The sequence below is a fragment of the Petromyzon marinus genome, unplaced genomic scaffold (assembly GCF_048934315.1).
Source record: "Petromyzon marinus isolate PM22_M1 ecotype Great Lakes invasive population unplaced genomic scaffold, UKy_Petmar_22M1.pri1.0 PM_Scaffold_276, whole genome shotgun sequence".
NCBI classification, from domain to species: Eukaryota; Metazoa; Chordata; class Hyperoartia; order Petromyzontiformes; family Petromyzontidae; genus Petromyzon; species Petromyzon marinus.
This window is the reverse complement of record NW_027423253.1, coordinates 12413-84501: the sequence shown is the minus strand read 5'-3', so window position 1 is coordinate 84501 and position 72089 is coordinate 12413. Positions and strand designations below refer to the sequence as shown.

The following is a 72089-nucleotide window of genomic DNA, read 5'->3' as shown; positions in this document are numbered from 1 at the left end:
GGGGGGGGGGAAGTGGGCGGGGCTGGGAGTAGGGAGCTGAAACAAAATGCGGGGGGGGGGGGGGAAGTGGGCGGGGCTGGGAGTAGGGAGCTGAAACAAAATGCGGGGGGGGGGGGGAAGTGGGCGGGGCTGGGAGTAGGGAGCTGAAACAAAATGCGGGGGGGGGGGGGAAGTGGGCGGGGCTAGGAGTAGGGAGCTGATACAAAATGCCGGGGGGGGGGGGGGGGAAGTGGGCGGGGCTGGGAGTAGGGAGCTGAAACAAAATGCGGGGGGGGGGGGGGAAGTGGGCGGGGCTAGGAGTAGGGAGCTGAAACAAAATGCCGGGGGGGGGGGGGGGGGGAAGTGGGCGTGTTTGATTTGGTGCTTTCGTGACTGCAGGAATTATTCTTTGTTTTTTTTGTGTTTTTTTCGGTAAAGTCACGTAGAAATAATAAATAAAATAAAACGATATAATAGCATACGACGTTTCGATTGCAACACAAGCAATCATCATCAGGTACAGAAGAGCTAAATTTAAGAGAGAGAGAGGAAACACATAACCGCAGATATATATACAAACCTTAAGTAGAGGGAATTAACACAGATATACCAGGGGACACAGAGAGAGACGGAGCATCACACTAAATCAAACAGGGTTTAGCAAATTTTGGAAACTATATAAAGCAACACAGACGGTCGGTTAAAACACAATTAACGCATGTGCTGGTAGATTACGCTATTTCAAAGATTGCTAAATTGTAAGTTAAGTGTGAAATTTAAGAGAGCGATAGAGCACAGACCGTAAAGAGACATATGGGGAGAGACACGCACACAGTGAAGAAGTGAAGCCGCATCTCTGTGACGACCACCTTAAATAGACAGAGAAGGTGGGACTGGGACTCAGAGACAATGGGACAAAAAATTATTAGCATGAAGAGAGCACATACCATTGTCTGTGAGTCCCAGCCCCACCGTCTCTGTCTATTTAAGGCGTCGTCACAGAGATGCGGCTTTGCTTCTTCACTGTGTGCGTGTCTCTCCCCATATGTCTCTTTACGGTCTGTGCTCTATCGCTCTCTTAAATTTCACACTTCACTTACAATTTAGCAATCTTTGAAATAGCGTAATCTACCAGACCATGCGTTAATTGTGTTTTAACTGACCGCCTGTGTTGCTTTATATAGTTTCGAAATTTTGCTAAACCCTGTTTGATTTAGTGTGATGCTCCGTCTCTCTCTGTGTCCCCTGGTATATCTGTGTTAATTCCCTCTACTTAAGGTTTGTATATATATCTGCGGTTATGTGATTCCTCTCTCTCTCTTAAATTTAGCTCTTCTGTACCTGATGATGATTGCTTGTGTTGCAATCGAAACGTCGCATGCTATTATTTAATTTTATTTTTAATTATTTATACGTGACTTTACCGAAAAAACCAAAGAGTAAGTGGGCGTGTTGTTGGGAACAAGCGCTGGAAGGGAGGAGGAGCAGAGAGAGTGAGACATGCAGACCGCAAATTTATAGCAGCCAAATAACTCTCTGAATGCGTGACGTTGATTCTGCACGTGGAGGGGAAACATCGGAGGAACCGGAGAACATCCTCGCGACCACGGGGGGAGAGAGAGGGAGGGACGCAGGCGACAGGGTCGAGATCGAACCCACGACCTCCTGTATACCGGGCGAGAGAGTTAACATCTTGCCACACACACACACATGGTTACACAGCCACAAAGGAACTCTCAGAACCGGGCTAAGGGCAGCCGTAGGGTTCAACGTTCACGGCCCAGGCCGCCTTTGTCTCCCCTAGTGGCGATGCGCACTATATTCCGCACCGGGTACTCATTTCAGGCCGAGTCGACATAGGGAAGGAGGAGACCCAGGGCTGGTTCAGCTAATTCGCTGCCGCTGCTTGTTGTTGTTGTTGGCTGTGATTTGGGGATCGCACCCAGGTTCCTGGGTTCCCTGGCACAATGCGCTAACTGCTGCGCCACCACTCCCCGCGCACAGGTCAACGAAGACAAAGACGTTAGTCTGTTGAACACGTAGGAAGCTTTCGCGACCAATATCATCCACATTGGAGTTTTTTTTGGGTTCGATCGCGTAAATATATAAATGTGTCGTTAAAACCCACCGCCACCGAACACAGCCAACTAGTGAGGATTGTCACGTAAACAGAAGCTGTGACTTCACCGAAAGAACCAAAGAGTATGGATTCCTGCAGTCACGAACGCTTCAAGTCAAGATAGAACGTGGCCAATTCGTCACTAGTACAGCACCAGTGTATAGTGTAGTGTATAGTGTATTGTATAGTAGTGTATAGTGTAGTGTATAGTAGTGTATAGTGTAGTGTATATAGTAGTGTAGTGTGTAGTGTATAGTGTAGTGTATAGTGTAGTGTATAGTAGTGAATAGTGTAGCATACTAGTACAGCACTAGTGTATAGTGTATAGTAGTGTATAGTGTATAGTAGTGTATATTGTAAAGTAGTGTATTGTGTAGTAGTGTATAGTAGTGTATAGTGTAGTGTATATAGTAGTGTATAGTGTAGTGTGTAGTGTATAGTGTAGTGTATAGTAGTGCATAGTAGCGAATAGTGTAGTATACTAGTACAGCACTAGTGTATAGTGTATAGTAGTGTATAGTGTATAGTAGTGTATAGTGTATAGTAGTGTATTGTGTAGTAGTGTATAGTGTATAGTAGTGTATAGTGTAGTGTATATAGTAGTGTATAGTGTAGTGTGTAGTGTATAGTGTAGTAGTGTATAGGGTAGTGTATAGTGTATAGTAGTGTATAGTGTAGTATACTAGTACAGCACGCCGGTTTGTTGGAGAGCCAAGCCACAACATTTACAATCTTGAGTACGACGTTTCTCCAGTAATTACAACCAGCTTCATCAGGCGACAGCCAGATTTGTGGAGAAGTCCACCTGTTGTGTTCCTTATGTAGTGACTCAACTTGGAGAGAAGCAAGACCTGGAGGCACTTCTTTATTTAGGGAGCACCATCGGGATAATACACAACACATTATTATTATTGTTATTATTATTAAGACCGTCTATTGTCGGCGGCACTACTTACAACAGTTGGTGGATGGACTCGTCCATCTGAATAACTGCCAAATCGCTCTACGTGGTGTTAACGTTTTTAAAAAAAAAACGCCACATTTTTCAATTTTCTCTTGCTGTGGTTTTCACACCTGGCGATGATTTGCTTGTGTTGCAGTCGAAAACGCCGTGAGAATTTTATTGTTTTATATTTTTATTACTTTATTGTTTCCCACCTACGTGGTGACTTTACCGAAAGAACCAAGAATATGAAATCCCTGCAGTCACGAAGGCAACTTTAAATCAGAAGTCGGCAGGCTGCCCGACTAGCGGCGCCCCGGGATGGCGAATACGGAGACGCCGACCAGGAGAACGGTGACGACGACGACGGACTTGAGCAGCACGACGGGGATCCCGTGTCGAGCGACAGCCACGAGGTCCCCCACAGGGGCCCCTCTCACACTCCTAGCGTGGCCTCGCTCCGCCCCCCCGGGCCACGCCCCCTTTCTGGAACCTGCCAGCGGGTTCCCGGGGTTTCCCGATGGGCCCCTTCTGTGACCTTCCCCCCTAGATGTCCCCCTCTCGTATGTATATATATCGTGGCCTGCTGAAGTAAGTTACTGCCGTACGCGGCAGTTACCCTTTTTACACCAGCAGGCAGCGCTATGCCACTACGCTTATATGGAGGCGTTGATGCGGTGACCAAACTTCTGCGCATTATGCGGGCCCATTGATCTTGTCGTTCCTGTCCATTGTGTGTATTAAAATATCTGTACCAACGGTAACCCTTATTGGCCTGTATAGGCATACATTTAAACAATGAATTACTTGATGATGCGCTTCCATGTAGCACTATACACTACTATACACTATACACTACTATACACTATACACTACTATACACTCACTATACACTACACTATACACTACTATACACTATACACTACACTACTATACACTACACTATACACTACACTATACACTACTATACACTTTACACTACTACACTATACACTACACTATTATACACTACACTATACACTACTATACACTACACTATACTCTACTATACACTATACACTACACTATACACTACTATACACTACACTATACACTACTATACACTACACTATACACTACTATACACTATACACTACACTATACACTACTATACACTACACTATACACTACACTATACACTGGTGCTGTACTAGTGACGAATTGGCCAAGTTCTGTTTACTTGACAACCCTTACTAGTTGGCTGTGTCGGGTGGTGGCGGGTTTTATATATTTACGCGATAAAACCCCAAAACATCTACTATGAAAGACAAAGATCCCCGTTATAGCCTTAACAAGCGCTATTAGCGAGGAGAAACAGAGGGAGAGAGAGAGAGAGACGCAGACTTCAAATAGATTTTTCTTTAACCCGGTAAAGGCCCCACTGAGGTATCTAGCGCTTCGTCAGAAGCGACCTGGCTATCACAAATTATAACTCAACGAATTGGCATATTTTTTTACTTAAAACTTTGGTGACCGCAGGAATTCCTATTCTTCGTTCTTTCGGAATGAACGAAGAATATGAAGTGGCATATCATCATCATCACCACCACGTGGAAATGCATGGCAGCCACATACTCTAAACGCATGTTTTTACAGACTCACAGAGACCCATAATAGACCCACAGATACACATTCTTATTGAAACCCATAGACCCAAAGCAACGCACAGCGACCCATACTAAAAGTAAACGAGTTTTATTTTATGAAGTCCGGCACTCTGGCACATGGTGGGGGTTGTGTGACCGGCACCATGTCCCGGCCCCCTTTGTCTCCCCGTAGTGGCGATGTTCACTGCACACCTCACCAGCACGCACTCAATGTGAGGCTGAGTCGACCTAATGGGACGGATTCAATTGCATCCGGCGCTGTTCTTTGACCGTTGGCCGTGAGCGGGACTCGAACTCAGTCGCCCCGCTTCCACGTATAAATGATAGACGCTTAGAGCCCCGTCAATAATTGATAACACTTTCCCAGAAGGGCACATCTATGAGGTTGGTGGGTGGTCAGAACCAAGACCTTTGTGTCCACAAAAAGACAATGTTCATCCACAGAATACACGAAACGTCCATCGTACTCACGTGTGCATCGCTCACTTTTAGATTCTGCTGCTTCTGCTGCCGTCTGGAACGCTCCTTCCTTACGATTTTACGGAAGCCACCGTGGGGCTATACAACTTTTAAATAATCATCTAGATTGACTAACTCACACCTTTAGAACTGCTTGTTGTCGTTGTGTTTAGTTTGTTCTCCTTCCCTCCGCACCTCCGATTAGCACGGTTGGCTACGTACGGTGGCGCGAAAGAAGTTCAAAATACACACAGACTCACACAGAGAACCCATAGACTCACACAGAGACCCATAGACTCACACAGAGATCCGTAGACTCACACAGAGACCAATAGACTCACACAGAGAACCCATAGACTCACACGGAGACCCATAGACTCACACAGAGAGCCACAGACTCACACAGAGACCCATAGACTCACACAGATAACCCATAGACTCACACAGAGACCCATAGACTCACACAGAGACCCATAGACTCACACAGAGACCCATAGACTCACACAGATAACCCATAGACTCACACAGAGACACATAGACTCACACAGAGACCCATAGACTCACACAGAGACCCATAGACTCACGCAGAGACCCATAGACTCACACAGAGACCCATAGACTCACACAGAGACCCATAGACTCACACAGAGACACATAGACTCACATAGAGACGAATAGACTCACACAGAGATCCGTAGACTCACACAGAGACCAATAAACCGCACAAAGACCCATAGACTCACACAGAGACACATAGACTCACACAGAGACCCATAGACTCACACAGAGACCCATAGACTCACACAGAGACCCATAGACTCACACAGAGACCCATAGACTCACAAAGAGACCCATAGACTCACGCAGAGACACATAGACTCACACAGAGACCCATAGACTCACGCAGAGACCCATAGACTCACACAGAGACCCATAGACTCACACAGAGACCCATAGACTCACACAGAGACACATAGACTCACATAGAGACCAATAGACTCACACAGAGATCCGTAGACTCACACAGAGACCAATAAACCGCACAAAGACCCATAGACTCACACAGAGACACATAGACTCACACAGAGACCCATAGACTCACACAGAGACCCATAGACTCACACAGAGACCCATAGACTCACACAGAGACCCATAGACTCACAAAGAGACCCATAGACTCACGCAGAGACCCATAGACACACACAAAGACCCATAGACTCACACAGAGACCCATAGACTCGCACAAAGACACATAGACTCACACAGAGACCCATAGACTCACACAGAGACCCATAGACTCACACAGAGACACAGACTTAAATAGAGACCCATCTTCCTAGAACCGCTCGTTGTTATTGTGTTCAGTTAAGAATGCGTACATCTCAGCAGTTGCTTTCCTGAATAAATAAGTCAATCGTAGATATGGTTTCTTATAAATATCTCTTGGTTCTGCGATGTAGCAACCCACCCGGCACCTGCACTCTCAGACGCGTTCCGTTCCTTGGCTTATCCCGTCGGTGGCAAGGAGATGTTAACTACTTCGCCTGGTATACACGAGGGCGGAGGTGCGTTCCCGACCCTGTGTCTCTCTCGCCCTCTCGCCCTCTCGCTGTGGTTTGCGTGGATTTTTCTCCGGATCACCACGCGTTCAGAGTGTTCGGCTTCTGCTATAAATTTCCACGTGGTGACGATGATGATGATGATGACGATGATGATGATGACGATGATGATGACGATGACGATGATGACGATGATGATGATGATGACGATGATGATCATGACGATGATGATGATGATGACGATGATGATGACGATGATGATGACGATGATGACGATGATGATGATAACGATGATGATGACGATGATGATGACGATGATGATGACGATGATGACGACGACGACGACGATGATGATGATGATGATGACGATGATGGTGATGACGATGATGATGACGATGATGATGAGGATGACGATGATGACGACGATGATGATGATGATGACGATGATGATGATGATGACGATGATGACGACGACGAGGATGATGATGATGACGATGATGACGATGACGATGACGACGATGATGATGACGATGATGACGATGAGCCAATTTGTTAAGCGATCATTTGCGAGAGCCGGGGTCGCTTCTCAGAAAGAGCTATGCGGCTCAGTGGGCCTTGCCTGAAAACATGAAGCAGTCTTGATTTGAAGCTTTCGTGACTGCAGGAATTCATACTCTGTGGTTCTTTCGGTAAAAGTCACGTGGTAGGTATAAAATAATATGAATGACGACTTTTCGATCGCAACACAGGCGATCGTCCTCAGGCGGAAAAAAAAATACATATAATCCGCTGTTCTACTGCTGTGAGTGATTTATCTTATTTTAGTTGCCTACCACCAGCGCATTATAGGAGAACGGACTATGGTTAAAGAACGCAGATGCGCATAGGAGAAAATCGTGTTACCCTCACAGCAAGAAGAACCTGGGTTAGATCCCTGACTCGTGTGTATGATCTCCCTCTCTACGAACGCTGCTGGTTTAACCCCAGGTACCCTGCCTACCTGCCCATAGACAAAGATTCCTCTTGTGTAGCCTGTAACAGACTGTAGAGGTAAGCGCTGCGAGGTGAGCGAGTAGTGCTAACCACTGCGCCACCGCTCCCCACACACACACAGTGCGCTAACCACTGCGCCACCGCTCCCCACACTCATATGCACAGTGCCCTCACCGCTGCACCACCACTCCCCACACACACAGTGCGCTAACTGCGCCACCGATCCCCACACTCGTATACACAGTGCGCTCACCGCTGCACCACCACTCCCCACACACACACAGTGCGCTAACCACTGCGCCACCAATCCCCACACTCGTATACACAGTGCGCTCACCGCTGCACCACCACTCCCCACACACACACAGTGCGCTAACCACTGCGCCACCGCTCCCCGCACTCATATACACAGTGCGCTCACCGCTGCACCACCGCTCCCCACGTACACACACAGTGCGCTAACCACTGCGCCACCGCTCCCCACGCACACACTAACCACTGCGCCACCGCTCCCCACGCACACACACACAGTGCGTTAACCACTGCACCACCGCTCCCCACACACACAGTGCGCTAACCACTGCGCCACCGCTCCCCACGCACACATACACACAGTGCGCTAACCACTGCGCCACCGCTCCCCACACACACACAGTGCGCTAACCACTGCGCCACCGCTCCCCACGCACACACTCACAGTGCGCTAACCACTGCACCACTGCGCCACCGCTCCCCACACACACACACACACAGTGCGCTAACCACTGCGCCACCGCTCCCCACACACACAGTGCGCTAACCACTGCACCACCGCTCTCCCCACGCACACATCCAAAGACAAAGCTCCCCCGTATGGCGTTAACAGACTGTTGGGGAAAGTGCTGTTCGCGAGTAGCACCTATGAAGGCCAGCACTGTGGCACACGAGTTGGTGGGTGGCCAACACCACGCCAGCCTCGGCCGCCTTTGTCTCCCCCCCTCCTCCTTGTGGCGCTGTTGACTCCACACACACAACACCAAGTTGTGTGTTTGTGTAGGCCCGTGACCGCGATCACTGAGTGGCGGCGTTGGTGGTGGCCGTGAGCGGGAATCGAACTCGCGTCTTTTACCGGGTTTGTGGTAGCGCAGGGTAGCGCGCTAATCACTGCGCCACCGCTCCCCCACCCCCCCCCCCCCCCCCCACGATATTGTCTATGTCCATTAGTAGCTAAACACTCACAAAGACACACAAACTGTTCACCATAGAGCGGCTATTGTCTTTAAACATCATCCCGAAAGAGTGTTATGTGACTCAAGTTTGACTTTCCCGGATAAATCATTATTAGATAACTGTTATAATTGTTACAATTATAATATGTGTAGTTTAAGCAGCATGGAAACTCACTCTTACCGAAAGTTGAAAATATTCGGTCCTTGTTTTTTTCTCCCCGTTGCTCCAGATAGCGCAGGGGCTGTCAGTGTGATGATGATGTTGTGTGTCTCTGTGTGTATCTCTCTGTGTGTATCTCTCTGTGTGTATCTCTCACTGCGTGGGTGTGTATTATATATGTGTGTATCTCTGTGTATCTCTCACTGCGTGAGTGTGTATTATATATCTGTGTCTGTGTGTATCTCTCTGTGTGTATCTCTCTGTGTGTATCTCTCTGTGTGTATCTCTCACTTGCGTGGGTGTGTATTATATACCTGTGTCTCTGTGTGTGTCTCTCTGTGTGTATCTCTCACTTGCGTGGGTGTGTATTATATATCTGTGTGTGTCTCTGTGTGTATATCGCTGTATGTATCTCTGTGTATCTCTGGGTGTATATCTCGCTGTGTGCGCGTATATGTGCGCGTTATATGGAGTCAGCGTACCAGGAGGTAAATGGTACAACGCGTCATGGAAGGGGCGAGACAGGTAATGGGGAGTGTATTTGTAGACAGAAGGAGTGTACAGGTGGGTGGGGTGGGTGTGTGGTACAGTGAGGGAAAAAAAGTATTTGACCCCCTGCTGATTTTGTACGTTTGCCCACTGACAAAGAAATGATCAGTCTATAATTTTAATGGTAGGTTCATTTGAACAGTTAGAGACAGAATAACAACAACAAAATCCAGAAAAAACGCATGTCAAAATGTTATAAATTGATTTGCATTTTAATGAGGCGAGTTGAGTTGATGCCAAACAGCTCCATTTTGGTCTCATCTGACCACAACACTTTCACCCAGTTGTCCTCTGAATCATTCAGATGTTCATTGGCAAACTTCAGACGGGCATGTATATGTGCTTTCTTGAGCAGGGGGACCTTGCGGGCGCTGCAGGATTTCAGTCCTTCACGGCGTAGTGTGTTACCAATTGTTTTCTTGGTGACTATGGTCCCAGCTGCCTTGAGATCATTGACAAGATCCTCCCGTGTAGTTCTGGGCTGATTCCTCACCGTTCTCATGATCATTGCAACTCCACGAGGTGAGGGAGATTGACAGTTCTTTTGTGTTTCTTCCATTTGCGAATAATTGCACCAACTGTTGTCACCTGCTCACGAAGCTGCTTGGCAATGGTCTTGTAGCCCATTCCAGCCATGTGTAGGTCTACAATCTTGTACCTGACATCCTTGGAGAGCTCTTTGGTCTTGGCCATAGTGGAGAGTTTGGAATCTGATTGATTGATTGCTTCTATGGACAGGTGTCTTTTATACAGGTAACAAGCTGAGATTAGGAGCACTCCCTTTAAGAGTGTGCTCCTAATCTCAGCTCGTTACCTGTATTAAAGACACCTGGGAGCCAGAAATCTTTCTGATTGAGAGGGGGTCAATTACTTATTTCCCTCATCAAAATGCAAATCAATTTATAACATTTTTTACATGCGTTTTTCTGGATTTTGTTGTTGTTATTCTGTCTCTCACTGTTCAAATAAAGCTACCACTAAAATTATAGACTGATCATTTCTTTGTCAGTGGGCAAACGTACAAAATCAGCAGAGGATCAACTACTTTTTCCCTCACTGTAGGTGAGTGGGCGCGTGAATGAGCGGGTGGGTGAGTGGGTGGGTGGGTGTGTGAGTGGGTGGGTGAGTGGGTGGATGTGGGTGAGTGGGTGGGTGAGTGGGTGAGTGGGTGGGTGAATGGATGGGTGTGTGAGTGAGTGGGTGAATGGGTGGGTGAGTGGATGGGTGTGTGAGTGAGTGGGTGAGTGGGTGGGTGAGTGGATGGGTGAGTGAGTGGGTGAGTGGGTGGGTGGGTGAGTGAGTGGGTGAGTGGGTGGGTGGGTGGGTGAGTGGGTGGGTGGGTGGGTGAGTGGGTGAGTGAGTGAGTGAGTGGGTGAGTGAGTGGGTGGGTAAGTGGGTGGGTGAGTGAGTGGGTAGGTGAGTGGGTGAGTGGGTGGGTGGGTGAGTGAGTGAGTGAGTGGGTGGATGGGTGAGTGAGTAGGTGGGTGAGTGGGTGGGTGTGTGAGTGAGTGAGTGAATGAATGGGTGAATGGATGGGTGAGTGGGTGGGTGAGTGAGTGAGTGAGTGGGTGAGTGAGTGGGTGAGTGGGTGGGTGAGTGGGTGGGTGAGTGAGTAGGTGGGTGAGTGGGTGGGTGAGTGGATGAGTGGGTGAGTGGGTGGATGAGTGGATGGGTGAGTGGATGGGTGAGTGGGTGAGTGGGTGGAGACCCGTTGACCCACTGAGACCCACGCCAACCCACAGAGATCCACACTAAAACTAAACTATATTTTTTTTACCAGGTAAGGCCCCACTAAGCTATATAGCTCTTTTTTTTCAGAAGCGCACTTGGTTAGCACGAATGATAGCTCAACGAAGTGGCGCATCATTAACGCGTGCGAGTCTATGGCAGCAGTAGCCAAATGACTCACTCTAAGCACGTGGTTGTTGGTTCTAAATGTGGAGGGGGGGAAACTGGCGGAACCGGAGAAGAATCCACGCCACCACGCGAAGAGACTTTGGACTTTTTATTTAAACAACTTTTTATCGCCGCCGGCAGCAACATCACTGAAGGCGATCCCAATACGAAACACACAAAAGTCACCAGCAACACAAATAACACAAAGTCACCAGCAACACAAATAACACAAAGTCGCCAGCAACACAAATGACACAAAGTCACCAGCAACACAAATAACAAAAAGTTACCAGCAACACAAATACACAAAGTCACCAGCAACACAAATAACACAAAGTCGCCAGCAACACAAATAACACAAAGTCACCAGCAACACAAATAAAACAAAGTCACCAGCAATACAAATAACATAAAGTCACCAGCAACACAAATACACAAAATCGCCAGCAACACAAATACACAAAGTCACCGGCAACACAAATACACAAAGTCACCAGCAACACAAATACACAAAGTCACCAGCAACACAAATAACACAAAGTCACCAGCAACACAAATACACAAAGTCACCAGCAACACAAATACACAAAGTCACCAGCAACACAAATACCACAAAGTCACCAGCAACACAAATACACAAAGTCATCAGCAACACAAATAACACAAAGTCACCAGCAACACAAATACACAAAGTCACCAGCAACACAAATACACAAAGTCACCAGCACCACAAATAACACAAAGTCACCAGCAACACAAACACACAAAGTCACCAGCAACACAAACACACAAAGTCACCAGCAACACAAATAACACAAAGTCGCCAGCAACACAAATACACAAAGTCACCAGCAACACAAATACACAAAGTCACCAGCAACACAAATAACACAAAGTCACCAGCAACACAACACAAAGTCACCAGCAACACAAATAACACAGTCACCAGCAACACAAATACACAAAGTCACCAGCAACACAAATAACACAAAGTCACCAGCAACACAACACAAAGTCACCAGCAACACAAATGACACAAAGTCACCAGCAACACAAATAACACAAAGTCACCAGCAACACAAATACACAAAGTCGCCAGCATCACAAATACACGAAGTCACCAGCACCACAAATAACACAAAGTCACCAGCAACACAAACACACAAAGTCACCAGCAACACAAATACACAAAGTCACCAGCAACACAAATACACAAAGTCACCAGCAACACAAATACACAAAGTCACCAGCAACACAAATACACAAAGTCACCAGCAACACAAATACACAAAGTCACCAGCAACACAAACACACAAAGTCACCAGCAACACAAATAACACAAAGTCGCCAGCAACACAAATAACACAAAGTCGCCAGCAACATAAATAAAACAAACGCTATAAATCCACGCGCTGTGGCGCTAAAAGCACCGTGCACAACACGAAAGAAAAGTCACGTGGTGGTGCTGGTGGTGGTGGTCATCGCTGCACGTCACGGTGACGCGCGAGCGCTTCAGAAGGTGAACACGTGGTGGGTGCCGTCCACGCCGGTACAGAGAGGGGCTTGTCCGGCTCCCCCAGCGTTCGAACAAGACGCGCTGCACATCACGAGAGAGATAGAGAGAGACGCAGACTTCAAATGTACAGCATCGTAATATATAATTATACACTGGAGGAATCTGATGAGCTATGAAGCTCTTTTTCAGAGATGTCGGGTAAGGAGCACGAGGTGAGAACGATTCAGAAAGGCAACATAAGTGCAACGTACAAGAAAGGGTTATCAAATCACCCAAACACAATCAAGTGAAACTAAACCATCCCCATACAGCAGGCAACCCCACTGGAGGTATTGACGTATTTTTCAGAAGCAGCCTGGCCATCACAAGTTTACTTTTCGGTTTCGGCCGAAAGTTACATTTTAACTTTCGGTTTACTTATCATCACGTGGGTATTGAGAGCGGCAAAAAAAAAGAATCTAAGAGCGTGACGTTGTTTCCTAAATGTGGAAGGAAGACGCGGAGGACCCGGTGAGAAATCCACGCGACCATCACGGGGAGAGATACAGAGAGACGCAGACTCCAAATACACGGTTGGGATCGAACCCACGACCTCCCGCATACCAGGCGAGTTAGTTGATATCTCCCCCTCCACCGTGGCAGAGGTGAAAGTACCCACATTTTACCCCAACCGCACGCGACCTGCCGATCGACTGGGATCTGCAGAGGTGGTAGGTGGGATTTCAGAATATTATAATTTTTATTTATTTATACTGCAGGAGGAAATCCGAGGAGCTATAAAGCTCTATTTTGTCACTGATGTCCAGTAAGGGGCACTCGTTAAGAACGTTACAGCACCAAACGATTCAGGAACAGGACAGGAGTGCGACGTGCAGGAAAGCCAAACAAATCACCCAAACACAAACAAAATAAAACTAAACCATTGCCCATCCTACCTCCAGTGGCAAAGCCCTCTGGAGGCATTAACTTATTTTTAAAAAGTGACCTGGACATCGCAAGCGATAGCTCAACAAAGCGGTATCATCATCATCATCATCATAATGTGGACATTGATAGCAGTAGCCGAACACTTTCTGAACACGAGATTTTGATTCTAAATGTGGAGGAGAAACCCGGAGGAGCCGGAGAAAAATCCACGGGGAGAGGGAGAGAGAGAGAGAGACGCAGACTCCAAATATAGAGGAGGCGTCGTCAGGGTCGGGATCGAACCCACAGACGTCCTGTATAGCAGGCGAGATAGTTAACATCTCGCCAACGATAAACCCACCACCACCCGACACAGTTGGCTGTGTAGGGTGGTGGCGGGTCTTAACGACACATTTTTATACTTACGCAATCAAACCCCCGAAAACACTCTATTATGGATGATATTGGTCGTGAAAGCCTACGTGTTAAACTGACCGAATAGATACATTCTGCAAGGCATGATCAACGTGTTTTTTTTATAGTAATCATCATCACGCGAACTCTACTCATCCTCGCAGCAGCAGCAGCAGCAGCTTCTGGCTCCACCATCGAAGAAGGACGGGGATCACCGCTTCATCATCGTCGTCATCATCGTCGTCATCGCGCGGCGCTTTCAGATGCGCTGCTGATTCTGCGGCCGCCTGGAACGCTCTTCCTTCCGATATTATGGAAGCCACTATGGAGCTATGTAACTTTGAAATCATCTAGATCAGGGGTGGGCAATTTTTTTTTGACTCGCGGGCCACAATGGGTTCTAAAATTTGACAGAGGGGCCGGGCCATGAACAGATGGACGGAGTGATTTGTGTGAACGTAATATAAATGACGTGTTAAAAATCATTACGTGAAAGGATTTGACCTTTAACAGGTAGCAAAAGCATTTATTTGCAAGGCAATTTAACAAATTGCACGAACATGAACAATACAAAAACATGTCGTCACGTGACTGATCAAACATCATGAAAACATCTGAGTCCTGCGCCCAAACCAATTACCACACTCCCGGTCAAGGTGCGCCATCTAATGGGGAAATGGGGGCATTACAGGAGAAGGGGAAAATTTAATTTAATTGAATAATAATATTTTGACAAGTTCGGCAGGCCAGATTAAAAATCGCAATGGGCCGTACTTTGCCCACGTCTGATCTAGATTGACAAACTAATTCTTTTAGAGACTGCTTGTTGCTGTGTTTAGTTTGTTGTCCTTCCCCCTGCCCATCCGATTCGCTCGGTTGGCTACCTACGGTGGTTCGAAAGAAGTTCAACATACATACGCAATGAGTTCAACTGAGCCGCGCACGTACTCCTTGGAGGCAACACAATTGTTTACACCAACACACGGGGCAACTGACCTCCTTAACAGAACAACAAACCGATGGTGGTGGACCACCAGGCTAACTACGCTAAACACACCGTAACTAGCTGCAACGGACCGGACCACAGCTCGGGTTCCAGGTTGCACGTGTTGGAGACTCTGTAGGGACGTAGAGCGTAGAGGAAGCTTTCTCCAGGATGAACAACGGCAGCCTGTCCCTCTGGGGGAAACCGGCTTGTATCCTTTGAGGCGTGGCCGGCTCCGCCCCCGGCCACGCCCACCTTCCAGAACCCTCCAGCAGGGATCTCGACCCGGACCACGTGACCACCCCGAGCCCCCACCTGGGGCCCAGTCGCCTGTCCTCTAGGGTCAACCAGAGTGCCACTGCCTTTAGTAAACCCCATTCCCGTGGCTGGCACTTCCACACCCTATCCTGTAGGGGTCGGCACTGCACGCCGAGCGTGGTGCCATCCAGCGCTATCACTCAGCGCTCACCAAGCCCCTCTAGGGCCAGTACTGCACCCACGTCCTCGTGATACATCGCACGCCGTGCCTCGCTAGGGCCGGCATCACCCAGTGACATCCCGCGATGTCACAACACATAGATTCACAGAGAGACCCATAGACTCACATATATACCCATAGACTCACACAGAGACCCACAGACTCACACAGAGACCCATAGACTCACACAGAGACCCATACACTCATAGAGAGACCCATAGACTCACAGAGAGACCCATAGACTCACAGAGAGACCCATAGACTCACACAGAGACCCATAGACTCACACAGAGACCCATAGACTCACACAGAGACCCACAGACTCACACAGAGACCCATACACTCATAGAGAGACCCATAGACTCACACAGAGACCCATAGACTCACACAGAGACCCATAAACTCACACGGAGACCCATAGACTCACACAGAGACCCATAGACTCACACAGAGACCCATAGACTCACACAGAGACCCACAGACTCACACAGAGACCCATACACTCATAGATAGACCCACACAGAGACCCATAGACCCACACAGAGACGCATTTAATACGAATTCTTTATTAATTCATAATATCTGTCTTTTGATGATGGTGGCCACTCCACTATCACCCAACCACTCCACCCTCACCCAGCCACTCCAAACTCACCCAACCACTCCACCATCACCCAGTCACTCCACCTTCACCCAGTCACTCCACAATCACCCAACCACTCCACAATCACCCAGTCACTCCAAACTCACCCAGTCACTCCACCTTCACCCAATCACTCCACAATCACCCAACCACTCCACCTTCACCCAGTCACTCCACAATCACCCAACCACTCCACCATCACCCAGCAACTCCAAACTCACCCAGTCACTCCAACATCACCCATTCACTCCACCCTCACCCAGTCACTCCAAACTCACCCAGCCACTCCAACATCACCCAATCACTCCACCCTCACCCAGTCACTCCAAACTCACCCAGTCACTCCACCTTCACCCAGTCACTCAAACAATCACCCAACCACTCCACCATCACCCAACAACTCCAAACTCACCCAGTCACTCCAACATCACCCAATCACTCCACCCTCACTCAGCCACTCCACCATCACCCAGCCACTCCACCCTCACCCAGCCACTCCACAATCACCCAACACTAGTACTGTAGTAAACAGTATACACGTGGTCACAACACTATAGTACTGTAGTAAACAGTATACACGTGGTCACAACACTATAGTACTATAGTAAACAGTATACACGTGGTCACAACACTATAGTACTATAGTAAACAGTATACACACGTGGTCACAACACTATAGTACTATAGTAAACAGTATACACGTAGTCACAACACTATAGTACTATAGTAAACAGTATACACGAGGTCACAACACTAGTACTATAGTAAACAGTATACACGTGGTCACAACACTATAGTACTATAGTAAACCGTATACACACGTGGTCACAACACTATAGTACTGTAGTAAACAGTATACACGTGGTCACAACACTATAGTACTATAGTAACCAGTATATTCGTGGTCACAACATTATAGCACTGTAGTAAACAGTATACACGTGGTCACAACACGGTAGTACTGTAGTAAACAGTATACACGTGGTCACAACACTATACTGTAGTAAACAGTATACACGTGGTCACAACACTATAGTACTGTAGTAAACAGTATACACGTGGTCACAACACTATAGTACTATAGTATACACGTGTTCATAACACTATAGTACTGTAGTAAACAGTATACACGTGGTCACAACACTATACTGTAGTAAACAGTGTACACGTGGTCACAACACTATAGTACTATAGTAAACAGTATACACGTGGTCACAACACTATACTGTAGTAAACAGTGTACACGTGGTCACAACACTATAGTACTATAGTAAACAGTACACACGTGGTCACACCACTATAGTACCATAGTAAACAGTATACACGTGGTCACAACACTATAGTGCTATAGTAAACAGTATACACGTGGTTACAACACTATAGTACTGTAGTAAACAGTATACACGTGGTCACAACACTATAGTACTATAGTAAACAGTATACATGTGGTCACAACACTATAGTACTGTAGTAAACAGTATACACGTGGTCACAACACTATAGTACTATAGTAAACAGTATACACGTGGTCACAACACTATAGTACTATAGTAAACAGTATACACGTGGTCACAACACTATAGTACTATAGTAAACAGTATACACGTGGTCACAACACTATAGTACTATAGTAAACAGTATACGCTCGCACGGATGTTGACTATACGAGTGAGGCACGCCGACTGAGACCGAGCTTTGGAGATGGTTACCCACAATCCCGCAGAGAGAGAGAGAAGAACCATTGGCTCAGTTGTGATCACGTGACACTCGGCAGACAAAGCGATTACCCACAATGCCGCAGCGAGAGAGAGAGAGAGAGAAGAACCATTGGCTCAGTTGTGATCACGTGACGCTCGGCAGACAAAGCGTTATACTTTACGTACTGCTCGTATTGCAAGACGTCGCTCGTTTATCAAATAATTACTTATTTAAAAAATTTGCTCGTCTTGCAAAACACTCGCAGACCAAGTTACTCGCAATCCAAGGTGTCACTGGCATTGGTCGCCACGGTGGTGAGATGTTTACTGCCTCTCCTGGTACGCAGGGGATCATGGTTTCCAAGCTGACCCTGACGATGCCTGCTGTATATTTGCAGTTTGCATGTTAAAACGAAACTAAACAGTTTTTTTTGCTTTATTTTATTTTACCAGGCAAAGCCCAATTGAGCTATGCAGTACTTTGTCAGAAACCACCTGCCCATCACAAACGATAGCTCAACGAATTGTCTCATCATCATCATGCGTAGATGCATCGCAGCCAAACACTCTGAGCTCGTGATGTTGATTCTAAATGTGGAGGGGGAAAACCGGAGAGGGAGAAAAGAAGAAAAAAACAGGGAAAAATCCACGCGACCACGGATAGAGAGACGCGCAAACCCCAAACAGCAGGCGTTAGGGTCACGATCGAACCCACGACCTCCCGTATACCTGGAAAAGTAGTTAATATCTCATAGCCATCGTGGCGAGAGAGGTGCAAAGGCAAATATGGAAAAAATAATTAATACATTTAAGTATAAATTTTGATTTAAAGCTTTCGTGACTGCAGTAATTCATATTCTTAGCTCTTTCGGTAAAGTCACGTTGAAGGGAAACAATAAAATATATATATATATGATAAATATATAATAAATATACATTTAATAAATATATCATGAATATATATTTTATTATTTTCTTGTTTCCCTTCAACGTGACTTTACCGAAAGAGCTAAGATTATACATTTAAGTATAGTAGTAGGTGGTGGTGGCGACGGATAACGATTGTAGGAGGGATGATGCTGTCAGCGATGTCAGCGTGTGTTCATGTACGTACAGGTACGCACCGTACGTAGCCATGTGTGCTAATCGGCGGTGCGGAGGAAGGACAACAAACAAAACACAGCAAGAAGCGGTTCTAAAGAAATGGGTCTCTGTGTGAGTCTATCGATCTCTATGAGAGTCTATGTACAGTGTGAGAAAAAAAGTATTTGATCCCCTGCTGATTTTGTACGTTTGCCCACTGACAAAGAAATGATCAGTCTGTAATTTTAATGGTAGGTTTATTTGAACAGTGAGAGACAGAATAACAACAACAAATCCAGAAAAACGCATGTCAAAAATGTTATAAATTGATTTGCATTTTAATGAGGGAAATAAGTATTTGACCCCTCTGCAAAGCATGACTTAGTACTTGGTGGCAAAACCCTTGTTGGCAATCACAGAGGTCAGACGTTTCTTGTAGTTGGCCACCAGGTTTGCACACATCTCAGGAGGGATTTTGTCCCACTCCTCTTTGCAGATCTTCTCCAAGTCATTAAGGTTTCGAGGCTGACGTTTGGCAACTCGAACCTTCAGCTCCCTCCACAGATTTTCTATGGGATTAAGGTCTGGAGACTGGCTAGGCCACTCCAGGACCTTAATGTGCTTCTTCTTGAGCCACTCCTTTGTTGCCTTGGCCGTGTGTTTTGGGTCATTGTCATGCTGGAATACCCATCCATGACCCATTTTCAATGCCCTGGCTGAGGGAAGGAGGTTCTCACCCAAGATTTGACGGCACATGGCCCCGTCCATCGTCCCTTTGATGTGGTGAAGTTGTCCTGTCCCCTTAGCAGAAAAACACCCCCAAAACATAATGTTTCCACCTCCATGTTTGACGGTGGGGATGGTGTTCTTGGGGCCATAGGCAGCATTCCTCCTCTGCCAAACACGGCGAGTTGAGTTGATGCCAAATAGCTCAATTTTGGTCTCATCTGACCACAACACTTTCACCCAGTTGTCCTCTGAATCATTCAGATGTTCATTGGCAAACTTCAGACGGGCATGTATATGTGCTTTCTTGAGCAGGGGGACCTTGCGGGCGCTGCAGGATTTCAGTCCTTCTCGGCGTAGTGTGTTACCAATTGTTTTCTTGGTGACTATGGTCCCAGCTGCCTTGAGATCATTGACAAGATCCTCCCGTGTAGTTCTGGGCTTATTCCTCACCGTTCTCATGATCATTGCAACTCCACGAGGTGAGATCTTGCATGGAGCCCCAGGCCGAGGGAGATTGACAGTTCTTTTGTGTTTCTTCCATTTGCGAATAATCGCACCAACTGTTGTCACCTTCTCGCCAAGCTGCTTGGCAATGGTCTTGTAGCCCATTCCAGCCTTGTGTAGGTCTACAATCTTGTCCCTGACATCCTTGGAGAGCTCTTCGGTCTTGGCCATGGTGGGGAGTTTGGAATATGATTGATTGATTGCTTCTGTGGACAGGTGTTTTTATACAGGTAACGAGCTGAGATTAGGAGCAAACTCTTAAAGGGAGTGCTCCTAATCTCAGCTCGTTACCTGTATAAAAGACATCTGGGAGCCAGAAATCTTTCTGATTGAGAGGGGGTCAAATACTTATTTCCCTCATTAAAATGCAAATCAATTTATAACATTTTTGACATGCATTTTTCCGAATTTTGTTGTTGTTATTGTCTCTCACTGTTCAAATAAACCTACGATTAAAATTATAGACTGATCATTTCTTTGTCAGTGGGCAAACGTACAAAATCAGCAGGGGATCAAATACTTTTTTTCCCTCACTGTATGCATGTTGAACTTTTTTTGCACACCACAGTACGGAACCAAACGTGCTCATCGGACGTGCGGGATAAAGGACAAACTAAAGGGCCGTCCATAAATGACGTCACGCACTTAGGGGGGGGGTCAGACATTTGTGACGATGTGTGACGAGGGGGGAAGGGGGGGTTTGAGAAATGTGACGTCATATAAAAATGCGCAACTTTAAATAAATATAGACAAACACGTTCTACTTAATTAAATAGACTTTTTAATAAATGTTTTCTACCTACAACATCAGAGTGCAGCGCCACATTAAATACGCACTACAATGACAATAGTTTAAAGCGATTTGAAGCATGGTTTATTTTTTTTTGGTGGGGGGGGGCAGAGTTTTGTGACGTCATATTTGAGGGGGGGGGGGTCTGACTTTTTGTGACGCCGTGTGACGAGAGAGGGGGGGGGGGTGGGGGAGGTAAAAAAATCGTCCAAAATCGCGTGACGTCATTTATGGACGGCCCCAAAAAAGCAGTTCCAAAGAAATTAGTTCGCCAACCTGGATGACGATTTAACAGTTGCATAGCTCCTGGTGGCTTGCAAATGTCGGAAGGAAGAGCGTTCCAGACGGCCGCAGAAGCAGCAGCGCAGCCGAAAGCGCAAAATTCGGTGACAGGCTGTGTTCGATGGCTCGCCGACAGCCACCGCTGCTTGCGAGGATGAGCCGGTACTCGCCGTGATGGCGATGATTTATTTGCGCTCCCCGCTGACGACAATCAGCGAGGCTATCCAGTCTAACTCTGCACTGCGACAACAAGCGAACGCGGCCAATGCAAAACGTTTTCGAAATCACCAAAATGAAGCTACAAAAACAACGTAACGGTCAGTGATCATGGGCACTGCGATTCAAATTTAACAATAAACGATATACATCTTCTTCTTTGGTTCTTTCGGTAAAGTCACGTAGAATGAGAATACAATAATAAATTAATAAAATAAAATAACACAATAAAATTCTCACTTGTGTTGTGGCCGAAACGTCGTGAGAATTTTATTGTGTTATTTTATTTTATTAATTCATTATTTTATTCTCATTCTACGTGGTGACTTTACCGAAAGAACCAAAGAAGATGAATCCTTGCAGTCACGAAAGCTTTAAATGGAAACGATATACACTTAAATTTTGATTTAAAGCTTTCGTGACTGCAGGGATTCAAATTCTTGGTTCTTTCGGTAAAGCCACACCTGATGATGATTGCTTGTGTTGCAGTCGAAACGTCGTTGAGAATTTTATTGTTTTATATTTTTTTACTATTTTATTGTTTCCCTTCTACGTGTTGACTTTTACCGAAAGAACCAATGATACGATACGCACATAGCATGTACGACCAACACATTGCAGCCATAGCTGTCAGCATGAGTCACTCCGTGACAGTCGGAGTATCGGCAGCAGAAAGTTGACGGCTACGTTTCACCCTCCATCCCTTATAAGGAGCGAGATTCATGAGCAAGCCACCACCAACTCCTTGGGGTGTGGCGGACAGAGATAGCGAAGGGTTCAGTTCAAACTCCACCGCAGGGGGGAAGCGGGATTGTGGGTGAGTGCTGTTGTAATGACACTTGACGTCACGGCCGTTAGGTGGAGCGGTGGCGCAGCGGTTAGCGCAGCGGGCAGATCGATTAAACCCTCGTGTGTAAACGACCAAAAAAATGTAGATTTTATTCATAATCTTCGGTTCTTTCGGTCAAGTCACGTAGGTATAAAATAACATGAATTAAATCACGAAGTTTCGATTGCAACACAAGCAATCATCATCATCATCAGGTGGGAAAACCACAGCATGAAAATTGAGAAACCAAAAATTGTTTAGTAATAGGTTTTTACCCCTTTTATCTGGCAGTCAAAACTGACACCTTCATGCAAGGGATCATGTTTGCAAAAACCACAACACAAGTAGTAAAAATGCAAACAAAAAAGACAACTCTGATAATATCCACTGTCCTTGATTTTGATTGTCAGTTTTTGTGCCAGATTAAAGGGTAAAAACCTATTACTATATCTTGTTACTGGCAAAGGAGGTCTCGTAAAAATGTGTTTGCTGTGGTTTTCCCACCTGATGATGATTGCTTGTGTTGCAATCGAAACGTCGTGATTTTATTTATTGTATTTTATACATACCACGTGACTTTACCGAAAGAACCAAAGAGTATGGATCCTTGCAGTCACGAAAACTTCAAATCGAGATGAAACTTCAAATCTAGACATTTTGTTCATTTTACCAGGCAAGGCCCCACTGAGCGTACCTGGTGATCACAATTGATAGTCTAATTGATAATCTAATTGATAGTCTAATTGATAGTCTGATTGATAGTCTAATTGATAGTCTAATTGATAATCTAATTGATAGTCTAATTGATAGTCTAATTGATAGTCTGATTGATAGTCTAATTGATAGTCTAATTGATAATCTAATTGATAGTCTAATTGATAGTCTAATTGATAGTCTGATTGATAGTCTAATTGATAGTCTAATTGATCATCTAATTGATAGTCTAATTGATAGTCTAATTGATAGTCTAATTGATAGTCTGATTGATAGTCTAATTGATAGTCTAATTGATAATCTAATTGATAGTCTGATTGATAGTCTAATTGATAGTCTAATTGATAGTCTGATTGATAGTCTAATTGATAGTCTGATTGATAGTCTAATTGATAGTCTGATTGATAGTCTGATTGATAGTCTAATTGATAGTCTAATGCAGTGGCTTATTATCATCATCGTCACGTGGAGATTCAAAGGCAGCCGTGGTGATGGCCACCAACCCCGCTCATGTGCTCGCTAATAACAGCACAGGGGGTGCCACGGTGGCTATAAGATGTAAACTAGCGCGCCTGCTATACGGGAGGTCGTGGGTTTGATCTCGACCATGACGATGCCTGCTGTATATTTGGAGTCTGCGTCTCTCTCTATCTCTCTCTCTGTGGTTGCGTGGATTTTTCTCCGCGTCCTGTCCGGTTTTTACCGTATACAGGACGCGTTTAGGGTATTTAGGTGCTGCCATAACTGTCCACGTGATGCTAATGATGATATCAATGAAGTGGCTGATGATGGGTGTGTGTATGTTGGGTGTGTGGTGTGTGTGTGTGTATGGTGTGTGTGTATGGTGTGTGTGTATAGTGTGTGTGTGTATGGTGTGTGTGTGTGTGTGTATGGTGTGTGTGTGTGTGTGTAAGGTGTGTGTGTATGGTGTGTGTATGTGTGTGTGTATGGTGTGTGTATGTTGGGTGTGTGTATGGTGTGTGTGTATGGTGTGTGTGTGTGTGTATGGTGTGTGTGTGTGTATGGTGTGTGTGTGTAAGGTGTGTGTGTATGGTGTGTGTATGTGTGTGTGTATGGTGTGTGTATGTTGGGTGTGTGTATGGTGTGTGTGTGTGTGCAAGGTGTGTGTGTGTATGGTATGTGTTTATGGTGTGTGTGTGTATGGTGTGTGTGTGTATGGTGTGTGTATGTTGGGTGTGTGTGTGTATGGTGTGTGTGTGTGTATGGTGTTTGTGTGTATGGTGGGTACTCTTTAGTTCTATTCGGTAAAGTCACGTAGGTAAAAAATTAAACAACATGACTTTATCGAATAGAACCAAAGAGTATGGATCCTTGCAGTCACGAAAGCTTCAAATCTAGAATGTATGCTGGGTGTGTATGGCGGGTGTTTGTGTGTGTGGTGTGTCTGGATGCTAAAGTTGGACCTTCAACCTTGGGAATTTAAAGGCGGATGAAGTTTATCTCCTGAACCACAGACAACACACACACACACACGTGCGCGCACACACACACCAAGACGACAACAACAGTTCCAGACCACACCAAGACAACAACAGCCCCAGACCACACCACGACAACAACAACAACAGTCCCAGACTACATCAACACAGCAACACACACAGCAGTCGTCCCTCAATAAAATTGCACTTTAACAATTAACTATCAAGGATCACAAAGTTACACATCACATTTGCAATTGTGGTCGTATCTAGCACTACTGATATTCTGCATCAGGGATATATTTTTTGAAGACGTTCTTGCGTTCATGATTTGCTTAATCCAGGCAAAAACCGTGGCTCGATTGAGTTTCACTCTGCCTCATATCTACACGCGGTGTTCAATGGGTGGGTGGGTGGCGGAGGGAGTGGATGACTGAATGTGTGAGTTCGCTAGCGAATTGATGGAGGAGTGCAGTGGTTGGATGGGTGACTGAATGGGCGGGTCAGTGAGTTGATGACTGAGTGGGTTAGCGAATGGGTGGAAAGTGCAGTGGGTGGGTGACTGAGTGAGTGAGAGTGTGGGTGACTGAGTGAGTGAGAGTGTGGGTGACTGAGTGAGTGAGAGTGTGGGTGACTGAGTGAGTGAGAGTGTGGGTGACTGAGTGAGTGAGAGTGTGGGTGACTGAGTGAGTGAGAGTGTGGGTGACTGAGTGAGTGAGAGTGTGGGTGACTGAGTGAGCGGGTGAGCGAATGGGTGGAGTGAGGTTGGAGGGTGAGTATGTGTGATTGATTGCGTGGGTGACTGAGTGAGTGAGAGTGTGGGTGACTGAGTGAGCGGGTGAGCGAATGGGTGGAGTGAGGTTGGAGGGTGAGTGTGTGATTGATTGCGTGGGTGACTGAGTGAGTGAGAGTGTGGGTGACTGAGTGAGTGAGAGTGTGGGTGACTGAGTGAGTGAGAGTGTGGGTGACTGAGTGAGTGAGAGTGTGGGTGACTGAGTGAGTGAGAGTGTGGGTGACTGAGTGAGTGAGAGTGTGGGTGACTGAGTGAGTGAGAGTGTGGGTGACTGAGTGAGTGAGAGTGTGGGTGACTGAGTGAGTGAGAGTGTGGGTGACTGAGTGAACGGGTGAGCGAATGGGTGGAGTGAGGTTGGAGGGTGAGTATGTGTGATTGATTGCGTGGGTGACATGAGTGAGTGAGAGTGTGGGTGACTGAGTGAGTGAGAGTGTGGGTGACTGAGTGAGCGGGTGAGCGAATGGGTGGAGTGAGGTTGGAGGGTGAGTATGTGTGATTGATTGCGTGGGTGACTGAGTGAGCGGGTGAGCGAATGGGTGGAAGAGTGGGTGAGTGGATTAGAGAATGGGTGACTGAGTGAGGTTGTAGGGTGAGTGTGTGACTGATTGCGTGGGTGGCTGAGTGAGTGAATCATTTTGTGAATGGGTGGGGGAGTGGGGTGTGTGGGTGACTTGAGTGATTGGGTGACTGAGTGAGTTGGTTAGCGAATGGTTGGATGAGTAAGGTGGGTGGATGAGTGGGTGACTGGGTGGGCGACTGAGTGGGTGACTGAGTAAGTGGGTGACTGAGTGAAATCTGGAGGAAACTCAAGCTGGCCAAACGTGTCTCCCACATGTCTCATGTAATGAGTATGACGATTTAACACGTAGGCTTTCGCGACCAATATCATCCATAAGAGGGGTTGTTTTGGGGGGGGGGGGGGTTAAATCGCGTAGATGTGTCGTTAAAACCCGCCACCACCCGACACAGCCAACTAGTAAGGGTTGTCACGCAAACAGAACGTGGCCAATTCGTCACTAGCACAGCACTAGTGTATAGTAGTGTATAGTGTAGTGTATAGTAGTGTATAGTGTAGTGTATAGTGTAGTGTATAGTGTAGTGTATAGTAGTGTATAGTAGTGTAGTGTATAGTAGTGTATAGTGTAGTATATAGTAGTGTGTAGTGTAGTGTATAGTAGTGTATAGTAGTGTATAGTGTAGTGTATAGTAGTGTATAGTGTAGTGTATAGTGTAGTGTATAGTGTAGTGTATAGTAGTGTATAGTGTAGTGTATAGTAGTGTATAGTGTAGTGTATAGTAGTGTATAGTGTTGTGTATAGTGTAGTGTATAGTGTAGTGTATAGTATAGTGTATAGTGTAGTATACTAGTACAGCACTAGTGTATAGTGTATAGTAATGTATAGTGTAGTGTATAGTGTAGTGTATAGTGTAGTGTATAGTGTAGTATACTAGTACAGCACTAGTGTATAGTGTATAGTAGTGTATAGTGTAGTGTATAGTAGTGTATAGTGTAGTCTATAGTGTATAGTAGTGTATAGTGTAGTGTATATTGTAGTGTATAGTAGTGTATAGTGTAGTGTATAGTAGTGTATAATGTTGTGTATAGTGTAGTCTATAGTGTATAGTAGTGTATAGTGTAGTGTATAGTGTATAGTGTAGTGTATAGTAGTGTATAGTAGTGTATAGTGTAGTGTATAGTAGTGTATAATGTAGTGTATAGTAGTGTATAGTGTAATCTATAGTGTATAGTAGTGTATAGTGTAGTGTATAGTGTAGTGTATAGTAGTGTATAGTAGTGTATAGTGTAGTGTATAGTAGTGTATAGTGTAGTGTATAGTAGTGTATATCGTAGTGTATAGTAGTGTATAATGTAGTATACTAGCAAAGCAACACCGGTGTGTTGTAGAGCCAAGCCACAACATTTACACTCCGAGTACGACGTTTCTCCAGTAATTACAACCAGCTTCATCAGGCGACAGCCAGATTTGTGGAGAAGTCTTCCTGTTGTGTTCCTTATACAGAGGCGTAGATGTGGTGACCACGATTCTGCGCTCTTGCACAAAGTGGGTGGGGGGAGGGGGTGGTCAGCTACCGCCTTAGTGCTGCGTGGAAGCGAATGAGCAAATAATACGTTGTTTAAATGCATGCCTCTATTATGGAAACAAAAAAAACTAATAATGTAATAAGACATCAATAAAGGAAATACATTGGGACAAAACCCGAAACAACTACAACAATCGAGTTAAGAAAAAACGCTGCACAAACATAAAACGAAATATAAAATTAATAAAAATGTTATTTCCTGTCAGTTAAGTTGAGGTCGGAAAAAATATATAAAAATAAAAGGTCATAGCATAGCGCCATAGACGTTGTGGTACACCAACAACGCTGGACGTATATAAGGGAACCTTTTTGGCCACTATCCAGAATGGTGAAAAATAAGCAGAATAACGGGTGACTTGCCCTTCTCTGTGTTAAAGATGTTCAAACACCAAATGAGCACCTCTAACAAGGCATCATCAAGGCATCATCGAGGCAAGACACGCGTACTTGTGGCAAAACATGCAAAGCAAAGATCTTCACGCCTTTTGGCGTCATCTGGTAAGAGCACCAATTGGGTCGAGGCTCAAAAGAAAGCCGTCCCTTGGTGTGGACCAATCAGTTTCAAGGACGATGCCACATATATTATCATAGTATGTTTTTTTGTTTGCATTTTGACTGCAGGTATTGTGGTTAATGTAGTAAACCTGATTCCTTGTAAAAAGGTTTCAGTTTTGTTGCCAGAAAAAAGGGGAAAAACCCTTATTATTATTGTTGTTATATTTTGGTACTGGCAAAGGAGGTCTAATGATGTAGATATCATTATGAGACCTCTTTTGCCAAAAACAAGATAGAGGAATAGGTTTTACCCTTTTAACTGGCACAAAAACTGACACCTTTATTCATGATGCCTTGAATAAAGGTGTCAGTTTTTTGTGCCAGTTAAAAGGGTAAAACCTATTCCTAGATGTAGATATCTTCAACACCTGTTTCGCCTGTCACGAAGGTTAAAACCTTTCAAGAGCTCAATCATGATTTGAAGCTTTCGTGACTGCAGGAATTCATACTCTCTGGTTCTTTCGGTAAAGTCACGGGTCTGCCGCAGGCCACGTGCTTTCCCACCTTGTGTTGCGCCCGAAACGTCGTGATTTATTTCATGTTATACCTGCGTGACTTTACTTTTAAAGAGATGTTAACTACCTAGCGCGGCATACAGGAGGTCTTGGGTGTAATCCCGACTCTGACGCCGCCTGCTGCTGTATATTTGAGTCTGCGTCTCTCTCTCTCTCTCCCCGTGGTAGCTTGGATTTTGTCTCCGGGTTCACCGGTTTTTCACTCCACATTGAGAATTAACGTCACGCGCTTGGCGTATTCGGCTGCTTTAAATGTCCACGTGATAATGATGCTGATGACAAGCCACTTCGTTGAGCTATCGCGCGTGATAGGCAGGTGCGGTTCTGAAAAAAAAGCTACGTATCTCGGTGGGACCTTGCCTGGTAAAATAAAGATGTGTTGATTAGTTTTAGTTTGTTAATTGATTAGTCGAAAGACTCCCAGGGTGCCATGGGAAAAAGAAAGTCGGGAGGGGTCGAACGCTCGCTTGCCAAACTGCGTGGGTGGCGAAACGTCCTGTGACTGACAGACCTTCCAAACCTCTGCGTGTTTCATCACCGCCACCACCAGCACCACCACCACCACCACCGTCACCACCACACACCACCGCTACCGTCAGAAACCACCGCCGTCACCACCACCACCACCGTCAAATTTTGCTTCACAGCTTCACGCGGAAACAACTCGCTCCATCGCTCCCTCTCTCTCGTCTCACTCTCTGTCTCTCTGTCTCTCTCTCTCTCCTCGACTCGCATAAGAAGAGGTGAGTCCATACATTTGATACCTTCATAAAATGTGACGTTATTATTCATGGTAATATCGTTACGTGTCCATGCAGTCCGTTTTCATGCAATGCTGGCAGTGGTGGTAGTCGCGTTCTTGAATAACACCGCGTTGTGGTGTAAGACATCGCGTTATAATAATAAATAATGTATAATTATAGGTGGGTATAAAGCACACGTGTGTTCTGCTATAATGCGCTGGTGCTGGGGTAGTAGTAGTAGTCGCGTTCCTGAAGAACATTGCGTCATGGTAGAAATAAATCGCGTTATAAATACAAATAGTAAATCATTATGAGACCTCCTTTGCCAGCAGAAAGATATAGTAATAGGTTTTCACCCTTTTATCTGGCACCAAAACTGACACCTTTATACAAGGGGATCATGTTTGCAATAACCACAACACAAGCAGTCAATCAATTTCAAGGACAGTGCCAATATCATTATCAGAGTTGTCTATTTTTGTTTGCATTTTGACTGCTTGTGTTGTGGTTATTGAAAACATGATCCCTCGTATAAAAGGCGTCAGTTTTGACTGCCAGATAAAAGGGTAAAGACCAATTACTAAATAGTAAATCATTATGTCTATAGTAGCGGGGAGTACCCGGCGTTGACCGGGCGAAAAATATATTTAAAAACTTCTCTCTTAAAAACGTTACATATACATACACAGATATTAAGCTATTGTGAAAGCGAAAGTGGGCCGTTCGTCCATTTCTCCACCAACAAAATAACAAGAGACTTGCACAAGTCCCAAAAGTTATTGAAAGTGTGGGGGGTAAATAGTTGATCTAAAAGGTTTCCGAAAATTGTCGGCCCCCCCCCTCCTCCTCCTCAAAAAATATCTTTATCCCCACCCTCCATACAACAACAGAGTAAGTAGTATCTATTGACTCTGCAGTTGTGTCTACTGACTCTACAGTAGTATCTAGTGAGCCAGTAGTAGCTACTAGTATCTATTGACTCTGCAGTTGTGTCTACTGACTCTACAGTGGTATCTAGTGAGCCAGTAGTAGCTAATGACTGTGTAGTAGTATTTACTGACTGTAGCAGTAACGACTGACCGTAGTAGTATTTACTGGCCCTACAGTAGTATCTACCGACTCTATAGTAGTAATGACTACCTGTATAGTAGTATCTACTCACTCTATAGTAGTATCCACTGACTATAGTAGTATCTACTCACTCTATAGTAGTATCTGCTGACTGTATAGTAGTATCCACTGACTATAGTAGTATCTACTCACTCTACAGTAGTATCTGCTGACTCTGTGGTAGTATCCAGTGACTATAGTAGTAACTACTAACTCTATAGTAGTATCTGCTGACTCTATAGTAGTATCCACTGACTATAGTAGTATCTACTCACTCTATAGTAGTATCTGCTGACTCGATAGTAGTATCTACTCACTTTATAGTAGTATCTGCTGACTCTGTGGTAGTATCCAGTGACTATAGTAGTAACTACTAACTCTATAGTAGTATCTGCTGACACTATAGTAGTATCCAGTGACTATAGTAGTATCTACTCACTCTATAGTAGTATCTGCTGACTCTATAGTAGTATCCACTGACTATAGTAGTATCTACTAACTCTATAGTAGTATCTCCTGACTCTGTAGTAGTATCCAGTGACTATAGTAGTAACTACTAACCCTATACTGACTGGATAGTAGTATCCACTGAATATAGTAGTATCTACTCACTCTATAGTAGTATCTCCTGACTCTGTAGTATCCAGTGACTATAGTAGTAACTACTAACTCTATAGTAGTATCTACTCACTCTATAGTAGTATCTCCTGACTCTGTGGTAGTATCCAGTGACTATAGTAGTAACTACTAACCCTATAACAGTATCTACTGACTGTATAGTAGTATCTACTGACTCTAGTAGCTACTGACTGTAGTAGTATCTACTGACTGTATAGTAGTATCTACTGACTGTATAGTAGTATCTACTGACTGGAGCAGTATTTACTGACCGTAGTGGTATATACTGACTGTTTAAGCATCTACTAACTCTATATAGAGGTATCTACCAACTCGATAGCAGTATCTACTATCACTACAGCAGTGCATACCGACTGTGGTAGTACCTGCTATGATTACAGCAGTAAATACTGACTGTGGTGGTACCTGCTATCACTATAGCAGTGCATACCGACTGTGGTGGTACCTGCTATGATTACAGCAGTGCATACCGACTGTAGTAGTACCTGCTATGATTACAGCAGTGTATACTGACTGTGGTGGTACCTGCTATGACTACAGCAGTACATACCGACTGTGGTGGTACCTGCTTTCACTACAGCAGTGCATACCGACTGTGGTGGTACCTGCTTTCACTACAGCAGTGTATACTGACTGTGGTGGTACCTGCTTTCACTACAGCCAGTGTATACTGACTGTGGTGGTACCTGCTATGGTTACAGCAGTGCATACTGACTGTGGTGGAACCTGCTACCACTACAGCAGTGCATACTGACTGTGGTGGTACCTGCTATGGTTACAGCAGTGCATACTGACTGTGGTGGTACCTGCTATGGTTACAGCAGTGTATACTGACTGTGGTGGTACCTGCTATGGTTACAGCAGTGCATACTGACTGTGGTGGAACCTGCTATCACTACAGCAGTGCATACTGACTGTGGTGGTACCTGCTATCACCACAGCAGTGTATACTGACTGTGGTGGTACCTGCTATCACCACAGCAGTGTATACTGACTGTGGTGGTACCTGCTATCACCACAGCAGTGCATACTGACTGTGGTGGTACCTGCTATCACCACAGCAGTGCATACTGACTGTGGTGGTACCTGCTTTCACTACAGCAGTGCATACTGACTGTGGTGGTACCTGCTATGATTACAGCAGTGCATACCGACTGTAGTAGTACCTGCTATCACTACAGCAGTGCATACTGACTGTAGTGGAACCTGCTACCACTACAGCAGTGTATACTGACTGTGGTGGTACCTGCTATGGTTACAGCAGTGCATACCGACTGTGGTGGTACCTGCTATGATTACAGCAGTGCATACGACTGTGGTGGCACCTGCTACCACTACAGCAGTGTATACTGACTGTGGTGGTACCTGCTATGGTTACAGCAGTGCATACTGACTGTGGTGGTACCTGATATCACTACAGTAGTACATGCTGACTCTATAGCAGTATTTATCGAATCTATAGCACAAAGTACTCACCTGACAGAGTGCCGAGGTGAGGCATTTTGAATGCGAAGGAGAAATCCCCCCCCCCCCACTCTCCACCGATGACGCGCGTGCGTTGCCAGGGGCAACCCCGGTCCAGCTTTGAGCGGGGCGGGGAAATAAATAAATAAAAATGAATCGCACAAAAACGCTATTTTTACTCATTTTAAGTTGACGGACGGGAAAACCGAATAGCCTATACCAAGCACGGCGCTTCCGGCGTGACACCCGGCTAAAAAAAAATTCACGTAAACCCCGCGGTTCGCGAGCCAAATCCTTCGCAAGCGCGCGTACGCAGACAGCCAGACAGACGGACATACGGACAGACAGACAGATAGACAAAAAATCCCTTTTTTAGGTTAGACTAGCTTTACTACGCGGCTTCGCCCGAGACTTGGATTCTTGTCTTGGATTAATACACAGCCTACGCGGAGGGTGGGGGGGGATAAGTGGCGATCGCTTGCGTTGTGATCGAAACGTCGTAGCTTTTTGTTTATTTTATGTTTATTAATTTGAACCTATCTACGTGACTTTACTGAAAGACCCAAAGAATAGTCTACTGTTTAAATTTCGATTTAAAGCTTTCGTGACTGCAAGGATTCGTCTTCTTTGGTTCTTTCGGTAAAGTCACGTAGAGTGAGAATAAAATAATAAAACAAAACAGTAAAATTCTCACGACGTTTCGGCCACAACACAAGTGGCCTTCTTCAGGTGAAAGGACTTTACCGAAAGAACCAACGAATAGTCTACTGTATGTTCAGGTTTTGCCATGGGAAATAGTGGAATAAACCACCCACTCTCTGTGGTGCTACAAACGAGAGGGGAGCCACACCGATGCCTTTAAACACCAGCTCCCTGAAAACAATTGCCCAAGGGCTCTTTATACATTATTATTATTACTTTTGTTATTATCTGCGTTCATTGTGTTCAACCCACTTTGAAAGGGGGAGACTTGCGTCTGTTTTTTCAGGAAGGTTGAAACAAAAATGGTCGACAACAATGGCGTCGGCAGCACTCGGACTGAGCAGCAGGGTGCAGGCTCCGTGTTCTTTCCGAGTCTGAACTCCTCCTACCTACGTTCACTCTTCGGCACAATTGCTCTGGGCGAATTGGTGAGAGTTTTTTTTTCACCTGTGCTTGTGTTTGTGTGTGTGTGCGAGTGAGTAAGTGGATGCATGCGCGTGTGTATGGGACCGAGCGTGTAAAAGTGAGTGCGTGTGTGTGTGGGTATAGGAGTGGAGCCAGTAGTGGTGGGCAGATAGATGTGGGCTAAACGGGCATTGCACGGGCTGGAGAGAGGATGGAGCTGATGCGGTACGGGAAGGCGCGGAGCTAAGCGGACTTGCCGAAAACTGGTACCAGCGGTGTCAAGATCGGCCTCTACGGAGGAGGCTCGTGAAGGACGCTGCTACTGGGCAGTTGGAGGCAGTCGCCCTCCAACAATAATGGAGGGCAGAGGAGCGACGCTCACAACAACGAGCGGAGCGCCGTGTGGCTAAAGCACAGCAAGTTGGTGGCACAGTAGGGGGCACAGCTGGGTGCATTTGATCAACCTATGGCACCTGCTGGGTCTGTCCCGTGACCTCCTGCCAATGGTCGTTCGACACTTCACGTGGCCTTAAAGTGCGCATAGCTTGGCACAGCTGCTGTGTTGATGTCACCTCCAACTAGTGGGGAATGGCAGTTGTTGTTGTTGTAAAAAAATCAGAGTAGTAAGTGTAGCGGTGTGCTACTAACCGGGCGAACCGATTCGCTGCTCATGGCCACTAACAACCAGTGACAATAATCTGAACCCGTCATAGGCCTTTCCTAGGTCGACTCAGCCACCTCATATGAGTACGTAGTTCTTTGTCTTCGTAGGGGCTCGCTAACAACACTTGCCCCCAACAACAGTCTTTTACAGATTGACACATAGGCTTTCCGAAGCAATGTTATCCTAATAGAGGTCGTTTTGGGGTTAGATCGCGTACATGTTCATGCGTCGTTAAACCCGCCGACACTCGACACAGTTATTGCCGGCGAAACCTCGTCCTCGAATTGTAATGTCGTGGGTTTACTCTCCAACACGCCGGTTGGTGCCGGACTCAGAACTAATTGGCATGCTTCTCTTACGTGACAAACCTTACTAATTGGCCGTGTCGGATGGTGGCAGGTTTAACGACATTTCTGTATGTGTATATATACACACACGATCTAATGCAAAAAAAAAAACCTCTATTATGGATAGTCTGTTACAGCCTATAGAACGGTGGGAGGAAAAACTTTTGTGTTGTTTGTCCACCGCTTTCGTCCAGCTGTGCGGGTTGCTGGCATGGTCCCTCGTCGCCTCCACCCCCTATTGGCTCTTCGCCGCCTACAAGTGGGTGATGTTCGTGACCGTCTTCTGCTGGGTCATGACGCTACTGCTCGTTGCCTACCAGTCGCTCGCCTTGCCCGTGCACTGCCTCAGCGTGCCCTGGCCGCTGTTTGTGAGTTACACGCTGGTCCTCGACTTGCGAACAACGCCACCCGCACTTACGAACAACATTCGCACTTACGAACAACATTCACACTTACGAACACCACTCGCACTTACGAACAACATTCGCACTTACGAACAACATTCACACTTACGAACAACATTCACACTTACGAACAACATTCGCACTTACGAACAACATTCACGCTTACGAACACCACTCGCACTTACGAACAACATTCACACTTACGAACACCACCCATGCTTACAAACACCCATGCTAATGAACACCCGCGCTTACGAACATCCGCACCTACGAATTCCTGCACTTACGAACAACATTCACGCTTACGAACACCACCCACACTTACGAACACCCTCACTTATGAACACGCTTGCTTAAGAAAACACCCACCCGCGCTCACGAACACCCATGCTAATGAACACCCGCGCTTACGAACATCCGCACTTACGAATTCCTGCACTTACGAACACCACTCGCACTTAAGAACACCCGCACTTACGCACACCACCCACACTTACGCACACCACCCACACTTACGAACACCACCCGCACATATGAACACCCGCACATATGAACACCCACACTTATGAAAACCCTCACTGATGAACCAGCATCCATGGCATTATTTTTAACATCGACTTTGCGAACTCGTACCGGCAAACTGAAGCACGTCACTACTTTGTTCAGTGGAGCGATCCTCTGTGAGTCACAGCCTCCCGCAGGGCGTGTTTATGTGTGTGTGCTCATGCGCACGTGTGTGTTTGAAAGTAAATATACAGCAGCAGGCGTCAGGGTCGGGCTCAAACCCACGACCTCCTGTATACCAGGCGAGGTAGTTGATGACGTCACGCGATTTTGGACGATTTTTTACAGCCCCCTCCCTCCCTAGTCACACCGCGTCACAAAAAGTCAGACCTCCCACCCCCCTCAAATATGACGTCACAAAGCTCTGCCCGCCCCGCCCCCCAAAAATAAAACATGCTTCAAATCGCTTTAAACTATTTGTCATTGTAGTGCGTATTTAATGTGGCGCTGCACTCTGATGTTGTAGGATAAAATATTTATTTAAAAAAGTCTATTTAAATAAGTAGAACGTGTTGTCTATATTTATTTAAAGTTGCGCATTTTGATGTGACGTCACATTTCTCACCCCCACCCCCTCCCCGTCACAAATATCTGACCCCCCCCCCTCCACCCCTAGGTGCGTGACGTCATTTATGGACGGCCCCTAACAGCACTTGCCCAAACAGTCTGTTAAAGGCTACAGGGAGGGATATTTATTGTGTGTGTGTGTGTGGCTCATGCAGGTCCTGTGTCTGGATGCCCTGTCGGCTGTCATGTATCTCACGGCGTTCATCACGGACGCAGCCTCGGTCCGGTTGGCATCGGGCGTCCCTTCCGTCTACAATCGCTGGGCTGCATCGACGGTAGAGATGGCAGGCGACATGGCCAGTTCCCTCGTCAGAGACAAAGAGCTCCCAACGTGTAGACACAAAGACAAAGATCTCCCAACGTGTAGACACAAAGACAAAGATCTCACAACGTGTAGACACAAAGACAAAGATCTCACAACGTGTAGACACAAAGACAAAGATCTCCCATCGTGTAGACACAAAGACAAAGATCTCCCATCGTGTAGAGACAAAGACAAAGATCTCCCATCGTGTAGACACAAAGACAAAGATCTCACAACGTGTAGACACAAAGACAAAGATCTCACAACGTGTAGACACAAAGACAAAGATCTCACAACGTGTAGACACAAAGACAAAGATCTCCCAACGTGTAGAGACAAAGACAAAGATCTCCCAACGTGTAGACACAAAGACAAAGATCTCACAACGTGTAGACACAAAGACAAAGATCTCCCAACGTGTAGAGACAAAGATCTCACAACGTGTAGTCACAAAGACAAAGATCTCCCAACGTGTAGAGACAAAGACAAAGATCTCCCAACGTGTAGACACAAAGACAAAGATCTCACAACGTGTAGTCACAAAGACAAAGATCTCCCATCGTGTAGAGACAAAGACAAAGATCTCACAACGTGTAGAGACAAAGACAAAGATCTCACATCGTGTAGACACAAAGACAAAGATCTCCCAACGTGTAGAGACAAAGACAAAGATCTCCCATCGTGTAGAGACAAATACAAAGATCTCACAACGTGTAGACACAAAGACAAAGATCTCCCATCGTGTAGAGACAAAGACAAAGATCTCCCATCGTGTAGAGACAAAGACAAAGATCTCACATCGTGTAGACACAAAGACAAAGATCTCACAACGTGTAGACACAAAGACAAAGATCTCCCATCGTGTAGACACAAAGACAAAGATCTCACAACGTGTAGACACAAAAACAAAGATCTCCCATCGTGTAGAGACAAAGACAAAGATCTCCCAACGTGTAGACACAAAGACAAAGATCTCCCATCGTGTAGACACAAAGACAAAGATCTCACAACGTGTAGACACAAAGACAAAGATCTCACAACGTGTAGACACAAAGACAAAGATCGCACAACGTGTAGACACAAAGACAAAGATCTCACATCGTGTAGACACAAAGACAAAGATCTCACAACGTGTAGACACAAAGACAAAGATCTCACATCATGTAGACACAAAGACAAAGATCTCACAACGTGTAGACACAAAGACAAAGATCTCACAATGTGTAGAGACAAAGACAAAGATCTCCCAACGTGTAGACACAAAGACAAAGATATCACAACGTGTAGACACAAAGACAAATATCTCACAATGTGTAGACACAAAGACAAAGATCTCCCAACGTGTAGACACAAAGACAAAGATCTCCCAACGTGTAGAGACAAAGACAAAGATCTCACAACGTGTAGTCACAAAGACAAAGATCTCCCAACGTGTAGAGACAAAGACAAAGATCTCCCAACGTGTAGACACAAAGACAAAGATCTCACAACGTGTAGTCACAAAGACAAAGATCTCCCATCGTGTAGAGACAAAGACAAAGATCTCACAACGTGTAGAGACAAAGACAAAGATCTCACATCGTGTAGACACAAATACAAAGATCTCCCAACGTGTAGAGACAAAGACAAAGATCTCCCATCGTGTAGAGACAAAGACAAAGATCTCACAACGTGTAGACACAAAGACAAAGATCTCCCATCGTGTAGAGACAAAGACAAAGATCTCCCATCGTGTAGAGACAAAGACAAAGATCTCACATCGTGTAGACACAAAGACAAAGATCTCACAACGTGTAGACACAAAGACAAAGATCTCCCACCGTGTAGACACAAAGACAAAGATCTCACAACGTGTAGACACAAAAACAAAGATCTCCCATCGTGTAGAGACAAAGACAAAGATCTCCCAACGTGTAGACACAAAGACAAAGATCTCCCATCGTGTAGACACAAAGACAAAGATCTCACAACGTGTAGACACAAAGACAAAGATCTCACAACGTGTAGACACAAAGACAAAGATCTCACAACCTGTAGACACAAAGACAAAGATCTCACATCGTGTAGACACAAAGACAAAGATCTCACAACGTGTAGACACAAAGACAAAGATCTCACATCATGTAGACACAAAGACAAAGATCTCACAACGTGTAGACACAAAGACAAAGATCTCACAATGTGTAGAGACAAAGACAAAGATCTCCCAACGTGTAGAGACAAAGACAAAGATCTCACAACGTGTAGAGACAAAGACAAAGATCTCCCATCGTGTAGAGACATAGACAAAGATCTCCCAACGTGTAGAGACAAAGACAAAGATCTCCCAACGTGTAGACACAAAGACAAAGATCTCCCATCGTGTAGACACAAAGACAAAGATCTCACATCGTGTAGAGACACAGACAAAGATCTCACAACGTGTAGAGACAAAGACAAAGATCTCCCAACGTATAGAGACAAAGACAAAGATCTCCCATCGTGTAGACACAAAGACAAAGATCTCACATCGTGTAGAGACAAAGACAAAGATCTCCCATCGTGTAGAGACAAAGACAAAGATCTCACAACGTGTAGACACAAAGACAAAGATCTCCCATCGTGTAGACACAAAGACAAAGATTTCACATCGTGTAGAGAAAAAGACAAAGATCTCACAACGTGTAGACACAAAGACAAAGATCTCTCATCGTGTAGACACAAAGACAAAGATCTCACAACGTGTAGAGACAAAGACAAAGATCTCCCATCGTGTAGACACAAAGACAAAGATCTCCCATCGTGTAGAGACAAAGACAAAGATCTCCCATCGTGTAGAGACAAAGACAAAGATCTCCCAACGTGTAGAGACAAAGACAAATATCTCACAACGTGTAGAGACAAAGACAAAGATCTCACAACGTGTAGACACAAAGACAAAGATCTCCCATCGTGTAGACACAAAGACAAAGATCTCACAACGTGTAGTCACAAAGACAAAGATCTCCCAACGTGTAGAGACAAAGACAAAGATCTCCCAACGTGTAGACACAAAGACAAAGATCTCACAACGTGTAGTCACAAAGACAAAGATCTCCCATCGTGTAGAGACAAAGACAAAGATCTCACAACGTGTAGAGACAAAGACAAAGATCTCACATCGTGTAGACACAAAGACAAAGATCTCCCAACGTGTAGAGACAAAGACAAAGATCTCCCATCGTGTAGAGACAAAGACAAAGATCTCACAACGTGTAGACACAAAGACAAAGATCTCCCATCGTGTAGAGACAAAGACAAAGATCTCCCATCGTGTAGAGACAAAGACAAAGATCTCACATCGTGTAGACACAAAGACAAAGATCTCACAACGTGTAGACACAAAGACAAAGATCTCCCATCGTGTAGACACAAAGACAAAGATCTCACAACGTGTAGACACAAAAACAAAGATCTCCCATCGTGTAGAGACAAAGACAAAGATCTCCCAACGTGTAGACACAAAGACAAAGATCTCCCATCGTGTAGACACAAAGACAAAGATCTCACAACGTGTAGACACAAAGACAAAGATCTCACAACGTGTAGACACAAAGACAAAGATCTCACAACCTGTAGACACAAAGACAAAGATCTCACATCGTGTAGACACAAAGACAAAGATCTCACAACGTGTAGACACAAAGACAAAGATCTCACATCATGTAGACACAAAGACAAAGATCTCACAACGTGTAGACACAAAGACAAAGATCTCACAATGTGTAGAGACAAAGACAAAGATCTCCCAACGTGTAGACACAAAGACAAAGATATCACAACGTGTAGACACAAAGACAAATATCTCACAATGTGTAGACACAAAGACAAATATCTCCCAACGTGTAGACACAAAGACAAAGATCTCCCAACGTGTAGAGACAAAGACAAAGATCTCACAACGTATAGTCACAAAGACAAAGATCTCCCAACGTGTAGAGACAAAGACAAAGATCTCCCAACGTGTAGACACAAAGACAAAGATCTCACAACGTGTAGTCACAAAGACAAAGATCTCCCATCGTGTAGAGACAAAGACAAAGATCTCACAACGTGTAGAGACAAAGACAAAGATCTCACATCGTGTAGACACAAAGACAAAGATCTCCCAACGTGTAGAGACAAAGACAAAGATCTCCCATCGTGTAGAGACAAAGACAAAGATCTCACAACGTGTAGACACAAAGACAAAGATCTCCCATCGTGTAGAGACAAAGACAAAGATCTCCCATCGTGTAGAGACAAAGACAAAGATCTCACATCGTGTAGACACAAAGACAAAGATCTCACAACGTGTAGACACAAAGACAAAGATCTCCCATCGTGTAGACACAAAGACAAAGATCTCACAACGTGTAGACACAAAAACAAAGATCTCCCATCGTGTAGAGACAAAGACAAAGATCTCCCAACGTGTAGACACAAAGACAAAGATCTCCCATCGTGTAGACACAAAGACAAAGATCTCACAACGTGTAGACACAAAGACAAAGATCTCACAACGTGTAGACACAAAGACAAAGATCTCACAACCTGTAGACACAAAGACAAAGATCTCACATCGTGTAGACACAAAGACAAAGATCTCACAACGTGTAGACACAAAGACAAAGATCTCACATCATGTAGACACAAAGACAAAGATCTCACAACGTGTAGACACAAAGACAAAGATCTCACAATGTGTAGAGACAAAGACAAAGATCTCCCAACGTGTAGAGACAAAGACAAAGATCTCACAACGTGTAGAGACAAAGACACAGATCTCCCATCGTGTAGAGACAAAGACAAAGATCTCCCAACGTGTAGAGACAAAGACAAAGATCTCCCAACGTGTAGACACAAAGACAAAGATCTCCCATCGTGTAGACACAAAGACAAAGATCTCACATCGTGTAGAGACACAGACAAAGATCTCACAACGTGTAGAGACAAAGACAAAGATCTCCCAACGTATAGAGACAAAGACAAAGATCTCCCATCGTGTAGACACAAAGACAAAGATCTCACATCGTGTAGAGACAAAGACAAAGATCTCCCATCGTGTAGAGACAAAGACAAAGATCTCACAACGTGTAGACACAAAGACAAAGATCTCCCATCGTGTAGACACAAAGACAAAGATTTCACATCGTGTAGAGACAAAGACAAAGATCTCACAACGTGTAGACACAAAGACAAAGATCTCCCATCGTGTAGACACAAAGACAAAGATCTCACAACGTGTAGAGACAAAGACAAAGATCTCCCATCGTGTAGACACAAAGACAAAGATCTCCCATCGTGTAGAGACAAAGACAAAGATCTCCCATCGTGTAGAGACAAAGACAAAGATCTCCCAACGTGTAGAGACAAAGACAAATATCTCACAACGTGTAGAGACAAAGACAAAGATCTCACAACGTGTAGACACAAAGACAAAGATCTCACATCGTGTAGACACAAAGACAAAGATCTCACAACGTGTAGAGACAAAGACAAAGATCTCACATCGTGTAGACACAAAGACAAAGATCTCACAACGTGTAGACACAAAGACAAAGATCTCACAATGTGTAGACACAAAGAAAAAGATCTCACAACGTGTAGAGACAAAGACAAAGATCTCCCAACGTGTAGACACAAAGACAAAGATCTCACAACGTGTAGACACAAAGACAAAGATCTCACAACGTGTAGACACAAAGACAAAGATCTCCCATCGTGTAGAGACAAAGACAAAGATCTCCCAATGTGTAGACACAAAGACAAAGATCTCCCAACGTGTAGACACAAAGACAAAGATCTCCCATCGTGTAGACACAAAGACAAATATCTCCCATCGTGTAGAGACAAAGACAAAGATCTCACAACGTGTAGACACAAAGACAAAGATCTCCCATCGTGTAGAGACAAAGACAAAGATCTCCCAATGTGTAGACACAAAGACAAAGATCTCCCATCGTGTAGACACAAAGACAAAGATCTCACATCGTGTAGACACAAAGACAAAGATCTCCCATCGTGTAGACACAAAGACAAAGATCTCACAACGTGTAGACACAAAGACAAAGATCTCACAACGTGTAGACACAAAGACAAAGATCTCCCAACGTGTAGAGACAAAGACAAAGATCTCCCATCGTGTAGACACAAAGACAAAGATCTCCCAACGTGTAGACACAAAGACAAAGATCTCACAACGTGTAGACACAAAGACAAAGATCTCCCAACGTGTAGACACAAAGACAAAGATCTCACATCGTGTAGACACAAAGACAAAGATCTCCCATCGTGTAGACACAAAGACAAAGATCTCACAACGTGTAGAGACAAAGACAAAGATCTCACAACGTGTAGAGACAAAGACAAAGATCTCACAACGTGTAGACACAAAGACAAAGATCTCCCATCGTGTAGACACAAAGACAAAGATCTCACAACGTGTAGACACAAAAACAAAGATCTCCCATCGTGTAGAGACAAAGACAAAGATCTCCCAACGTGTAGACACAAAGACAAAGATCTCCCATCGTGTAGACACAAAGACAAAGATCTCACAACGTGTAGACACAAAGACAAAGATCTCACAACGTGTAGACACAAAGACAAAGATCTCCCAACGTGTAGACACAAAGACAAAGATCTCACAACGTGTAGACACAAAGACAAAGATCTCACAACGTGTAGACACAAAGACAAAGATCTCACAACGTGTAGACACAAAGACAAAGATCTCCCAACGTGTAGAGACAAAGACAAAGATCTCCCATCGTGTAGACACAAAGACAAAGATCTCCCAACGTGTAGACACAAAGACAAAGATCTCACAACGTGTAGACACAAAGACAAAGATCTCCCAACGTGTAGACACAAAGACAAAGATCTCACATCGTGTAGACACAAAGACAAAGATCTCCCATCGTGTAGACACAAAGACAAAGATCTCACAACGTGTAGAGACAAAGACAAAGATCTCACAACGTGTAGAGACAAAGACAAAGATCTCACAACGTGTAGACACAAAGACAAAGATCTCCCATCGTGTAGACACAAAGACAAAGATCTCACAACGTGTAGACACAAAAACAAAGATCTCCCATCGTGTAGAGACAAAGACAAAGATCTCCCAACGTGTAGACACAAAGACAAAGATCTCCCATCGTGTAGACACAAAGACAAAGATCTCACAACGTGTAGACACAAAAACAAAGATCTCCCATCGTGTAGAGACAAAGACAAAGATCTCCCAACGTGTAGACACAAAGACAAAGATCTCCCATCGTGTAGACACAAAGACAAAGATCTCACATCGTGTAGACACAAAGACAAAGATCTCACAACGTGTAGACACAAAGACAAAGATCTCACATCATGTAGACACAAAGACAAAGATCTCACAACGTGTAGACACAAAGACAAAGATCTCACAATGTGTAGAGACAAAGACAAAGATCTCCCAACGTGTAGACACAAAGACAAAGATATCACAACGTGTAGACACAAAGACAAATATCTCACAATGTGTAGACACAAAGACAAAGATCTCCCAACGTGTAGACACAAAGACAAATATCTCCCAACGTGTAGAGACAAAGACAAAGATCTCACAACGTGTAGTCACAAAGACAAAGATCTCCCAACGTGTAGAGACAAAGACAAAGATCTCCCAACGTGTAGACACAAAGACAAAGATCTCACAACGTGTAGTCACAAAGACAAAGATCTCCCATCGTGTAGAGACAAAGACAAAGATCTCACAACGTGTAGAGACAAAAACAAAGATCTCACATTGTGTAGACACAAAGACAAAGATCTCCCAACGTGTAGAGACAAAGACAAAGATCTCCCATCGTGTAGAGACAAAGACGAAGATCTCACAACGTGTAGACACAAAGACAAAGATCTCCCATCGTGTAGAGACAAAGACAAAGATCTCCCATCGTGTAGAGACAAAGACCTCACATCGTGTAGACACAAAGACAAAGATCTCACAACGTGTAGACACAAAGACAAAGATCTCCCATCGTGTAGACACAAAGACAAAGATCTCACAACGTGTAGACACAAAAACAAAGATCTCCCATCGTGTAGAGACAAAGACAAAGATCTCCCAACGTGTAGACACAAAGACAAAGATCTCCCATCGTGTAGACACAAAGACAAAGATCTCACAACGTGTAGACACAAAGACAAAGATCTCGCAACGTGTAGACACAAAGACAAAGATCTCACAACTTGTAGACACAAAGACAAAGATCTCACATCGTGTAGACACAAAGACAAAGATCTCACAACGTATAGACACAAAGACAAAGATCTCACATCATGTAGACACAAAGACAAAGATCTCACAACGTGTAGACACAAAGACAAAGATCTCACAATGTGTAGAGACAAAGACAAAGATCTCCCAACGTGTAGAGACAAAGACAAAGATCTCACAACGTGTAGAGACAAAGACAAAGATCTCCCATCGTGTAGACACAAAGACAAAGATCTCACAACGTGTAGACACAAAGACAAAGATCTCACAACGTGTAGACACAAAGACAAAGATCTCCCAACGTGTAGAGACAAAGACAAAGATCTCCCATTGTGTAGACACAAAGACAAAGATCTCCCAACGTGTAGACACAAAGACAAAGATCTCACAACGTGTAGACACAAAGACAAAGATCTCCCAACGTGTAGACACAAAGACAAAGATCTCACATCGTGTAGACACAAAGACAAAGATCTCCCATCGTGTAGACACAAAGACAAAGATCTCCCATCGTGTAGACACAAAGACAAAGATATCACAACGTGTAGACACAAAGACAAATATCTCACAATGTGTAGACACAAAGACAAAGATCTCCCAACGTGTAGACACAAAGACAAAGATCTCCCAACGTGTAGAGACAAAGACAAAGATCTCACAACGTGTAGTCACAAAGACAAAGATCTCCCAACGTGTAGAGACAAAGACAAAGATCTCCCAACGTGTAGACACAAAGACAAAGATCTCACAACGTGTAGTCACAAAGACAAAGATCTCCCATCGTGTAGAGACAAAGACAAAGATCTCACAACGTGTAGACACAAAGACAAAGATCTCCCATCGTGTAGAGACAAAGACAAAGATCTCCCATCGTGTAGAGACAAAGACAAAGATCTCACATCGTGTAGACACAAAGACAAAGATCTCACAACGTGTAGACACAAAGACAAAGATCTCCCATCGTGTAGACACAAAGACAAAGATCTCACAACGTGTAGACACAAAAACAAAGATCTCCCATCGTGTAGAGACAAAGACAAAGATCTCCCAACGTGTAGACACAAAGACAAAGATCTCCCATCGTGTAGACACAAAGACAAAGATCTCACAACGTGTAGACACAAAGACAAAGATCTCACAACGTGTAGACACAAAGACAAAGATCTCACAACCTGTAGACACAAATACAAAGATCTCACATCGTGTAGACACAAAGACAAAGATCTCACAACGTGTAGACACAAAGACAAAGATCTCACATCATGTAGACACAAAGACAAAGATCTCACAACGTGTAGACACAAAGACAAAGATCTCACAATGTGTAGAGACAAAGACAAAGATCTCCCAACGTGTAGAGACAAAGACAAAGATCTCACAACGTGTAGAGACAAAGACAAAGATCTCCCATCGTGTAGACACAAAGACAAAGATCTCACAACGTGTAGACACAAAGACAAAGATCTCACAACGTGTAGACACAAAGACAAAGATCTCCCAACGTGTAGAGACAAAGACAAAGATCTCCCATCGTGTAGACACAAAGACAAAGATCTCCCAACGTGTAGACACAAAGACAAAGATCTCACAACGTGTAGACACAAAGACAAAGATCTCCCAACGTGTAGACACAAAGACAAAGATCTCACATCGTGTAGACACAAAGACAAAGATCTCCCATCGTGTAGACACAAAGACAAAGATCTCACAACGTGTAGAGACAAAGACAAAGATCTCACAACGTGTAGAGACCAAGACAAAGATCTCACAACGTGTAGACACAAAGACAAAGATCTCCCATCGTGTAGACACAAAGACAAAGATCTCACAACGTGTAGACACAAAAACAAAGATCTCCCATCGTGTAGAGACAAAGACAAAGATCTCCCAACGTGTAGACACAAAGACAAAGATCTTCCATCGTGTAGACACAAAGACAAAGATCTCACAACGTGTAGACACAAAGACAAAGATCTCACAACGTGTAGACACAAAGACAAAGATCTCACAACGTGTAGAGACAGAGACAAAGATCTCCCATCGTGTAGACACAAAGACAAAGATCTCCCATCGTGTAGACACAAAAACAAAGATCTCCCATCGTGTAGACACAAAGACAAAGATCTCCCATCGTGTAGACACAAAGACAAAGATCTCCCAACGTGTAGAGACAAAGACAAAGATCTCCCATCGTGTAGAGACAAAGACAAAGATCTCCCAACGTGTAGAGACAAAGACAAAGATCTCCCAATGTGTAGACACAAAGACAAAGATCTCCCAACGTGTAGACACAAAGACAAAGATCTCCCAACGTGTAGACACAAAGACAAAGATATCACAACGTGTAGACACAAAGACAAATATCTCACAATGTGTAGACACAAAGACAAAGATCTCCCAACGTGTAGACACAAAGACAAAGATCTCCCAACGTGTAGAGACAAAGACAAAGATCTCACAACGTGTAGTCACAAAGACAAAGATCTCCCAACGTGTAGAGACAAAGACAAAGATCTCCCAACGTGTAGACACAAAGACAAAGATCTCACAACGTGTAGTCACAAAGACAAAGATCTCCCATCGTGTAGAGACAAAGACAAAGATCTCACAACGTGTAGAGACAAAGACAAAGATCTCACATCGTGTAGACACAAAGACAAAGATCTCCCAACGTGTAGAGACAAAGACAAAGATCTCCCATCGTGTAGAGACAAAGACAAAGATCTCACAACGTGTAGACACAAAGACAAAGATCTCCCATCGTGTAGAGACAAAGACAAATATCTCCCATCGTGTAGAGACAAAGACAAAGATCTCACATCGTGTAGACACAAAGACAAAGATCTCACAACGTGTAGACACAAAGACAAAGATCTCCCATCGTGTAGACACAAAGACAAAGATCTCACAACGTGTAGACACAAAAACAAAGATCTCCCATCGTGTAGAGACAAAGACAAAGATCTCCCAACGTGTAGACACAAAGACAAAGATCTCCCATCGTGTAGACACAAAGACAAAGATCTCACAACGTGTAGACACAAAGACAAAGATCTCACAACGTGTAGACACAAAGACAAAGATCTCACAACCTGTAGACACAAAGACAAAGATCTCACATCGTGTAGACACAAAGACAAAGATCTCACAACGTGTAGACACAAAGACAAAGATCTCACATCATGTAGACACAAAGACAAAGATCTCACAACGTGTAGACACAAAGAAAAAGATCTCACAATGTGTAGAGACAAAGACAAAGATCTCCCAACGTGTAGAGACAAAGACAAAGATCTCACAACGTGTAGAGACAAAGACAAAGATCTCCCATCGTGTAGAGACAAAGACAAAGATCTCCCAACGTGTAGAGACAAAGACAAAGATCTCCCAACGTGTAGACACAAAGACAAAGATCTCCCATCGTGTAGACACAAAGACAAAGATCTCACATCGTGTAGAGACACAGACAAAGATCTCACAACGTGTAGAGACAAAGACAAAGATCTCCCAACGTATAGAGACAAAGACAAAGATCTCCCATCGTGTAGACACAAAGACAAAGATCTCACATCGTGTAGAGACAAAGACAAAGATCTCCCATCGTGTAGAGACAAAGACAAAGATCTCACAACGTGTAGACACAAAGACAAAGATCTCCCATCGTGTAGACACAAAGACAAAGATTTCACATCGTGTAGAGACAAAGACAAAGATCTCACAACGTGTAGACACAAAGACAAAGATCTCCCATCGTGTAGACACAAAGACAAAGATCTCACAACGTGTAGAGACAAAGACAAAGATCTCCCATCGTGTAGACACAAAGACAAAGATCTCCCATCGTGTAGAGACAAAGACAAAGATCTCCCATCGTGTAGAGACAAAGACAAAGATCTCCCAACGTGTAGAGACAAAGACAAATATCTCACAACGTGTAGAGACAAAGACAAAGATCTCACAACGTGTAGACACAAAGACAAAGATCTCACATCGTGTAGACACAAAGACAAAGATCTCACAACGTGTAGAGACAAAGACAAAGATCTCACATCGTGTAGACACAAAGACAAAGATCTCACAACGTGTAGACACAAAGACAAAGATCTCACAATGTGTAGACACAAAGACAAAGATCTCACAACGTGTAGAGACAAAGACAAAGATCTCCCAACGTGTAGACACAAAGACAAAGATCTCACAACGTGTAGACACAAAGTCAAAGATCTCACAAAGTGTAGACACAAAGACAAAGATCTCCCATCGTGTAGAGACAAAGACAAAGATCTCCCAATGTGTAGACACAAAGACAAAGATCTCCCAACGTGTAGACACAAAGACAAAGATCTCCCATCGTGTAGACACAAAGACAAATATCTCCCATCGTGTAGAGACAAAGACAAAGATCTCACAACGTGTAGACACAAAGACAAAGATCTCCCATCGTGTAGAGACAAAGACAAAGATCTCCCAATGTGTAGACACAAAGACAAAGATCTCCCATCGTGTAGACACAAAGACAAAGATCTCACATCGTGTAAACACAAAGACAAAGATCTCCCATCGTGTAGACACAAAGACAAAGATCTCACAACGTGTAGACACAAAGACAAAGATCTCACAACGTGTAGACACAAAGACAAAGATCTCCCAACGTGTAGAGACAAAGACAAAGATCTCCCATCGTGTAGACACAAAGACAAAGATCTCCCAACGTGTAGACACAAAGACAAAGATCTCACAACGTGTAGACACAAAGACAAAGATCTCCCAACGTGTAGACACAAAGACAAAGATCTCACATCGTGTAGACACAAAGACAAAGATCTCCCATCGTGTAGACACAAAGACAAAGATCTCACAACGTGTAGAGACAAAGACAAAGATCTCACAACGTGTAGACACAAAGACAAAGATCTCCCATCGTGTAGACACAAAGACAAAGATCTCCCATCGTGTAGAGACAAAGACAAAGATCTCCCAACGTGTAGACACAAAGACAAAGATCTCCCATCGTGTAGACACAAAGACAAAGATCTCACAACGTGTAGACACAAAGACAAAGATCTCACAACGTGTAGACACAAAGACAAAGATCTCCCAACGTGTAGACACAAAGACAAAGATCTCACAACGTGTAGACACAAAGACAAAGATCTCACAACGTGTAGACACAAAGACAAAGATCTCACAACGTGTAGACACAAAGACAAAGATCTCCCAACGTGTAGAGACAAAGACAAAGATCTCCCATCGTGTAGACACAAAGACAAAGATCTCCCAACGTGTAGACACAAAGACAAAGATCTCACAACGTGTAGACACAAAGACAAAGATCTCCCAACGTGTAGACACAAAGACAAAGATCTCACATCGTGTAGACACAAAGACAAAGATCTCCCATCGTGTAGACACAAAGACAAAGATCTCACAACGTGTAGAGACAAAGACAAAGATCTCACAACGTGTAGAGACAAAGACAAAGATCTCACAACGTGTAGACACAAAGACAAAGATCTCCCATCGTGTAGACACAAAGACAAAGATCTCACAACGTGTAGACACAAAAGCAAAGATCTCCCATCGTGTAGAGACAAAGACAAAGATCTCCCAACGTGTAGACACAAAGACAAAGATCTCCCATCGTGTAGACACAAAGACAAAGATCTCACATCGTGTAGACACAAAGACAAAGATCTCACAACGTGTAGACACAAAGACAAAGATCTCACATCATGTAGACACAAAGATAAAGATCTCACAACGTGTAGACACAAAGACAAAGATCTCACAATGTGCAGAGACAAAAACAAAGATCTCCCAACGTGTAGACACAAAGACAAAGATATCACAACGTGTAGACATAAAGACAAATATCTCACAATGTGTAGACACAAAGACAAAGATCTCCCAACGTGTAGACACAAAGACAAAGATCTCCCAACGTGTAGAGACAAAGACAAAGATCTCACAACGTGTAGTCACAAAGACAAAGATCTCCCAACGTGTAGAGACAAAGACAAAGATCTCCCAACGTGTAGACACAAAGACAAAGATCTCACAACGTGTAGTCACAAAGACAAAGATCTCCCATCGTGTAGAGACAAAGACAAAGATCTCACAACGTGTAGAGACAAAAACAAAGATCTCACATTGTGTAGACACAAAGACAAAGATCTCCCAACGTGTAGAGACAAAGACAAAGATCTCCCATCGTGTAGAGACAAAGACAAAGATCTCACAACGTGTAGACACAAAGACAAAGATCTCCCATCGTGTAGAGACAAAGACAAAGATCTCCCATCGTGTAGAGACAAAGACAAAGATCTCACATCGTGTAGACACAAAGACAAAGATCTCACAACGTGTAGACACAAAGACAAAGATCTCCCATCGTGTAGACACAAAGACAAAGATCTCACAACGTGTAGACACAAAAACAAAGATCTCCCATCGTGTAGAGACAAAGACAAAGATCTCCCAACGTGTAGACACAAAGACAAAGATCTCCCATCGTGTAGACACAAAGACAAAGATCTTACAACGTGTAGACACAAAGACAAAGATCTCACAACGTGTAGACACAAAGACAAAGATCTCACAACTTGTAGACACAAAGACAAAGATCTCACATCGTGTAGACACAAAGACAAAGATCTCACAACGTATAGACACAAAGACAAAGATCTCACATCATGTAGACACAAAGACAAAGATCTCACAACGTGTAGACACAAAGACAAAGATCTCACAATGTGTAGAGACAAAGACAAAGATCTCCCAACGTGTAGAGACAAAAACAAAGATCTCACAACGTGTAGAGACAAAGACAAAGATCTCCCATCGTGTAGACACAAAGACAAAGATCTCACAACGTGTAGACACAAAGACAAAGATCTCACAACGTGTAGACACAAAGACAAAGATCTCCCAACGTGTAGAGACAAAGACAAAGATCTCCCATCGTGTAGACACAAAGACAAAGATCTCCCAACGTGTAGACACAAAGACAAAGATCTCACAACGTGTAGACACAAAGACAAAGATCTCCCAACGTGTAGACACAAAGACAAAGATCTCACATCGTGTAGACACAAAGACAAAGATCTCCCATCGTGTAGACACAAAGACAAAGATCTCCCAACGTGTAGAGACAAAGACAAAGATCTCCCATCGTGTAGACACAAAGACAAAGATATCACAACGTGTAGACACAAAGACAAATATCTCACAATGTGTAGACACAAAGACAAAGATCTCCCAACGTGTAGACACAAAGACAAAGATCTCCCAACGTGTAGAGACAAAGACAAAGATCTCACAACGTGTAGTCACAAAGACAAAGATCTCCCAACGTGTAGAGACAAAGACAAAGATCTCCCAACGTGTAGACACAAAGACAAAGATCTCACAACGTGTAGTCACAAAGACAAAGATCTCCCATCGTGTAGAGACAAAGACAAAGATCTCACAACGTGTAGAGACAAAAACAAAGATCTCACATTGTGTAGACACAAAGACAAAGATCTCCCAACGTGTAGAGACAAAGACAAAGATCTCCCATCGTGTAGAGACAAAGACAAAGATCTCACAACGTGTAGACACAAAGACAAAGATCTCCCATCGTGTAGAGACAAAGACAAAGATCTCCCATCGTGTAGAGACAAAGACAAAGATCTCACATCGTGTAGACACAAAGACAAAGATCTCACAACGTGTAGACACAAAAACAAAGATCTCCCATCGTGTAGAGACAAAGACAAAGATCTCCCAACGTGTAGACACAAAGACAAAGATCTCCCATCGTGTAGACACAAAGACAAAGATCTCACAACGTGTAGACACAAAGACAAAGATCTCACAACGTGTAGACACAAAGACAAAGATCTCACAACCTGTAGACACAAAGACAAAGATCTCACATCGTGTAGACACAAAGACAAAGATCTCACAACGTGTAGACACAAATACAAAGATCTCACATCATGTAGACACAAAGACAAAGATCTCACAACGTGTAGACACAAAGACAAAGATCTCACAATGTGTAGAGACAAAGACAAAGATCTCCCAACGTGTAGAGACAAAGACAAAGATCTCCCATCGTGTAGACACAAAGACAAAGATCTCACAACGTGTAGACACAAAGACAAAGATCTCACAACGTGTAGACACAAAGACAAAGATCTCCCAACGTGTAGAGACAAAGACAAAGATCTCCCATCGTGTAGACACAAAGACAAAGATCTCCCAACGTGTAGACACAAAGACAAAGATCTCACAACGTGTAGACACAAAGACAAAGATCTCCCAACGTGTAGACACAAAGACAAAGATCTCACATCGTGTAGACACAAAGACAAAGATCTCCCATCGTGTAGACACAAAGACAAAGATCTCACAACGTGTAGAGACAAAGACAAAGATCTCACAACGTGTAGAGACAAAGACAAAGATCTCACAACGTGTAGACACAAAGACAAAGATCTCCCATCGTGTAGACACAAAGACAAAGATCTCACAACGTGTAGACACAAAAACAAAGATCTCCCATCGTGTAGAGACAAAGACAAAGATCTCCCAACGTGTAGACACAAAGACAAAGATCTCCCATCGTGTAGACACAAAGACAAAGATCTCACAACGTGTAGACACAAAGACAAAGATCTCACAACGTGTAGACACAAAGACAAAGATCTCACAACGTGTAGAGACAGAGACAAAGATCTCCCATCGTGTAGACACAAAGACAAAGATCTCCCATCGTGTAGACACAAAGACAAAGATCTCCCATCGTGTAGACACAAAGACAAAGATCTCCCATCGTGTAGACACAAAGACAAAGATCTCCCAACGTGTAGAGACAAAGACAAAGATCTCCCATCGTGTAGAGACAAAGACAAAGATCTCCCAACGTGTAGAGACAAAGACAAAGATCTCCCAATGTGTAGACACAAAGACAAAGATCTCCCAACGTGTAGACACAAAGACAAAGATCTCCCAACGTGTAGACACAAAGACAAAGATATCACAACGTGTAGACACAAAGACAAATATCTCACAATGTGTAGACACAAAGACAAAGATCTCCCAACGTGTAGACACAAAGACAAAGATCTCCCAACGTGTAGAGACAAAGACAAAGATCTCACAACGTGTAGTCACAAAGACAAAGATCTCCCAACGTGTAGAGACAAAGACAAAGATCTCCCAACGTGTAGACACAAAGACAAAGATTTCACAACGTGTAGTCACAAAGACAAAGATCTCCCATCGTGTAGAGACAAAGACAAAGACCTCACAACGTGTAGAGACAAAGACAAAGATCTCACATCGTGTAGACACAAAGACAAAGATCTCCCAACGTGTAGAGACAAAGACAAAGATCTCCCATCGTGTAGAGACAAAGACAAAGATCTCACAACGTGTAGACACAAAGACAAAGATCTCCCATCGTGTAGAGACAAAGACAAAGATCTCACAACGTGTAGACACAAAAACAAAGATCTCCCATCGTGTAGAGACAAAGACAAAGATCTCCCAACGTGTAGACACAAAGACAAAGATCTCCCATCGTGTAGACACAAAGACAAAGATCTCACAACGTGTAGACACAAAGACAAAGATCTCACAACGTGTAGACACAAAGACAAAGATCTCACAACCTGTAGACACAAAGACAAAGATCTCACATCGTGTAGACACAAAGACAAAGATCTCACAACGTGTAGACACAAAGACAAAGATCTCACATCATGTAGACACAAAGACAAAGATCTCACAACGTGTAGACACAAAGACAAAGATCTCACAATGTGTAGAGACAAAGACAAAGATCTCCCAACGTGTAGACACAAAGACAAAGATATCACAACGTGTAGACACAAAGACAAATATCTCACAATGTGTAGACACAAAGACAAAGATCTCCCAACGTGTAGACACAAAGACAAAGATCTCCCAACGTGTAGACACAAAGACAAAGATCTCACAACGTGTAGTCACAAAGAAAAAGATCTCCCATCATGTAGACACAAAGACAAAGATCTCACAACGTGTAGACACAAAGACAAAGATCTCACAATGTGTAGAGACAAAGACAAAGATCTCCCAACGTGTAGACACAAAGACAAAGATCTCACATTGTGTAGACACAAAGACAAAGATCTCCCAACGTGTAGAGACAAAGACAAAGATCTCCCATCGTGTAGAGACAAAGACAAAGATCTCACAACGTGTAGACACAAAGACAAAGATCTCCCATCGTGTAGAGACAAAGACAAAGATCTCCCATCGTGTAGAGACAAAGACAAAGATCTCACATCGTGTAGACACAAAGACAAAGATCTCACAACGTGTAGACACAAAGACAAAGATCTCCCATCGTGTAGACACAAAGACAAAGATCTCACAACGTGTAGACACAAAAACAAAGATCTCCCATCGTGTAGAGACAAAGACAAAGATCTCCCAACGTGTAGACACAAAGACAAAGATCTCCCATCGTGTAGACACAAAGACAAAGATCTCACAACGTGTAGACACAAAGACGAAGATCTCACAACGTGTAGACACAAAGACAAAGATCTCACAACCTGTAGACACAAAGACAAAGATCTCACATCGTGTAGACACAAAGACAAAGATCTCACAACGTGTAGACACAAAGACAAAGATCTCACATCATGTAGACACAAAGACAAAGATCTCACAACGTGCAGACACAAAGACAAAGATCTCACAATGTGTAGAGACAAAGACAAAGATCTCCCAACGTGTAGAGACAAAGACAAAGATCTCACAACGTGTAGAGACAAAGACAAAGATCTCCCATCGTGTAGAGACAAAGACAAAGATCTCCCAACGTGTAGAGACAAAGACAAAGATCTCCCAACGTGTAGACACAAAGACAAAGATCTCCCATCGTGTAGAGACAAAGACAAAGATCTCCCAACGTGTAGACACAAAGACAAAGATCTCCCATCGTGTAGACACAAAGACAAAGATCTCACAACGTGTAGACACAAAGACAAAGATCTCACAACGTGTAGACACAAAGACAAAGATCTCACAACGTGTAGAGACAGAGACAAAGATCTCCCATCGTGTAGACACAAAGACAAAGATCTCCCATCGTGTAGACACAAAGATAAAGATCTCCCATCGTGTAGACACAAAGACAAAGATCTCCCATCGTGTAGACACAAAGACAAAGATCTCCCAACGTGTAGAGACAAAGACAAAGATCTCCCATCGTGTAGAGACAAAGACAAAGATCTCCCAACGTGTAGAGACAAAGACAAAGATCTCCCAATGTGTAGACACAAAGACAAAGATCTCCCAACGTGTAGACACAAAGACAAAGATCTCCCAACCTGTAGACACAAAGACAAAGATATCACAACGTCTAGACACAAAGACAAATATCTCACAATGTGTAGACACAAAGACAAAGATCTCCCAACGTGTAGACACAAAGACAAAGATCTCCCAACGTGTAGAGACAAAGACAAAGATCTCACAACGTGTAGTCACAAAGACAAAGATCTCCCAACGTGTAGAGACAAAGACAAAGATCTCCCAACGTGTAGACACAAAGACAAAGATTTCACAACGTGTAGTCACAAAGACAAAGATCTCCCATCGTGTAGAGACAAAGACAAAGATCTCACAACGTGTAGAGACAAAGACAAAGATCTCACATCGTGTAGACACAAAGACAAAGATCTCCCAACGTGTAGAGACAAAGACAAAGATCTCCCATCGTGTAGAGACAAAGACAAAGATCTCACAACGTGTAGACACAAAGACAAAGATCTCCCATCGTGTAGAGACAAAGACAAAGATCTCCCATCGTGTAGAGACAAAGACAAAGATCTCACATCGTGTAGACACAAAGACAAAGATCTCACAACGTGTAGACACAAAGACAAAGATCTCCCATCGTGTAGACACAAAGACAAAGATCTCACAACGTGTAGACACAAAAACAAAGATCTCCCATCGTGTAGAGACAAAGACAAAGATCTCCCAACGTGTAGACACAAAGACAAAGATCTCACAACCTGTAGACACAAAGACAAAGATCTCACATCGTGTAGACACAAAGACAAAGATCTCACAACGTGTAGACACAAAGACAAAGATCTCACATCATGTAGACACAAAGACAAAGATCTCACAACGTGTAGACACAAAGACAAAGATCTCACAATGTGTAGAGACAAAGACAAAGATCTCCCAACGTGTAGACACAAAGACAAAGATATCACAACGTGTAGACACAAAGACAAATATCTCACAATGTGTAGACACAAAGACAAAGATCTCCCAACGTGTAGACACAAAGACAAAGATCTCCCAACGTGTAGAGACAAAGACAAAGATCTCACAACGTGTAGTCACAAAGACAAAGATCTCCCAACGTGTAGAGACAAAGACAAAGATCTCCCAACGTGTAGACACAAAGACAAAGATCTCACAACGTGTAGTCACAAAGACAAAGATCTCCCATCATGTAGACACAAAGACAAAGATCTCACAACGTGTAGACACAAAGACAAAGATCTCACAATGTGTAGAGACAAAGACAAAGATCTCCCAACGTGTAGACACAAAGACAAAGATCTCACATTGTGTAGACACAAAGACAAAGATCTCCCAACGTGTAGAGACAAAGACAAAGATCTCCCATCGTGTAGAGACAAAGACAAAGATCTCACAACGTGTAGACACAAAGACAAAGATCTCCCATCGTGTAGAGACAAAGACAAAGATCTCCCATCGTGTAGAGACAAAGACAAAGATCTCACATCGTGTAGACACAAAGACAGAGATCTCACAACGTGTAGACACAAAGACAAAGATCTCCCATCGTGTAGACACAAAGACAAAGATCTCACAACGTGTAGACACAAAAACAAAGATCTCCCATCGTGTAGAGACAAAGACAAAGATCTCCCAACGTGTAGACACAAAGACAAAGATCTCCCATCGTGTAGACACAAAGACAAAGATCTCACAACGTGTAGACACAAAGACAAAGATCTCACAACGTGTAGACACAAAGACAAAGATCTCACAACCTGTAGACACAAAGACAAAGATCTCACATCGTGTAGACACAAAGACAAAGATCTCACAACGTGTAGACACAAAGACAAAGATCTCACATCATGTAGACACAAAGACAAAGATCTCACAACGTGTAGACACAAAGACAAAGATCTCACAATGTGTAGAGACAAAGACAAAGATCTTCCAACGTGTAGAGACAAAGACAAAGATCTCACAACGTGTAGAGACAAAGACAAAGATCTCCCATCGTGTAGAGACAAAGACAAAGATCTCACAACGTGTAGACACAAAGACAAAGATCTCCCATCGTGTAGACACAAAGACAAAGATTTCACATCGTGTAGAGACAAAGACAAAGATCTCACAACGTGTAGACACAAAGACAAAGATCTCCCATCGTGTAGACACAAAGACAAAGATCTCACAACGTGTAGACACAAAGACAAAGATCTCCCAACGTGTAGAGACAAAGACAAAGATCTCCCATCGTGTAGAGACAAAGACAAAGATCTCCCAACGTGTAGAGACAAAGACAAAGATCTCCCAATGTGTAGACACAAAGACAAAGATCTCCCAACGTGTAGACACAAAGACAAAGATCTCCCAACCTGTAGACACAGAGACAAAGATATCACAACGTCTAGACACAAAGACAAATATCTCACAATGTGTAGACACAAAGACAAAGATCTCCCAACGTGTAGACACAAAGACAAAGATCTCCCAACGTGTAGAGACAAAGACAAAGATCTCACAACGTGTAGTCACAAAGACAAAGATCTCCCAACGTGTAGAGACAAAGACAAAGATCTCCCAACGTGTAGACACAAAGACAAAGATTTCACAACGTGTAGTCACAAAGACAAAGATCTCCCATCGTGTAGAGACAAAGACAAAGATCTCACAACGTGTAGAGACAAAGACAAAGATCTCACATCGTGTAGACACAAAGACAAAGATCTCCCAACGTGTAGAGACAAAGACAAAGATCTCCCATCGTGTAGAGACAAAGACAAAGATCTCACAACGTGTAGACACAAAGACAAAGATCTCCCATCGTGTAGAGACAAAGACAAAGATCTCCCATCGTGTAGAGACAAAGACAAAGATCTCACATCGTGTAGACACAAAGACAAAGATCTCACAACGTGTAGACACAAAGACAAAGATCTCCCATCGTGTAGACACAAAGACAAAGATCTCACAACGTGTAGACACAAAAACAAAGATCTCCCATCGTGCAGAGACAAAGACAAAGATCTCCCAACGTGTAGACACAAAGACAAAGATCTCACAACCTGTAGACACAAAGACAAAGATCTCACATCGTGTAGACACAAAGACAAAGATCTCACAACGTGTAGACACAAAGACAAAGATCTCACATCATGTAGACACAAAGACAAAGATCTCACAACGTGTAGACACAAAGACAAAGATCTCACAATGTGTAGAGACAAAGACAAAGATCTCCCAACGTGTAGACACAAAGACAAAGATATCACAACGTGTAGACACAAAGACAAATATCTCACAATGTGTAGACAAAAAGACAAAGATCTCCCAACGTGTAGACACAAAGACAAAGATCTCCCAACGTGTAGAGACAAAGACAAAGATCTCACAACGTGTAGTCACAAAGACAAAGATCTCCCAACGTGTAGAGACAAAGACAAAGATCTCCCAACGTGTAGACACAAAGACAAAGATCTCACAACGTGTAGTCACAAAGACAAAGATCTCCCATCATGTAGACACAAAGACAAAGATCTCACAACGTGTAGACACAAAGACAAAGATCTCACAATGTGTAGAGACAAAGACAAAGATCTCCCAACGTGTAGACACAAAGACAAAGATCTCACATTGTGTAGACACAAAGACAAAGATCTCCCAACGTGTAGAGACAAAGACAAAGATCTCCCATCGTGTAGAGACAAAGACAAAGATCTCACAACGTGTAGACACAAAGACAAAGATCTCCCATCGTGTAGAGACAAAGACAAAGATCTCCCATCGTGTAGAGACAAAGACAAAGATCTCACATCGTGTAGACACAAAGACAGAGATCTCACAACGTGTAGACACAAAGACAAAGATCTCCCATCGTGTAGACACAAAGACAAAGATCTCACAACGTGTAGACACAAAAACAAAGATCTCCCATCGTGTAGAGACAAAGACAAAGATCTCCCAACGTGTAGACACAAAGACAAAGATCTCCCATCGTGTAGACACAAAGACAAAGATCTCACAACGTGTAGACACAAAGACAAAGATCTCACAACGTGTAGACACAAAGACAAAGATCTCACAACCTGTAGACACAAAGACAAAGATCTCACATCGTGTAGACACAAAGACAAAGATCTCACAACGTGTAGACACAAAGACAAAGATCTCACATCATGTAGACACAAAGACAAAGATCTCACAACGTGTAGACACAAAGACAAAGATCTCACAATGTGTAGAGACAAAGACAAAGATCTTCCAACGTGTAGAGACAAAGACAAAGATCTCACAACGTGTAGAGACAAAGACAAAGATCTCCCATCGTGTAGAGACAAAGACAAAGATCTCCCAACGTGTAGAGACAAAGACAAAGATCTCCCAACGTGTAGACACAAAGACAAAGATCTCCCATCGTGTAGACACAAAGACAAAGATCTCACCTCGTGTAGAGACACAGACAAAGATCTCACAACGTGTAGAGACAAAGACAAATATCTCCCAACGTATAGAGACAAAGACAAAGATCTCCCATCGTGTAGACACAAAGACAAAGATCTCACATCGTGTAGAGACAAAGACAAAGATCTCCCATCGTGTAGAGACAAAGACAAAGATCTCACAACGTGTAGACACAAAGACAAAGATCTCCCATCGTGTAGACACAAAGACAAAGATTTCACATCGTGTAGAGACAAAGACAAAGATCTCACAACGTGTAGACACAAAGACAAAGATCTCCCATCGTGTAGACACAAAGACAAAGATCTCACAACGTGTAGAGACAAAGACAAAGATCTCCCATCGTGTAGACACAAAGACAAAGATCTCCCATCGTGTAGAGACAAAGACAAAGATCTCCCATCGTGTAGAGACAAAGACAAAGATCTCCCAACGTGTAGAGACAAAGACAAATATCTCACAACGTGTAGAGACAAAGACAAAGATCTCACAACGTGTAGACACAAAGACAAAGATCTCACATCGTGTAGACACAAAGACAAAGATCTCACAACGTGTAGAGACAAAGACAAAGATCTCACATCGTGTAGACACAAAGACAAAGATCTCACAACGTGTAGACACAAAGACAAAGATCTCACAATGTGTAGACACAAAGACAAAGATCTCACAACGTGTAGACACAAAGACAAAGATCTCCCAACGTGTAGACACAAAGACAAAGATCTCACAACGTGTAGACACAAAGACAAAGATCTCACAACGTGTAGACACAAAGACAAAGATCTCCCATCGTGTAGAGACAAAGACAAAGATCTCCCAATGTGTAGACACAAAGACAAAGATCTCCCAACGTGTAGACACAAAGACAAAGATCTCCCATCGTGTAGACACAAAGACAAATATCTCCCATCGTGTAGAGACAAAGACAAAGATCTCACAACGTGTAGACACAAAGACAAAGATCTCCCATCGTGTAGAGACAAAGACAAAGATCTCCCAATGTGTAGACACAAAGACAAAGATCTCCCATCGTGTAGACACAAAGACAAAGATCTCACATCGTGTAGACACAAAGACAAAGATCTCCCATCGTGTAGACACAAAGACAAAGATCTCACAACGTGTAGACACAAAGACAAAGATCTCACAACGTGTAGACACAAAGACAAAGATCTCCCAACGTGTAGAGACAAAGACAAAGATCTCCCATCGTGTAGACACAAAGACAAAGATCTCCCAATGTGTAGACACAAAGACAAAGATCTCCCATCGTGTAGACACAAAGACAAAGATCTCACATCGTGTAGACACAAAGACAAAGATCTCCCATCGTGTAGAAACAAAGACAAAGATCTCACAACGTGTAGACACAAAGACAAAGATCTCACAACGTGTAGACACAAAGACAAAGATCTCCCAACGTGTAGAGACAAAGACAAAGATCTCCCATCGTGTAGACACAAAGACAAAGATCTCCCAACGTGTAGACACAAAGACAAAGATCTCACATCGTGTAGACACAAAGACAAAGATCTCACAACGTGTAGACACAAAGACAAAGATCTCCCAACGTGTAGACACAAAGACAAAGATCTCACATCGTGTAGACACAAAGACAAAGATCTCCCATCGTGTAGACACAAAGACAAAGATCTCACAACGTGTAGAGACAAAGACAAAGATCTCACAACGTGTAGAGACAAAGACAAAGATCTCACAACGTGTAGACACAAAGACAAAGATCTCCCATCGTGTAGACACAAAGACAAAGATCTCCCAACGTGTAGACACAAAGACAAAGATCTCCCATCGTGTATACACAAAGACAAAGATCTCACAACGTGTAGACACAAAGACAAAGATCTCACATCGTGTAGAGACAAAGACAAAGATCTCACAACGTGTAGAGACAAAGACAAAGATCTCCCATCGTGTAGACACAAAGACAAAGATCTCCCAACGTGTAGACACAAAGACAAAGATCTCACAACGTGTAGACACAAAGACAAAGATCTCACATCGTGTAGACACAAAGACAAAGATCTCCCATCGTGTAGACACAAAGACAAAGATCTCCCAACGTGTAGAGACAAAGACAAAGATCTCCCAACGTGTAGAGACAAAGACAAAGATCTCCCATCGTGTAGACACAAAGACAAAGATCTCACAACGTGTAGACACAAAGACAAAAATCTCCCAACGTGTAGACACAAAGACAAAGATCTCCCAATGTGTAGAGACAAAGACAAAGATCTCCCATCGTGTAGAGACAAAGACAAAGATCTCCCAATGTGTAGAGACAAAGACAAAGATCTCACATCGTGTAGAGACAAAGACAAAGATCTCACAACGTGTAGACACAAAGACAAAGATCTCCCATCGTGTAGACACAAAGACAAAGATCTCCCATCGTGTAGAGAAAAAGACAAAGATCTCACAACGTGTAGACACAAAGACAAAGATCTCCCAACGTGTAGACACAAAGACAAAGATCTTCCATCGTGTAGAGACAAAGACAAAGATCTCCCAACGTGTAGAGACAAAGACAAAGATCTCACATCGTGTAGACACAAAGACAAAGATCTCACAACGTGTAGACACAAAGACAAAGATCTCCCATCGTGTAGAGACAAAGACAAAGATCTCACAACGTGTAGACACAAAGACAAAGATCTCACAACGTGTAGACACAAAGACAAAGATCTCACAACGTGTAGACACAAAGACAAAGATCTCCCAACGTGTAGACACAAAGACAAAGATCTCCCATCATGTAGACACAAAGACAAAGATCTCACAACGTGTAGGCACAAAGACAAAGATCTCCCAACGTGTAGACACAAAGACAAAGATCTCCCATCATGTAGACACAAAGACAAAGATCTCACAACGTGTAGAGACAAAGACAAAGATCTCCCAACGTGTTAGCCTGTGACAGACTGTTGGGGGGCGGGGCAAGTGCTGTTAGTGGCGAGATGTTAACTACTTTGCCTGGTATACGGGAGGGGGTTCGATCCCGACCCTGACGACGCCTGCTGTTTCGTAAATGATGACGGCCGCTTGTGTTGCGATCGAAACGTCGTGTGAGTTTTTGGTTCTTGTGATTTTTTTAGATTTTTTTGATTTTTTTTCCACCGACGTGACTTTACCGAAAGAGCCAAACAATGTGAATTCCTGCAGTCAGCGAAAGTTAGAAGTCACTGATGCAAGTGTTTGTTGATGCAGGTATGTGTTCAGAATGATCAGTCGTACTTGACTGTTATAGAGCACAAATACTGTCATTACCCGCTAGATGGCAGTCAAATTATGCGGATGGAATTCCGGATTTGCACGACATAGACAGACAATTAATCCCTGGTGGGCAGCGTGGAACCTGTTGTTCCTACCTGTATAAAAAATAGTATAGTTTAAGCATGGGTCTCTGTGGGTTGTTGTGGGTCTCTGTAGTTCTATGGGTCTCTATGAGTATGGGTCTCTGTAGTTCTATGGGTCTGTATGAGTATGGGTCTCTGTGGGTCTATGGGTCTCTATGAGTATGGGTCTCTGTAGTTCTATGGGTCTCTATGAGTATGGGTCTCTGTGGGTCTATGGGTCTCTATCAGTATGGGACTCTGTGGGTCTATGGGTCTCTATGAGTATGGGTCTCTGTGGGTCTATGGGTCTCTATGAGTATGGGTCTCTGTGGGTCTATGGGTCTCTATGAGTATGGGTCTCTGTGGGTCTATGGGTCTCTATGAGTATGGGACTCTGTGGGTCTATGGGTCTCTATGAGTATGGGTCTCTGTGGGTCTATGGGTCTCTATGAGTATGGGTCTCTGTGGGTCTATGGGTCTGTATGAGTATGGGTCTCTGTGGGTCTATGGGTCTCTATGAGTATGGGTCTCTGTAGTTCTATGGGTCTCTATGAGTATGGGTCTCTGTGGGTCTATGGGTCTCTATGAGTATGGGTCTCTGTGGGTCTATGGGTCTCTATGACTATGGGTCTCTGTGGGTCTATGAGTCTCTATGAGAATGGGTCTCTGTGGGTCTATGGGTCTCTATGAGTATGGGTCTCTGTGGGTCTATGGGTCTCTATGACTATGGGTCTCTGTGGGTCTATGGGTCTCTATGAGTATGGGTCTCTGTGGGTCTATGGGTCTCTATGAGTTTGGGTCTCTGTGGGTCTATGGGTCTCTATGAGTATGGGTCTCTGTGGGTCTATGGGTCTCTATGAGTATGGGTTTCTGTGAGTATATGGGTCTCTATGAGTATGGGTCTCTGTGGGTCTATGGGTCTCTATGAGTATGGGTCTCTGTGGGTCTATAGGTCTCTATGAGTATGGGTCTCTGTGGGTCTATGAGTCTCTATGAGTATGGGTCTCTGTGGGTCTATGGGTCTCAATGAGGATGGGTCTCTGTGGGTCTATAGGTCTCTATGAGTATGGGTCTCTGTGGGTCTATGGGTCTCTATGAGTATGGGGAGCAGCACCTATGAAGGCCAGAACTGTGGCACACGAGGGGGTAGGTGGCCAGCACCACGCCCCGGCCGCCTTTGTCTCTCCCGAATAGCGATGTTTACTTCGCAGGCACCCATTTGAGGTTCAGTCGACCTAGGGGAGACCCCGGTTCAAATAATCGTCGCTGGTGTTCGTTGCCGTGAGCAGGAATTGTTGAATTGGCGTTGCCACAGTCTGTAAGCGCAGCAACGCAAGCCACGACAGAAGGCCGCTCGCCACTAAGCGTTGGGGGCGACGTCACCGCGGCGCTTGTGCCAGGCTACGTGCACACCTTGAGACGACGTGAAGTATCCCCCCCCCCTCCCCCAAACCCCAAGGGAGCTTCACTTGGGACGCTGGTTAGGGTGAGTTCGTACGGCAGGGCTAGGAGGCTGGGGTTGGCTGGGTCATATAGCCGCAGCATGCCCAGCCAACCACCGCATGCCCATCCCAGCACATGTCCAAGCAGCTTCTATCTACAGCAGCAGCAGCAGGCATCGTCAAGGTCGGGATCGAACCCACGAACCTCCTACGTATCAGGCGAGGTGGCTAACGCCTCCTAGGTCAGCCGGGGCCACCACTCATTCATTCTAACGTCCCCCTCGCTGCCGTGACGTCATCCTCAAAAAAGTGAACCACTCACTCGTCCGTTAATTCATTCACTATCATTCATGTTTCACTCGTTCATTTGAACGCTCCCCCCACCCCACCCCCCCTCCCCCTTCTAAAAGAGTCGACCACTCACCCACACACTGACCCGTTCATTCATGCACTCATTCATTCACTCGTTCATTCTAACGCCCCTCCCCTCATTCATGCACTCATTCATTCCACTCGTTCATTCTAACGCCCCTCCCCTCCCTCGCGTCATTCTAGAAGAGGGGACACCCCGCTCACCCACCCACCAACTGACCCGTTCGTTCATGCACTCATTCATTCACTCGTTCATTCTAACGCCCCTCATTCATGCACTCATTCATTCACTCGTTCATTCTAACTCCCCTCCCCTCCCTCGCGTCATTCTAGAAGAGGGGACACCCCGCTCACCCACCCACCAACTGACCCGTTCACTCAACTCCGCCGATTCATTCGAGCGCCCTTTCACCCACCCGCCCGTGCCACCACACAGTTCTTCGCCCTGCTCTGCACGCTGCTGTACGCGGCTGGTTCCTACCTGGGCTGGCTCGAGTGGAAGAGCGGAGGAGAGTCGGGAGCAACGGGCAGCAGCAGCGGCGGCGGCGGCGGCCACGTGACCACGGCGCACGGCTTAGAGGGCGGCGTGCCGGGACCATACCAACAGTGACCAGGGGTGATGGTGGTGACGTGCCAGAGCCAGATGATGTGTGCTGTGTGGTCATGATTTGTGATGTGTCCTGTGTGCTATGATGATGGTGTGTGCTGTGTGTGTGCTATGATGATGATGTGTGCTGTGTGTGTGTGTGATGTCTGTGCTATGATGATGTGTGAGTATTAGGGGTAACGTTCATAATACGGTGTTTTAACAACAGTTATGAGTTGATTTTTTTTTCCCGCTGGCATTGGGGGCTCGTGCTAGGGCTAGTCTAGGGCTAGTGTTAGTGCTAATCTAGGGCTAGTGTTAGTGCTAGTCTAGGGCTAGTGTTAGTGCTAGTCTAGGGCTAGTGTTAGTGCTAATCTAGGGCTAGTGTTAGTGCTAATCTAGGGCTAGTGTTAGTGCTAGGGTGGGGCTGGTGTTAGTGCTAGTCTAGGGCTAGTGTTAGTGCTAGTCTAGGGCTAGTGTTAGTGCTAGTCTAGGGCTAGTGTTAGTGCTAGTCTAGGGCTAGTGTTAGTGCTAGTCTAGGGCTAGTGTTAGTGCTAGTCTAGGGCTAGTGTTAGTGCTAGGGTGGGGCTAGTGTTAGTGTTAGTCTAGGGCTAGTGTTAGTGTTAGTCTAGGGCTAGTGTTAGTGTTAGTGCTAGGGTGGGGCTAGTGTTAGTGCTAGTCTAGGGCTAGTGTTAGTGTTAGTCTAGGGCTAGTGTTAGTGCTAGTCTAGGGCTAGTGTTAGTGCTAGTCTAGGGCTAGTGTTAGTGCTAGTCTAGGGCTAGTGTTAGTGCTAGTCTAGGGCTAGTGTTAGTGCTAGTCTAGGGCTAGTGTTAGTGCTAGTCTAGGGCTAGTGTTAGTGCTAGGGTGGGGCTGGTGTTAGTGCTAGTCTAGGGCTAGTGTTAGTGCTAGTCTAGGGCTAGTGTTAGTGCTAGTCTAGGGCTAGTGTTAGTGCTAGGGTGGGGCTGGTGTTAGTGCTAGTCTAGGGCTAGTGTTAGTGCTAGTCTAGGGCTAGTGTTAGTGCTAGTCTAGGGCTAGTGTTAGTGCTAGTCTAGGGCTAGTGTTAGTGCTAGTCTAGGGCTAGTGTTAGTGCTAGTCTAGGGCTAGTGTTAGTGCTAGTCTAGGGCTGGTGTTAGTGCTAGTCTAGGGCTAGTGTTAGTGCTAGTCTAGGGCTAGTGTTAGTGCTAGGGTGGGGCTGGTGTTAGTGCTAGTCTAGGGCTAGTGTTAGTGCTAGTCTAGGGCTAGTGTTAGTGCTAGGGTGGTGCTAATGTTAGCGCTAGGGTGGGGCTGGTGTTAGTGCTAGTCTAGGGCTAGTGTTAGTGCTAGTCTAGGGCTAGTGTTAGTGCTAGTCTAGGGCTAGTGTTAGTGCTAGTCTAGGGCTAGTGTTAGTGCTAGGGTGGGGATAATGTTAGTGTTAGGGTGGGGCTAGTGTTAGTGCTAGTCTAGGGCTAGTGTTAGTGATAGTCTAGGGCTAGTGTTAGTGCTAGGGTGGGGCTAGTGTTAGTGCTAGTCTAGGGCTAGTGTTAGTGGTAGTCTAGGGTTAGTGTTAGTGCTAGGGTGGGGCTAGTGTTAGTGCTAGTCTAGGGCTAGTGATAGTGCTAGTCTAGGGCTAGTGTTAGTGCTAGTCTAGGGCTAGTGTTAGTGCTAGTCTAGGGCTAGTGTTAGTGCTAGTCTAGGGCTAGTGTTAGTGCTAGTCTAGGGCTAGTGTTAGTGCTAGTCTAGGGCTAGTGTTAGTGCTAGTCTAGGGCTAGTGTTAGTGCTAGTCTAGGGCTAGTGTTAGTGCTAGTCTAGGGTTAGTGTTAGTGCTAGGGTGGGGCGAGTGTAGTGTTTATAAAGACGAATAAACTTCTTTTGAGGCACACTCTGTTTATTGTAATTCCTTTCCCACACAGTCCTTAACACACAGAGGGGTATACGGTCCCCTCACCCGATACCCGAAGGAGGTACAGCCTCCGGACTCAGCGTGACCTACACACAGGTCTCCTTGATACCTAAGGAGGTACAGCCTCCTAGCTTGGCGGGACTCACACGTCTACCGCTACCCTATTCCAGGGTCCTCCGGCTGGGACCTAGGGGAGGCTATCTGACCCACTGCTGGCCCGGCGGGTCCTGACCACTGGGTATGCCGAGCCTTAGCCCTCAGAAAGGCTGGAAGGCTGGGTCCAGGGTCCTGGCTATCTTCAGCCTGGGCTTCGGTCTTCGTTTAGGGAGAGAACTCCCCGCGTTCTGCGCGGTCACCCTTCTTATACCCGTTTGTGACCAGGTCTAACCAATCCCATACTCACACGTGGAACTGGCTGATTGGTTCTCCCCAACTGTGGCTACGAACTACTTCACCTCGTCTGACCCCAACCGTTATGTACACAGAGGTAACGCTGCACTGCCCCTTTGATACCTGGTGGCAATTCAGGTTACCCAACAGTGCGTAGTTAACACCTCTACACTAGTGTTAGTGCTAGTCTGGGGCTAGTGTTAGTGCTAGTCTAGGGCTAGTGTTAGTGCTAATCTAGGGCTAGTGTTAGTGCTAGAGTGGGCCTAGTGTTAGTGCTAGTCTAGGGCTAGTGTTAGTGCTAGGGTGGGGCTAGGGTTAGTGCTAGTCTAGAGCTAGTGTTAGTGCTAGTCTAGAGCTAGTGTTAGTGCTAGTCTAGGGCTGGTGTTAGTGCTAGTCTAGGGCTAGTGTTAGTGCTAGTCTAGGGCTAGTGTTAGTGCTAGTCTAGGGCTAGTGTTAGTGCTAGTCTAAGGCTAGTGTTAGTGCTAGTCTAAGGCTAGTGTTAGTGCTAGTATAGGGCTAGTGTTAGTGCTAGGGTGGGGCTAGGGTTAGTGCTAGTCTAGGGCTAGTGTTAGTGCTAGTCTAGAGCTAGTGTTAGTGCTAGTCTAGGGCTAGTGTTAGTGCTAGTCTAGGGCTAGTGTTAGTGCTAGTCTAGGGCTAGTGTTAGTGATAGTCTAGGGCTAGTGTTAGTGCTAGGGTGGGGCTAGTGTTAGTACTAGTCTAGGGCTAGTGTTAGTGCTAGTCTAGGGCTAGTGTTAGTGCTAGTCTAGGGCTAGTGTTAGTGCTAGGGTGGGGCTAGTGTAAGTGCTAGGGTGGGGCTAGTGTTAGTGCTAGTCTAGGGCTAGTGTTAGTGCTAGTCTAGGGCTAGTGTTAGTGCTAGTCTAGGGCTAGTGTTAGTGCTAGTCTAGGGCTAGTGTTAGTGCTAGTCTAGGGCTAGTGTTAGTGCTAGGGTGGGGCTAGTGTAAGTGCTAGGGTGGGGCTGGTGTTAGTGCTAGTCTAGGGCTAGTGTTGGTGCTAGTCTAGGGCTAGTGTTAGTGCTAGAGTGGGCCTAGTGTTAGTGCTAGTCTAGGGCTAGTGTTAGTGCTAGGGTGGGGCTAGGGTTAGTGCTAGTCTAGAGCTAGTGTTAGTGCTAGTCTAGAGCTAGTGTTAGTGCTAGTCTAGGGCTAGTGTTAGTGCTAGGGTGGGGCTAGGGTTAGTGCTAGTCTAGGGCTAGTGTTAGTGCTAGTCTAGAGCTAGTGTTAGTGCTAGTCTAGGGCTAGTGTTAGTGCTAGTCTAGGGCTAGTGTTAGTGCTAGTCTAGGGCTAGTGTTAGTGATAGTCTAGGGCTAGTGTTAGTGCTAGGGTGGGGCTAGTGTTAGTGCTAGTCTAGGGCTAGTGTTAGTGCTAGTCTAGGGCTAGTGTTAGTGCTAGTCTAGGGCTAGTGTTAGTGCTAGGGTGGGGCTAGTGTAAGTGCTAGGGTGGGGCTAGTGTTAGTGCTAGTCTAGGGCTAGTGTTAGTGCTAGTCTAGGGCTAGTGTTAGTGCTAGTCTAGGGCTAGTGTTAGTGCTAGTCTAGGGCTAGTGTTAGTGCTAGGGTGGGGCTAGTGTAAGTGCTAGGGTGGGGCTGGTGTTAGTGCTAGTCTAGGGCTAGTGTTGGTGCTAGTCTAGGGCTAGTGTTAGTGCTAGTTTAGGGCTAGTGTTAGTGCTAGTCTAGGGCTAGTGTTAGTGCTAGTCTAGGGCTAGTGTTAGTGCTAGTCTAGGGCTAGTGTTAGTGCTAGTCTAGGGCTAGTGTTAGTGCTAGTCTAGGGCTAGTGTTAGTGCTAGTCTAGGGCTAGTGTTAGTGCTAGTCTAGGGCTAGTGTTAGTGCTAGTCTAGGGCTAGTGTTAGTGCTAGGGTGGGGCTGGTGTTAGTGCTAGTCTAGGGCTAGTGTTAGTGCTAGTCTAGGGCTAGTGTTAGTGCTAGTCTAGGGCTAGTGTTAGTGCTAGTCTAGGGCTAGTGTTAGTGCTAGTCTAGGGCTAGTGTTAGTGCTAGTCTAGGGCTAGTGTTAGTGCTAGGGTGGGGTTAGTGTTAGTGCTAGGGTGGGGCTAGTGTTAGTGCTAGTCTAGGGCTAGTGTTGGTGCTAGGGTGGGGCTGGTGTTAGTGCTAGTCTAGGGCTAGTGTTAGTGCTAGTCTAGGGCTAGTGTTAGTGCTAGTCTAGGGCTAGTGTTAGTGCTAGTCTAGGGCTAGTGTTAGTGCTAGTCTAGGGCTAGTGTTAGTGCTAGGGTGGGGCTAGTGTTAGTGCTAGGGTGGGGCTAGTGTTAGTGCTAGGATGGGGCAAGTGTTAGTGTTAGGGTGGGGCTAGTGTTAGTGCTAGTCTAGGGCTAGTGTTAGTGCTAGTCTAGGGCTAGTGTTAGTGCTAGGATGGGGCAAGTGTTAGTGTTAGGGTGGGGCTAGTGTTAGTGCTAGTCTAGGGCTAGTGTTAGTGCTAGTCTAGGGCTAGTGTTAGTGCTAGTCTAGGGCTGGTGTTAGTGCTAGTCTAGGGCTAGTGTTAGTGCTAGTCTAAGGCTAGTGTTAGTGCTAGTCTAGGGCTAGTGTTAGTGCTAGGGTGGGGCTAGTGTTAGTGCTAGTCTAGGGCTAGTGTTAGTGCTAGTCTAGGGCTAGTGTTAGTGTTAGGGTGGGGCTAGTGTTAGTGCTAGTCTAGGGCTAGTGTTAGTGCTAGTCTAGGGCTGGTGTTAGTGCTAGTCTAGGGCTAGTGTTAGTGCTAGTCTAGGGCTAGTGTTAGTGCTAGGGTGGGGCTGGTGTTAGTGCTAGTCTAGGGCTAGTGTTAGTGATAGTCTAGGGCTAGTGTTAGTGCTAGTCTAGGGCTAGTGTTAGTGCTAGGGTGGTGCTAATGTTAGCGCTAGGGTGGGGCTGGTGTTAGTGCTAGTCTAGGGCTAGTGTTAGTGCTATTCTAGGGCTAGTGTTAGTGCTAGTCTAGGGCTAGTGTTAGTGCTAGTCTAGGGCTAGTGTTAGTGCTAGGGTGGGGATAATGTTAGTGTTAGGGTGGGGCTAGTGTTAGTGCTAGTCTAGGGCTAGTGTTAGTGCTAGTCTAGGGCTAGTGTTAGTGCTATGGTGGGGCTAGTGTTAGTGCTAGTCTAGGGCTAGTGTTAGTGCTAGGGTGGGGCTAGTGTTAGTGCTCGTCTAGGGCTAGTGTTAGTGCTAGTCTAGGGCTAGTGTAAGTGCTAGGGTGGGGCTAGTGTTAGTGCTAGTCTAGGGCTAGTGTTAGTGCTAGTCTAGGGCTAGTGTTAGTGCTAGTCTAGGGCTAGTGTTAGTGCTAGGGTGGGGCTAGTGTTAGTGCTAGTCTAGGGCTAGTGTTAGTGCTAGTCTAGGGCTAGTGTAAGTGCTAGGGTGGGGCTAGTGTTAGTGCTAGTCTAGGGCTAGTGTTAGTGCTAGTCTAGGGCTAGTGTAAGTGCTAGGGTGGGGCTGG

The 72089-nt window shown here is 44.7% G+C and overlaps 1 protein-coding gene and 1 long non-coding RNA gene across 2 annotated transcripts; one reads left to right on the top strand and one right to left on the bottom strand.

Annotated features, from left to right (window-relative positions):
• Positions 1 to 11605: 11605 nt before the first annotated feature.
• LOC142923085 (uncharacterized) lies at positions 11606 to 66413 on the bottom strand. The gene is made up of 2 exons (XR_012940506.1): positions 66298 to 66413; positions 11606 to 13108 (listed from the first exon to the last, which is right to left on the bottom strand). It is a non-coding gene; the product is annotated as an uncharacterized LOC142923085 (long non-coding RNA).
• Positions 28955 to 68258, top strand: LOC116956148 (plasmolipin-like). The gene is made up of 5 exons (XM_032977627.2): positions 28955 to 29445; positions 33647 to 33788; positions 34971 to 35144; positions 36467 to 36586; positions 66253 to 68258. Exons 2-5 carry the CDS (start codon positions 33663 to 33665, stop codon positions 66424 to 66426), a joined length of 594 nt encoding a protein of 197 aa, XP_032833518.1. The 5' UTR covers positions 28955 to 29445; positions 33647 to 33662; the 3' UTR covers positions 66427 to 68258.
• Positions 68259 to 72089: the final 3831 nt, after the last annotated feature.

Coding starts and splice junctions, on each gene's coding strand:
- LOC116956148 (XM_032977627.2), top strand. CDS start 33,663: ATGGTCGACAACAATGGCGTCGGCAGCACTCGGACTGAGCAGCAGGGT. Junction 35,145..36,466: donor GCGTGCCCTGGCCGCTGTTT/GTGAGTTACACG, acceptor TGGCTCATGCAG/GTCCTGTGTCTGGATGCCCT. Junction 36,587..66,252: donor ATCGCTGGGCTGCATCGACG/GTAGAGATGGCA, acceptor GCCACCACACAG/TTCTTCGCCCTGCTCTGCAC.